Below are 72,089 nucleotides of genomic sequence, written 5' to 3' on the forward strand. Positions count from 1 at the left end.
AAAGAAGAAGGTAAGTATATTTGATTATGTTAGTATTTTTATTCAAAATTTATACCCGAATTTATTTGTAAGTAAATTTGATTATGTTAGTATTTTTATTCAAAATTTATACCCGAGTTTATTTGTAAGTAAATTTGATTATGTTAGTATTTTTATTCAAAATTTATACCCGAGTTTATTTGTAAGTAAATTTGATTATGTTAGTATTTTTATTCAAAATTTATACCCGAGTTTATTTGTAAGTAAATTTGATTATGTTAGTATTTTTATTCAAAATTTATACCCGAGTTTATTTGTAAGTAAATTTTGATTATGTTAGTTTCTTTTTATTTTAAATTCATACCCGAGCTTATTTTGTACGTAAATTTTAATTATGTTACTTAGTTCCACAAAATTTTCATGAGTTTATTTTCACGCATATTTAATTATACCAGTTCTATCTTTAATATACTTGCACCTATTTTTGGGTTAAGAAATGTTCTAATCCCCTCGGGTAAATTTTCAGCATTTCTTTCTATTCAAAAGTAAAATTATATATATTTTTAACACAAAAATTGTGTGGCATGAGTTTATTTCTACGTTACATTTTTTATGTAAATATGAGTAAAGATGAGATTTTCACGATATTATTTTAAATTGCATAAATTATAATAAGATGATTTTCAAACCCCTTATGGCAACGAAAGTTCAAAGTTACAGATGCTCGGTACCGCAGCTTAAAGTTTATACGGATCAGAGTGCACCCACACTGTTTACAGAGTGGTTATTTATGTTAGTGGATTTCTCCTGAGTGCACACCTGGTTTAAGTCCAGGACTTAATAAGGAAAATCTCACTTAAAGTTTACGTACGTTGATTTAGTTTGGTCGGCCAGCCAACTAAGTCCAGTCTTCGACCGCACAAACCCAGTCATGGGGGTAAACATGACTTACGGCAAACAGGCCTAAGGGTGGTTTTTACAATATATGTTTATACGTATTTAATTACGTGTACAAAGTTACTGATAATTTGAAGGAAAAGTGTAAGTTACGTGAAAAGGATCATTTTGGTGCTTATATGACAATCTAAGGAAAACGTATAAGGAAAAGTATATGTATGTTTATCATTAAATATTTTTACAGTTTTAAAGTTAAAGTTTAATTTAGCAGTTATAGTATATGATTTAAAAATTTACTGTTGAAATTGATGACAAAAGTTTTATGCAGAAATTGTTAAATTTATGTTTATTCTAAAGAAATCTTGAAGTTATAGTATTCATTATTGTTTTACGAAATTCTTTAAAAACTCATTTTGGCCACACACTAATAATAATCTTATTTACTTACTGAGCGTCGTCTCATCCCAATCATATTTTATTTCAGATAACTCCGAAGGACATGTCGGGAATCAGGCTTAGCAAGCATGCGGGTGGGGATTAGAAAAATAAAGATTGATTAAAAATATTAGTATGGTTTCAGATATTTATGTTTGTGTAATTTTCCTTCTTTTGAAATAAATGATTGTAATATGAATAATTAGCGCTCTGGTTTGAATAAAATTGAGTTTATTTTGCTTCCGCTGTAAATCAGTAGTAAAAAGTTAATATCCCAGGCCCCTCGGGGTCGGGGTGTTACAGTGACGGGTTTCTTCTAGAATTTTTCTTTTAATATCTCCATTATTGGATACACATAATCTAGTGTGAAACCTCAAAACACCATCATCTGAGATGTTAAAATCTTCCCTCAATCCACTCTATACTTTACCCCTAATCTTTACCAACCTTGTACCTTTCATCTGTTCGGCCTTAATCTTCTCTAGTAAGATTGGTTGGATTACTAGATTGGCCATGAAAGGCTGACGATATCCCTCCATTATTTGCACACCAATTTTTTCTAAATCCATCCTGATTTATTGTTGAGTCACCACTGCTAAGATTGATGCATTTCTTGACTTTCGATTTAACACATCAGCTACCACATTGGCTTTCCCTGGGTGGTATTTGATGGTACAATCATGGTCCTTTATCAGTTCCAACCATCTCCTCTATCTCATATTCAGTTCTTTTTGCGTGAAGAAGTACTTGAGACTTTTATGGTCCATAAAAATCTCACACCTTTCACCATGAAGGTAGTGTCTCCAGATTTCCAATGCAATTACCACTGTCGCCTCTATCTTACTAGGGTCCACATAAATACCATCCCCTAGATATCACATGTCCTAAGAAGGAAACTTTTTTTAGTCAGAACTCACATTTCTTGAATTTAGCATAAAGCTTCTTTTCTCTTAGCACCTGAAATACCTACGTCAAATGATTCTCATGCTCCTCAAGACTCTTCGAATACACTAAAATGTCATCAATGAATACCACCACAAACTAATCCAGATATTTATGGAAGAACCTATTCATCAGGCTCATAAATGCAATAGAAGAATTAGTCAGTTCGAATGGCATAACCAAGAACTCATAGTGGCCATACCTGGTTCGGAAAGTAGTCTTTGGAACATCCTCTGACTTGACTTTCACCTGATGACACCCGGATCGAAGATCAATCTTAGAGAATATCTATATTCCCTAAAGTTGGTCAAACAGATCATCAATACAAGGTAGCAAGTACTCGTTCTTAGTCTTAACCTTATTATTTCTCAGTAATCGATAACATCCTCATCGACCCGTCTTTCTTTTTAACAAATAACACTGGTGCATCACAAGGGGACAAACTAGGTCTAATAAATCGTTTGTTTAGTAGTTCATGTAACTGCTCTTTCAATTCTTTTAATTCTATTGGAGCCATTTTGTATGGAGCCTTAGAGATTAGTGTCGTACCTAGAAGTAGGTCAATAGCGAATTCAACTTCAGGATCGGGAGGCAACCTAGGTAAGTCCTTCAGAAATACATTTGAGAATCCCCTTACTACTAGGATATCCTCCAGCTTTAGTTCTTCCTTCGGTGCTTCTTTCACACATGCTAGGTACCCTTGGCATCCATCCAAGAGTAGCCTCTTTGCCTGAATAGAAGATAGAAATTATGGTGAGGAGCGCACGCACGACCCAAAAAACTTGTACTCCTACTCCCCAGGAGGTCTGAACACTACCTCTTTCCTATGACAATCTATACTAGCATACTTGGAATCTAGCAAGTCCATCCCCAAAATGACATCAAATCCATGCATGTCAAAAACTTCTAAATTAGCAGGTAACATTCTTCCTTGAATACCTATTGGATAATCTCTAAGCACTTTTCTACATATCACTACGGTTCTCGTCGGTGTGACCACAGATAATTTGGCGTCTAATAGCTGAGTTTCTACCCCCATAAAATTTGATATACCCTAGAGATATGAAAGAATGTGTTGCTCCTAAATCAAATAATACAACAGCTTTATTTTTCAATAAAAATATATTACCTATAACCACATCACCAACATTTTCTACATCTCTAGGTATAAGAGAAATAACACATGCCTGATCAGTGTTCCTTGGTTGTTGCCTTGGGGTGCCTGATTGCTTCCCCGGTATTGATTTGGAGTGGGTGTGTTTCCCAACAGCGCACAACAGTCTCGTGCAATATTGTCGTGCTTATCGCACCGATAGCAGATCACTGCTCTGACCTGGAATTTCCCCCAATGCCTCATATTACACCTAGGACAAAGAGGGCGTGATGGATTACCGTGATAAGTCTGATTCCCCACTACTCGCCTCTAGCCCACGTTATCACTATTTCTCTTCCATGGACCCTGACTTGCACCAACATGAAAACCTAGAGGCATGGGCCTCTTCCTATGGTTCATTACCTCTATACTTTTCTATAGAACTTTCTTCAATACTGTTGCTCTATCCACCAACTTCGAAAAGTTCTAGACTTGAAATGCCACTACCTGCTTGTAGATCCTTAGACTTAAACCTTTCTCAAATCTCCGAGCCTTCTTGGATTCATCTAGAACCATATCTAGGGCAAATCAAGACAATTCAATAAACATGGAGGCATATTGCCGAATGGTCAAGTTTCCCTGGGTTAAATTGGTAAACTCCTCCGCCTTGGCATCTTTGGTGGAAGATGGAAAATATTGATTATAGAATATTTTCTTAAAACGGTTCCATGTCAGGGTTGTTGGTTCTGGCCTTTGTTCTTAAAATAACTTTACAGAAATCCACCAACATTTGGTCTCCCCAATCATTTTAAAGATGGCATACAGAACCCTTTGCTTTTTTGCACAGCAAAGAGTTGCCAATAACTCCTCCATCCTAGATCCAGTCCTCCGCAATGATTGGATCAGCTCCTCCCGTAAAATTTGGGGGGGTTCATATGGGTGAATTTCTCAATAGAGCAACCCTGGTCAAAGGATGGGTAGCTCTTCCCCTTAGAGGTCTGCATGATCTCGGCCATGACCTGTCAGGCTAGACCCTGTAGCACTGAAGTAGAATCAATGTCGTCCTCTCTAGAAGACCCCAAATTGCTACCTACTTCAACGTTCACGTTGTTATCCCTTGGGTCCATCGTGAAGATAGGATAGAAATGAATTAAAATTCCAATATCGTAACACGATCAGCACAATCATTAACTAGGAAACCAAATTAACATCCAAGTTCTCAATTTAAGGTTCATTCTTAATGTTCAGACACAAAATCGTTGACGGTTTTTTTGAGAGTCCTAAAATCGTCGATGGATTTCCTAAGATACAAAGAGTAGGTTTTGAGGAAACTGTCGACGATTTTACTGAGATCCCTAAAATCGTTGATGAAAATTCTTGAGATAACGAGATCCTGTTATGAGGAAACCATCGACGGTTTGTGAATGCCATAGAAAACCATCGACGATTTGGCCCCAGAAAAAGTCACCAATCCCTCTCTTGTATACATTTAGTCATTTCAAGGTTTTGGCCTCTAATCACAACATAGAAATTATGACATATCCAACCAGTTTAACGTTCTAGGGCTAATTTTCAAGTTTGAGTCTTACTACTCAAAAAAAAAAAAAATAGTCAATGGATTTGTCGTGGCTTTTCTGAAATTGTCGAATGTTTCAGGAAATCCAAGAAAACCCTCGATGGACTTCGGTTTCTGGCTATTAGACCAAATCCAAAATTCTCGTCTACTTATTGTATTTTACCCCGACATACATTCTATACCCTGTCAACCTTATAACACATAGCCTACCCCATTACTATCCTCCTCATAAATCATACCTATACTCTGACATTATTATCCGCTAAAGTCTATATAACCTAGCAACCTAGGCTCTAATACGACAGTTGTAATGCCCCAAACCAGGTGGGGTCCAGAGTGCCACTTAGTAATAAGTTCTCTAATACCACAATTGTAATGACCCGGATCCCAGTGGGGTCTAGGGTATGCCTTTCCATAACAATTTAAAACAAGCAGTGGAAACACAATGAACCTCAAATATCATACCAAGGTACTAAACCATCACCCTTATTACATAGGTATCTCCCCAAAAACAATATTACATCCCAAGGTACACAAAATCATATCAAGTTCAGATTTATACAAACACTTACCCTACCTATACTATCTACACCTCGCTTTAAAGCTCCTAAGCCCAATTCCTTGTATTTCTTAAAATTTGAAAATATTTATTGTGGTGAGACACCTCTCAGTAAGAAGGAATAGATCATTATCAATGTATAGCTAACATGAGTTTTAGTGTGAGCAAAAGACATTCATTAGTTTAACTTTAAACGAAATGGCATTAGTAATCTGTACTCACACCTATATAACTAAAAGTACATATTTTCCTTCAAAAACATAACTTTCTTCAAACATCACTTCGGCTCAACCAATAGCCCATTTACATGAATCGATGAAATGTGCATAAAATAACCTCTCACCCTGGACTAGCGACATGTTTAACCCCCATGATGGGTTGTGTGGTCTGAAGACTAGGCGTAGCCTTGGCTAGCCTACCACCAAGTTAAGTCAACATAATTGTCTGTAAGTACAATTTCCTGACCACATCCTGGTCTAGACCCAGGAGGGTACCCTACCTTTTGCAGGCCAAATCAACTTTCCATTTACCAACACTTCCACTACAGTGTGACTGTACTAATTCCCATCTATAGCTACAGTACCATCCTTTCTTCACATCTATTCCATTAGGGTTCTTAAACCATATATTGCAACAAAAAATAGTAAAATGATCTCATTTACTCAACACATAACTCACAACAATATTTCCACAATTTTTCAACCATTCTTGTGGTTGGTATCAAACCGTCAAATTCACAAATTCACATTATTCTTAACATCTCCAAAAGTCTGTATAAACCATAAAAATCCCACATTTTAATTATACAATAATAATAAACCATTCTCATGCCACACAATTTGAATGTTAAATCATATTCTAATTATCTGCCCAGAGAAAGTATTTCATAAAATACTCGGTATGCTTTTCTGAAAATAAGGGTATGATCACCTCCACAGTTTAACTTACTTGGAACATATATATATATATATACTTTACAAGAAAAAGGAGATGACCATCCCCCTCACTTTGATTTTTTCCAAAATGCGTGTATAACAACCAAAACCATCGATTTTAAACACACGATTCATTCAGAAATTATAGTATGATGTTCCTATATCCCCACACTCAATTTTTAAACGGTTCAATTTCCAAAATAAACTGATATAATCTAATTCCCTTACCTATACTCAACTTTAACTAGTTGGATTTTGAAATAACAACTACACAATATCCCTAGGATGATAAACTCTAGTTTAATCAATTTAATTCTAAAAACAAACTGACATAATTTATTCCCCTTACTTGTTTCCCGAAGATATGCCTACCACGATCTTGAAACGAAACCCTAGCTTCCTTTAATCCAGCCAAGGAGAGAGTAGCTGACAAGTCGAGAGGAGAGAGAGACAATCGAAAAGTGAGAGTATAGAGAAGTTGGGTGAGAGAGAGAGTGTGTGGCTCGGTTGGAGGGGAGAAAGAGAGAGAGAGAGAGAGAGAGAGAGAGAGAGAGAGAGAGAGAGACAGAGACAGAGAGTTGGAATGAAAAATATAAGCTTACTTCTCACTTAGGTAACCTCAGCCCGTGGGAAACTATCGACGGTTTTCCTGAGATTTCTAAAACTGTCGATGGTTTGGTCTTATACCAAATCATTGCCCGCCTGTAACCGTCGACGATTTTCCTAAGATTATTGAAATCATCGACGATTTGGTCCTATACCAAACCAGGTTCTTACAGTTCATACATCAACTAGTGGGTGGATATTCACCCTTGGTGGATAAGCTATCTCCTGGGGTTCAAAGAAGCATAGCCTTATTATGGATTCCACTATGGCATCAGAATTTTTGGCTTTAGCTTCTCGTAGCAAAGAGGCAGAATGGCTTAGGAATATGCTATTAGAAATTCCAATTTGGCCAAAGCCTATGCCACCTATATCTTTCCATTGTGACAATGAGGCAACTTTGTCACGAGCATATAGAATATATATAATGGTCAATCCAGACATATTGGCCTAAGACATAATTATGTGAAGCAATTAATTACTAATGATGTAATTACTATAGATTTGGTATGGAAAACATCAAAGGGGATGAGACTTAAATCCATAACTCATAGTCACCAATGATGGAAACTCGACTCAACACTTGAAATTTTCAAGCTTATGAGTTCAATGAGCAAAGTACATCATATGTAGTGACTGGAAGAACTAAAATGTATATGTGTCACATAATCCATCCCAAGGCAAATAGTGCTTTGTACCTGTAATGTGAAAAAGGTGAAGGTTGAGCTTAAGCTCTTAATAGGATTATAACAGGTTCTGTGAGGTACTTTAATTACAGGGGTACCTTTGATAAACCTACCTATATGAGTGTCGGAAGTGGTGCTACTTCTTATGAGAAATGGATTTATCTCTAGAGCACTTATTAAACTGGGATATAGACACAAGGCCAATCCACACATCAGCTTTTGGTAACACCCAAAGATCTGATAATTTGTGTGTGATATGTATCTGATTAATCAAAAGATGATAGCAAGTTCAAAGTTCATTTGCTATGTAATCCTGATTAACTTTGATATGTATTCACTAAGTGAAGGTTCAAGTTTTAAAAAAACCTTCATTTATGCATAAATTTTCTCTAATCTAAATAAACTATTTTTCATCTATATTTTGAAAATGGTGGGGGAATGTTGAAATATTTTCTAAAATATATTTAATGTTATGTGGGTTTGTCCCACATTGGAAAAGTTGGAAAAATAAAGGTCATTAATAAATGATAAGGTAGAATAATCACTTAAAGTTGGTTAAGAGAAAGTGCTAGTGTGTACCCTAGTGCACCCTAGGACAGTGCTTCGCACCGTGCGCGCGTGGCGTGGGCTATAGGGCGCTAGTGGCATTTCTCCCATGCCATTGAGGCAACTTGCAAGGAGTTATGAGATGCCATTTATTTTATGGATAATTAAGGATCCCTTGCCACAAGGTTTGGGCTCGAGTTTTTAGGTTCAAAGGTTTAAGGGTTTAAGTGTTTTAAGACTAAGGGTGCTTGCCTCTAAATTTGGTCGAATGAAACTAATTTCGAGGCAAAGGATTCCATAACAAATGTAAGTACTCAATTTTATCCTGACTAACTTTATGCCCTTGAGACTTGAATGTCATACTTAGGGCCACTTTTGCCTTTTCAAATAGCTTTTGGACTCAATTTCTCTTTCCTAAGGCCTTTTGGCCATTTTTTCTTTCTCTCTTGCACATATAGCCCAATTTTTTTTTTCTTTCTTTTTATTTCCACTAGCTTCATTTTCATTTGGAATTTCTAAAGAAAAAAAAAACCTCCCAAATATCTACGTATTAGTATTGCTTAGCTTTTTTTTTTTTTTCTATAAACATAAAAAAAAAAAGGTTGACTTGAGCCCCTTAATTCTAAATTACTTGTTAAAAGAAAAGGTTTCAAATTTGTTTCATTGGTCATCTTTCTTCTTTGAGTCAAAAAGTACTAGAAAAATCATTTAATTATTTTTTTTCCTTTTTATTTGCTTTGTTAGGTCACCTTAACATCATTTAGGGTCCCTTTATGTAGAATTCCTTATTTAAAGAAAAAGTTTCAAATTTGTTTCATTTGTCATTTTCTTCTTTTAGTCAAAAATACCAGAAAAATCATTTAATTTTTGTTTTCCTTTTTATTTGCTTTGTTAGTGCACCTTAACCTCATTTAGGATCCCTCAAATAGGTCTCTCTAATTTTCTTATTAAGCTCTCAATCCCTCTCATCCAATTTGTCTCTTAGGCATTCACTAATCATACATATTAAAATTAAATAAGACTTGAAATTTAAATATTGTTAATAAATTACATTTCAAGGTCCAAAGTACATTGAGATTGGAACATACAAATGAAAACTTTAAAAAAAAAAAATGAAAAGACACATAAATCAGTTGCAAAACTTCACCAATCTTGTTGAGGCAAAAAGATATCATTAGCTAGAATGTCAGGCCCATTACTACCCATGTGGTGGATATAAAAGACTTGATACACATGGATATGGATCTCATGGTAGTTTTGAGGGGAATTTGAAAGGCAAGGGGAGAGAATCATAGAAAGTGTGGTCCTCAAAGAAAAAGAGATTGAAGAGCTTATACTCAAGGATTAGAAATTAATTCTTTACACATGTCGCAATATTGCCTACCCTCTAAGTTCATAGTGCAAATTGATTACTTAGATGTTAGTTATTTGTTTATACAACCTCAGTTATCCCACAAGCAGGCCCATTGGCAATAATTTCTAGTGGAGTTTAATTTTTTCTTTCATGCACAATGTATTGTAGATTAATCAAGTCATAGATTGACTAAGCAGGAAGGCCGAGCTTGTGGCATACAATTGGTAACACACATGACAACAAGTAAGGTTACCGAAACAATGTGGGAGCACAAAAAAGAGAACTTTGTCGAGGATTCAATCATCTAAAACCTTATAAAATTTGTAGAAGAGGGCAAGCATACTAATTATGGTTAGAAGATGGATTGCTATTGACACATGTTAATTGACTATTTGTGCCTCGAGCTCGTGATCTGAGGAAGACAATGTTGCGAAAGTTTCGTGACACCATATGTGTAGATTGGATTGGACTTTGGCATTGTTGAAGTAAAGGTACTACTGAGCACCCATGTATGATGAGAAGATTGAGTATCCCAAACCTGTCTAACTCACCAGCAAGACTAGGTCGAGCAAAAGAAGACTATAAGGCTATTAAGACATTTTCTAATACCAACAAAATCATGAGAGTATCTTACTTAACTTCATTACCAACACGCCAGTGTTGGGGATGCTAAATCTATAATTATGGTCATAAACAAGTTTGTGAAGTATGGTACTTTTATACTAAAGCCAAATTATTACTTAGCACAAAAGACAATACAGTTTCTTTAAGCATATAGCGAAGTGACATCATTAGTGACTTAGACACAAGATTTACAGGAAACTTCTTGATAGAATTTCTCAAAATCCTCAGTTCACATCTTTACATCTCTTCAAGCTACCACCTATAGACAAATGGATTGATAGAGATATTCAAGAGGCTAATAGAGGAGTACTTGCATCATCTCGTCACCTCCAACCATAAAATTAGGTGCAATTACTCAACATGGCTATAGTTTATTTCATTGCCTAAAAAGTTCAACAACCAACAAGAATCCACTTAAGCTTGTTACTGGACAGTAGTCATTGTTACCTCACATAGTGGATGATCCATGCAAAGGAAAGAGTTTCAGAGCATACATGTTCACCAAAGAATGGAGAAAAGATGAAAAGAAATCCTTGTAACAAAAGAAGAAGTTGATAGATCAAGGAAAAAGACCACTAAACTTCAATGTGGATGACTTGGTGATTGTTAAAATCCAATGAAAATAGATCAAGTCAGTGTTTGGTTGAGATAGTAGACTACTTCATAAATATAAAAGACCAGTCTCTATCTTGGCCAAAGTTAGGAGGGTATTTTAAAAGGTCGATCATCTAACTTGGATGAAGATGCATTATGTGTTTCACATTAGTTGCCTCAATCCATTCATTGTCGACATTAAGATCCAACTCGAATTCAATCAATTAGAGCATCACTAAATATATTGCAATACAACATATGATTAGAAGTTGAACATATCCTTCTAGATAAATATTTTACATCATTAAGGAAAAAATAGCATGGGTTCATAGTAAAATAGAAGGATGTCGGATGAAGAATTCAATTGAATCTTAATGGGAGATTGGAACTATTGTGGAAAAATTTAAAAAGTACTTAGTGTCAAAGTCTAAAAGGACATTGATCACATAAGCGTTAGAACTTAACGAGTCAAGATTGTTTAGGGCAATATGCTTACCTATGATTGTCTGTCTTATGTGCACAGAATTGGTAATAATCATGTAAATAGTAGTTTAAGTAGGATAATGACATAGTCAAAAAGTAAAGTATGATTCTTCAATTAGTTCAAAGTTTCCTAGTGCCTGGGTTAGAATAGCATAGAAATCTCTTTAAAGGAGGGTGAGTGTTCACCAATCACTGTAAAACTTAGTAGTTATTGTAACATGTTTAACCTAACTACCTTCTCTACTAAACACATGTTGCCTACAGAGGTGTGAATTACAAATTGTGTTGCTTTACAAGTTTACTACTTGACCCATGTTTTATGTTCATGTTTGCTTACTTTGTATTCGATGGTTGTAAATTTGCTCTTGTGGTGGACTTGTGGTTTACTTTTGATAGACTAGTTAAGTCAATATGCTAGAAATTGTCCCACACTACCCCTCACAAGGTGTGAAGTGTTTGACTCATGATATGTAGGTAGATGACGAGGACTTAGCATCTGAAGGTCGACTCCTCTTAACATAATGGCGACTTATCCATACTACAACTTTGTTTATACATCCAATAGGGCCAAACTAGTGTCGAAGGGCGACGATCTTGGGTGGAGAATGATGACTTGAGTTTCTTGAAAGGGTGATATCAATCTAATGTATTTGGAGTTGTTTCGTATTACAATTTTGGTTAATTCAAGTTTGGCTACAAGTGTTGCACCCTTGTTTTGTATTTGCCATGTAAGAATTTATTCTGTTATTTTTCGGAAATTATAGGATGTTTCATTATCATAATCTTCACATATATTTCCTTTCTGTTCAAAAATAAAGAATCCATAAACAAACATACGTGGATTAGCCATGATGTAAACTAGTCTTTGAAGAAGACTTGTAGGAATCGTTTCTCTCACCTAGCCTTCTTTCTATCTCTATTCTTCACCAGATCATATTGGTAAACTGATGAGAGAAAGATTGGTGGCAATAGGAAAATATCCAACCCTATATATATGGCTATTATCCCACTCCCCATAAAAGTAGGCATCAATAGGAAAAAACCCTTCCACTTCCCCATTAACTCTCACAGCATTTTGAAAGCCAAAAGCCACCTTAATCCATTAATCCAAAATGTCCATTGGCCTTCCATTTCATGTGGGTCATAATTATACATTCTCCCACATGGCCGATATGAATGACATTTATTTGGATTAACAAGGTAACCATAATATGCGCATAACATTAGCCTATTCATACTTTAGTGAGATTACAATAATATCATAATTAAATAACTTACCAGTATGAGTCATGGCAGTAAATATCAATAAGGCAACATCTTCCCTACCATGTACTACAATGTTAGCAAATTACTTTATTATAACCCATAATAGGAAGTAACCATAATGTCCATGTAATGTCTTTGTCAAAGACCATTCCTATTAACAATAATCCATCTCCATAATTATGTAATTGATGGTAAACAGGAATAATGTTCAGAAACACCATTAGTGATATCATTATACATGCTATAGAACAAAACATAAAGATCCACTATCATACATCAAAGATTACAACCAAGACCCATGTGATCAGCATGTTCCTCAAATGCCTTTGGTGTCAATCCCTTAGTTAAAGGATCTGCTATCATGAGCTCAGTCCTAATATATCCTATTAGCACTATATGTTTCCGAACTTCCTCTTTAACGGCCAAATATTTGAGCTCCATATGCTTAGCTCCATTAGAATATTTGATTTCTTGGAGAAAAAGACTGCTACGGAGTTATCACAATATATTCTCAGCGGCTTGGCAATACTATCGACAATTCCAAGTCCCGAGATAAAATTTCACAACCATAAACCATGAAATGTGGCCTCAAAGCATGCCACAAATTCAGCTTCCATAGTAGAAGCTGCTATAATAGTCTGTTTGGCGCTTTTTCATGATATTGCTCCTCCAGCTAATAGGAACAAATAACCAAAAGTTGACTTCCGACTATCAACACAACTAGCAAAATCTGAGTCGGAGTAACCAATCACCTCTAACTAATCAGATTTTTGATATGTGAGCATATAGTGTGTTGTTCGTTTTAGGTATCTTAAAACCTTCTTTCCAACTTTCCAATGCTCCATCCAGGGATTACTTTGGTTTCTCCCAAGCATTCCAACTACAAAACTAATGTCTGGTCTCGTTCAGGTTTAAGCATACATCAAGCTTCCAACAACATATGCATAAGGAATATTTTTCATTTTTTTTCTTTTCTAATGCATTCTGTGGACAATATTTTTCATTGAACTTGTCCCCTTTACAAATAGGAGTAGGAGTGGTTGCACATTCAGCTATATGAAATCTTTCTAGAACTTTATTGATATATCTCTTCTGAGACAACCCTAACACTCCACGTAATCTATTACAAAATATTTCAATTCCTATCACGTAAGTTGCCTCACCCATATCTTTCGTTTCAAAGTTCATAGAAAGAAATCTCTTGGTGTCATTCAGTAAACCAAGATCATTACTGGCAAGCAATATATCGTCAACATATAGAATCAAGAAGATAAACTTGCTCCCACTAACCTTTAGATATATACACCAATCAACAATATTTTTCTTAAATCCAAAGGACGTGATGTTATCATGAAATTTAAAATACCATTGTCTAGAAGTTTGTTTAAGTCCATAAATTGACTTCTTTAATTTGCAAACCTTATGCTCCTTTCCTTTAATCAATAAACCTTCAAGAAGATCCATATACACCTTTTCGTCTAAATTCTCATTCATAAAAGCAGTTTTCACATCCATTTGGTGTAACTCTAAATCAAAATGAGCCACCAAAGCCATTATGATTCTAAGAGAGTCCTTTTTAGATACAGGAGAGAACATCTCTTTGTAATCAACACCTTCCTTTTGAGTGAAACCCTTTTCTACAAGTCTAACTTTATATCGTTCAATATTTCCATTACAGTCATGTTTGGTCTTAAAGACCCACTTACACCCAACTATTTTAAAACCTTTAGGAAAATCAACGATGTCCCAGACTTTATTTTATTCCTTGTATTCAACTCATCATTTATAGAATTGATCCACTTTTTAGAATCATTACTTTCAATGGATTGTGAAAATGAAATTGAATATTTACTTGTCCCTAAATCATAATCAGATTCTTGCATATATACCAAATGATCATCTGAAATAGATGATTTACTTTCTCTTTGAGATCTCCTTAATGCTATTCCTTGTAATTGTTCTGCAACTGGTTCATTGGTGACATTCTCATTATGGAGTGACTGATCACTAGATTGTTGTTCAATGTTATCATACTGTTCAATAACTGGAGAAACAAAAATTTATGTTGAAGTTCTAGGCATCAGGATAGGCACCCGAACTTCTTCAATGACCACATTACGTGATACATCACTCTTACTAATTTCACCATTCTCAAGGAATCTGGCATTTTCAGTTTCAACAATTCTCATACTATGGTTAGGATAGTAAAACCTATACCATTTAAACTTCTCTGGGTAACCAATAAAGTACCCGCTTACAGTTCTAGAGTCCAATTTCTTTTCATGTGAATTATAGATCCTAACTCTGCTGAACATGAAATTGTCTTAAACTTAGTTTCCTTCCCGTCCACAATTCAAAAGAAGTCTTTTGAACTGTCTTACTAGGAACTCGGTTAAGAAAATAAACAGTTGTCTTAAGAGCCTCCATTCACAGTGAAATGAGTACTGAGGAGTTACTTAACATACTCCTAACCATTTCCATAAGAGTACGACTACGTCTTTCAACCACACCATTCTGTTGAGGCGTACCAGGCATTATGTATTGTGCACAAATACCATGCTCTTCTAGGAATTTTGCAAATGGTCTAAGACAATGTCTATTTCCATCATACCTACCAAATACTCACCACCTCTATTAGATCGAATGATTTTAACCTTTCTATCTAATTGTCGCTCAACTTCAACAATATATGTTTCTAAAGCATCTATTGCTTGAGACTTTTCATGCAACAAATAGATATAACCATAACGTGAAAAATCATCAATAAAGGTGATAAAATACTTTTCTCCACCAAAAGATGATGAGTCAAAAGGTTCACATACATCAGTATGAACAATTTCTAGAAGATTTCCACTCCTCGTGACCCTTTTCTTTGTATGTTTGATTTGCTTTCTTTAAATGCAATCAACACATACATCGAAATCAGTAAAATCAAGGTTTGTAAGAATCTCATCTTTTACTAATCTCCCCATTCTCTCTCTGGATATATGACCCAGTTTTTTATGCCACACGAAAAAGGAGTTTTCATTAACTCTGTTATGTTTAGTTCCAACATTACAATGCAGGGTGAGGAGTATTTCAGAAATTTTTTTATCAAGATTAAATTTATAGCCCCTCAGATAAAACACCAGAACCAACACATAAGCCATTTTTCAACAAACGAAAACCTTTATGTTCAAAATACAAACCATAACCATCATTATCTAGTCTTGACATGGAAATTAAATTCTTAGAAATAGTTTGAACATAAAAAGTATCAAACAAGTCTAAACAATGACCTAACTCTAAAAACAAACGAAATGTTCCAACACCAAGTACTGGTACTTGATTTTCATTTCCCAAGACTATATAATTCTTATTTTCCTTTATTTTCTAGATTGAAAGGTATCCTTGCATCGAATTTGAAACATGAATAGTAGAACCTGAGTCAATCTACCATGTATTAGAAGGAACTAGTGTCATATTTGATTTGAAACATACATAAGCTAATAGCTTACCTTTCTTTTCAAACCAAGCTCTCCGTTTTGGGCAATTTTTCTTTAAATTCCCATAGCCATGAGAAAAATAACATTTCGGTCCATTATGCTCCTTCTTGCGAGTCTCATTGCCATGAGAAGGTCCTGCAACCTTCAATGGATCTTTTTTTAAACTCTTTTTCAGTTTCTTTCCTTTGCTTCCAACTACATGACTCAAGACATTAATTAAATGTTGTCCTTGTTGCTTAAGTCTTGCCTCTTCTTGAGTTAACATACTTGTCAGTTCATTCATATTTCACTTTTCTTTAATAGTGTTATAGTGAATCTGAAATGACCCATACTGAGGAGGCAAAGAATTCAGAATAAACTGAACAAGGAAGCTCTCATCAACATTCATTCCCAGTGAGTTTAGTCTGGCAGCTAGATTAGTCATATCAAGGACATGTTTGTTCATTCCTTAGCTACCATCAAACTTCATGGTGGTAAGTTCAGCCATTAATCTCCCTGCAAGGGACTTGTCTGCTAAACGAAACCGATCTTCCACAGCCTTAAGATATTCCTTTGCATTTTCAAGTTGAGGAAGTGTGATTTAATATTGTTTTCTATACACATCCGCATGAACATAATACTTAATTTGCTCGACCTTTCCCATGACCTATACAAAGCTCGCTACTCCGAACTGCTTGTTTCAGTAATAGTGGCCGATTTATCTATTCGCAGAGCTAAGTCTAGATCCTGAACACCAAGGTGAAACTAAATCTGTTCATTCCAATCAAAGTAATTTATTTCATTAAAGATCGGAACTGAAGAAGTTAGCGAATGTAATGAACTAGGAACAGACACTGTGATAAAATGATCACAACATTAATGCTTTGAGTAAAACACTTTCATTAGTAAATCGCGTTCAATCTTTGGATTAACTTATGCAATATACTAACATTTACATTTACTGGTGATTTCACCCACCCAGACATAATTGATAACCCTTTAAAGTTCGATTGGTCTGTCACCTTTGGGTATCCATTCTAATCTCACTACCATTCTTTCATTTATCCTAGCTAATTCAATGATTACTTGAAAGTTGGTGCACCTTTGGGTCAACCATAATAATCAAATAATCATTCTGTAATAATTTTTGCAAAATCATATTTCAATTCAATGTATATAACTTTTCTTAGCAAGATCACTTTGGTGACAACATGCTAACCATAAAATAAACATTGATTGATACCTTACTCAGCAATTGTCCAACCTCACAACAGATAAATAAAATCCTAGAATAAGATTTTCATCATGAAGGATATAAAAAATTCGGCCCATAACATTTCAGCCCTTGCATGCATAAATACATTTATTAACCCAACGTAAGTGAGTCCATACTAAACTTAAACAATAAAGCATGCATAATGAAATATTCCCTGATTGCTATAACGTTGTTTGCTGAGGTGGCGCTGATGACATGGCAGTGGGCCCAGTGATGATTGTGCTAAATTATACCAGGTAAATTCTCAGGTAAGTGGGGGGTCACAATGGACTGCTTAAGTCTCACTTTCCTAAACAGAATTTTTTCTTAGATACGTAATTAGCATAATATATCACTACAGAGTTGATGACGATTTCGGAATCATGATATAACAATCTAATAAATCCAACAACTATATGTCTCCATCAATATTTCATTAAATCCAAGAAACAACATGGGAATTTTTTGAAATCAAACGAACAAACATCATGAACGCTAAACATTACACGGTTAACAAAATCAATTTCTATATTACAGGAAAAACATGATAATTTCAACCTTTAATACCACATGTAAGAATTTATTCTGTTATTTTACTGAAATTATAGGATGTTTAATTATCATGATCTTCACATATATTTTCTTTTATGCTAAAAACTAAACAATTCATAAACAAACATACCTGGATCAGCCATGATGTAAACTAGTCTTTGAAGAAGATTTGTAGGAATTGTTTCTCTCGCCTAACCTTATTGCTATCTCTATTCTTCATCAGATCATATGGGTAAACTGATGAGAGAAAGATTTGTGGCAAGAGGACAATATCCAATCCTATATATATAGCTATCATCCCACTCCTCATAAAAGTAGGCATTAATAGGAAAAAACCCTTCCACTTCCCCATCAACTCTCACAGCATTTTGAAAGCCAAAAGCCACCTTAATTCATTAATCCAAAATGTTCATTGGCCTTCCATTTCATGTGGATCATAATTCTACATGCCAACCTATGAAACTCTACCAATGAATATTCAAACATTGGTTGCATTAGCTATAAGCATTATGACCATTGTTGACACAACTTGTTCTAGGTTTGCACCATTAACTATAATCTCTATCCCATGTGGCAAGCCTCCAATATCCTCCTTTCCATGACTAGATCCATTCCCACCAATGTCGTTAACTTTACTTGCAATTTTTATACAACTTGTCATATTTCAAGTCCTAGCGAGTGTGCCAAAAAATTTTTTACCATAAACAAAATCCTTTTAAATATATGAGCGACAGTGGTGAAACTTATGGACTCAGCGAAAGAGATATTAGCACTACAATCATAAACACTACTAATGTTGGAATGTAAAGATTGCTAGGAGTAAAATGCTGGAAAGATAAATATTAATAAACCAAAATTGTTTCTCTGTAGGAGAACTAGTGAAGGAACCCTAACATGGAATTTCTTCTATTTGTACTGCAACCTCAACATACTAGATCCTTCTGTACCCCTTGATCCTTGACTTTGATCTTTATCTTGACTATCCACTATTCTGATGCTTGCGATCTATATCTCAATTTTAAATTATTTATCCTCTTCAAACCATTCAATGATTTTGCAGGTACAAGCCTTATTCCCTTCTACATTAACTTTACCAAATTTTTAGGAGATTCTTACAGTGTCATGTGCCAAGCTACTCAGACCAATGTCTAAGGAAATTCTTTTTTTCTTTTTTTATCTTGGCATGTGATAGGTGTTCATTTCGCATGAATAGTCAAAAAAAAACTTTGAAAAGTGGCATAGAACCTATCAAAATATGTCTTTAGTAGAATGTACATACATATATATATCGAGAGCTATTGTCAAAATTATACAGCACCACCCACCCATGTACATTCAAGCCCCTTGACAAATTAAGCTTACAAAGGCAGGCTCGTGATATCATGTACGTACCTTATATATTTATCTTTTCCAGGTGTAGAATGAGGGGAGGGAGGGAGGGAGGGGGAGGAGTAATGTCGCAATGCAGGTAAAGTAAATGTATCAAGATGACTAAGGGTGCTAGTCCATTAGTAAGAACATTCCTCATTATTAGTTATGGTTTAATGGGAAAGAAGATTCACTAACCAAAGGCCAAATTCACCTTCACCATCATTCCACCAACTTATACAACTTGGTGGCCTTACATATATCCAACGGCTCCCAACTACCAAATGCTCTCTTTTCGTTGAAGGTCTACAGAGCCTTAATACTCCATGGCCTTTTCTACCAAAACAGAATCTAATTTCAACAAGAGGACTTGCAATTATCCTATAAAAGATAGTGTGGAGGTATGTGCGTGCGTGCGTGTACACTTATTTTGATGGATTGTAATCCCCACACATTTATAAATGGGACAGGCTTGCAGAGCAGCAAATAGTAATTGCATTCCCCCGTTAATCCTGCAAATTGGCTAGCCGACGCACAAGAAACTCATTTGAGGCAGGATCACCGCCAGTTAGCATCCCATTATTCTTGCCATGTTCGAGCCACTTCGTATGAGTTGAGTTCTGTACACGCTGTACCGTAACATCATTTTCAGAAAAATAAGTTACCGTAACATCATTTCCAGAAAAATATGGGTGAAGAGACGTTTCATTTAAGTTCAACAATGTAATTGCAACTAATTTCAGACCCAGCATCAATTCCAAGCCAGACACAACAATATCACTCAGAATTCCAGGAAAAAAAAAATTTTAAATAACAAAGTTGCATCAAAAAATTATAGAGATTACTTTTTACCTTTAGGATTCCATCTACTACCAAAGGAGAATGCAGATACCAACGAAAACTTGAAAAATAGCACAAAAGAAAAGAGACATGTATTACAAACTAATCATTTGGTTCATACAATCAGCTGGCGGTCATTCCCCACCCCAAACGATAGTTGCTACAACATTAGTCAAGCTGGTGCTCAAGGAACACAGCAAAAAATTAACATTCACATCCTTAGAAAAACGAGTTACACTTCTGTCCAAATTGCTCCTAGCCCCACAGCCAAAGACAGATGGAGTTCTAACAGGTGAACAAGGGATAAAGATTTTTGTCACCCGGCTCTAATGGTTGGAGGATGATGGAAATGAATTAATTTAATTACAATGAAAAATAAGCAATTTGGAAGAATAGAAAGGAGGCCCAATCAGAGAGGTAAACTCCTTCCCTTCTCCTACGGCAACTCCTGTCAGAGATTTCACATGGACAGGATCCTTGCTTGAACCAGTCCATACACGGGTGCACAGAGAGAGAGAGAGAGAGCATCTGGCTGTACCTCAGCACTTCAATTCATTCACCTAGGTTGCAATTGTGAAGGTACGGATCACCACTCTTGATATACCTAGTCCAATATGACCGATACTTAGTCATTGCCAACTCCAACCATGGTTTCATGTTCCCATTATAGTGTATAACTGCTGCATTCTCAATCTCTGACCGATCAATGCTTGGATTATAACCCAAACCAAGAACGTGCCATGACTTCTCAAGAGGATGTGTCAACCCATAAAATGTAATCAAGCCTGGAGGCAAGGTTCCAAGCTTCCACAATGCCCTATCTTCATTCTAAGAGCACAAGGGAAAAGGATGAAATTAGAACCAAGGTTTGATTTGGACTAAAAAGTACAGAAATTTTAATTTTAAAAAGTTAGGTAAGTTAATAGCAAAGAAAAAAAAAAAATTCTTTAGGGGAGTTTAGAAACTGCTAAACTAAAATAATACAAGTAAATGCATCAATTATGGGTGTGTGGTGTATAAGGGCAATAACTGCAATATAGTAACCATAATAAACATATGCATAATCAACTAATAAAAATGAAATTCAAAAATTAGTTACCTATTAGTTATTCTGCAAATACAGTTAGTTATAGAAAATAAAATGCTGTAACTAGTATCTCAGTTTTTGCATGAAATTTCAGAAGTCTGAAGGTTATCATTCATATTCTTCTGTTTATAATCTTTATTTTCACATTAAAAAAAAAAAAGATTTGTTGACACGAATATCAATTGGACTTTCAGATCTCTAATTTAACTTGCAAGGAATCTGTTCCATTGTCAAATTTTTAAAAATTTTTGTTGAAATTTCAAAAGTTCAATAAATTTCAGGATTATTCATGGGAACTCCATTGGAAATTTTGTATGACGGAACTTGACTGTTTCGATGGCAATGACAGAAAGTGCAAATTACAATGGAAATTTAAGAGAATATCAGAACACAGAATATAGGAAGCATGCACTTCCAATTTCGGGATTATTTTAGGTTCCAAGGGTGGTACTGAGAAGTTTACTTCTACATACCAATCACGTGAAAATTGCAGATGCCATCTGGTAATTTCATGCAAAAAGAAATTCTAGGATCCAACTACTATAATGCACAGGTACCCTTTTCTCTCCGAAATAAGACGGAATTTGGCAATAGGACAATTTACAAATATCGCAAACCATCACCAAGGATCATCCATATATATCTTTCTGCTATAATATTTATTTTCAATTCAGAAAAAGATTTGTTCACACGAATTTCAATTGGTGTTTTGAGATCTCTAATTTCACTTACAAGGAATATATTTCATCGTCAAAATTTTAACAACTTTTTGAAATTTCAAATTTTCAATAAGTTCCAGATGATTCGTGAGAACTCCATTGGAAATTTTGTATGGTGGACCTTGATTGTTTCAATATCAAAGGTGGTGGACAGTGGAAATTACAATGGAAATTTAAGGGCATATTATAACACAATATAGGAAGCGTGTACTTTCCATTTCCTGATTGGGATTATTTCAGGTTCCAAGGGTGGTATTGAGAAGTTTACTTTTATAAACCAATCATGTAAAAATTGCAGATGTCCTCTGGCAATTTCATGAAGAAAGAAATTCTAGGATCCAAACTACTATAATGCACAGGACCCCTTTTCCTTTTTGAAATAAGAGGGGATTTCGCAATAAGACAATTTACATATTGTAAACCATCACCAAGGCATGAAATGACTGATTCCTAGAAATGCAAAATATGTGAATGGACTATGAAACCAGAAACAAACTATTCAGAATAAATGGTTTCTTAGAGACTCACCATGTTCTGCCATTTGTGATATATGCCAGTAATATCCTTCTTTTTCCATTCTTTGAGATCAAAAATATTCATTCCATATGCCCATCCACATGCATTTGGATTAAAATTCCTTGAAATATGAGGATTCGAGAAGTTCAGATATTTGTCAAAACGATGAAAACTCTCACCACAGGTTTCTACTGCACCATTCACCTTTCCATGGAGATCAACTGACCATAATCCAGTCAAATCTTTCTGGACAACAATGTCATCGTCAAGAAACAAAATCTTATCCAACGCAGGGTAAACTTGTGGGAGATAAAACCTCAGGTGGTTAAGCATTGAGAGATACTTTGGGTTCCTGTACTTTAGATTAGAAGAACCAGCTGAAAGAGTAGTAGGATGAGCTGCCTTGAAATAATACTCTTTCATCGCAGCAGACTCAAGCTGCCGCAAAACAGGGCAGTAGGACGAGTTAAGCCACTTAAACTCATCAACATTTTCCACATGGATAGTAGCTTTTCCAGGAGGGTTCAGCAGAAACCACATATTCATGGCTCCAAAGTTTAGTTTATCAGTAACCAGATGAAAGACATGTTTCTCAGGTTCCTGCAATCCAACCAGCATACTAAGGAGTGAGAAGAAGACAAAAAAAAAAGTTCAATTACAAGGCACACTTGTCCACAACTATAATTAAATACATCACTTATGTCCATACCAACAAAATACATAAACAGGCAATTTCAAACCATCTTCAAAAAGACCACCTATAGCATTTAATGTAGGCCAAAATCTAAACACACTAATTTTTATAAAGGTTTTTTATTTGCAAGCCAAGGAAACGAAAAAATAGTAATCATGAAATGAGGGGAAAAAATTTTGGATAAACAAATATATTTATTGAGAAAACAAGAGAGACTCTTCAGATTCAAATTTCTCGAACAGATATATAACTTATCACTGGCATTTTGAATCCATGTCCAGAAAGCTACTGGTATAAAATTAAAGAATTCTCCACTTCACCTTAGCATTCAGAATAGTCGAGTTAACAACAACTGATGCAGCCAAGACGTTGTCAGAGAACAGGGCATAATGAAAAAGATTTGGATTTTCCAAATTCTCACTTCTAGGAAACTTTCTCTTGTTTGGAGGGAGGAGATAGTATTCTATGGTTAAACGCATAGACAAGCAGTGGATTCCATTCGGAATCGTCTTGGCTGCTAACTGACTTAGGAATGTGCTCTGCCTTTTTAAGCTTCTAACTTGTTCATCTGCTGACTGAAGCATCGCTCTCAGTTTTCCAGTGACCAACTTGCAGTCATACAGTTGCTCTCTTGCTTTTGACAGAACTTGGCCCATAGCTTTTATTTTCTCAGGTGCACTAGAAACATGTTATGCAAGGAACATAAAAATGTTAAGAATGACAAAACCAGAAACAAATGGAGAACAAGAAAAAACCAATCAATATTACATGATCAAATGCTGAACACAGCTACTACACTACCTGCGATGTAGATCTACATCAGTAGATGCCTCTCCTAAAGCACGCTGACTTTCCTTGAGGCAAGTCTGTAATTCTTGGTGTAACTCAGGCTTGTTCTTCATCTTTGCAATGGTTAAATACACCCTTGCCATTATAATTTGATCCCGCATAAAGCGTACTGTCGAATCAGAATTTTCATTCTCATTATCTTTCCTCCATATGCTGTATTTCCCCAGTACAGAAGAGTCAACAGATTTGGAGCGTTCAATGGCTGCATTCTCAAATTTTACAATTGCTTCATCATTTTGTTGCACTAACTCAGCTGCACGCTTTTCACGTCTTTTCTCTCGCAATTGCTGCAGAAGAACTTAACAATTAGCATCTACTAAAAAGGGTCTAGCCAGAAGATAATCAAGAAACAAGACCATTTCCTTGTCCCTTGGGTCATAAAAAAAACTATGACCCTTCAAGCATGCCATGAGAGGTAAGAGTCAAAGCATGACTTGAACCAAAGCATGAATATTACCCTTCGAGCTCGTTTTGCAGGTGTATCAATAAACTGAGAATGCTCATCTGCATAGGTCAAACGTACATGAAATAGTCACGAGATTAGAATACAAATACAAATTAATGCAAATGACAGCACTGGTAAATATTACCACCTGAAGAATCATCCCGTTCGCCTCTAGGCATGTTTCCTTTGCCATCCGCAGCCATTTGGCTTGGCTTTGAACACAATTGTAAACCAACACATCAAGGGTTGTCAGTTGACAAAATTCCTAGATCGTAAAAAATTGGTAGGATAACAGTAACAAGCTAAAGGACCATAGTCATCATAACATCTACAAAAGTAAAATGATTTTTTACCAAAGTTTCCACTCCAGCAGCTTTCCATGAAGCAGACAAATTGTTTTTTCTGAAATAATAAAGATTTAAAGGACCCATATCATTTGTGGTTGTTCTGATGACATCAATGACCTGAAATTCACATATAATTAGCATACCAGGCAGCTGACAATCTGCCAGTACTAAAAAAAACTAATTATTGAAAATGAGAATTCAGAAGCCTGATAGCATCACAATTAGATCTTCAATTTGCCATACCTCTTTGGAGAAAACAGATCTGACATGTTGCAGCGCCAGTCTCTCTCTCCAATCTACATTCTGCACAGCTCAAATAAAAGTTTCACTCAGGGAGAAAGAGAAGCTACTATTTGAAAATTTGGTGGAATAAGAGGACAAATGTTTACAAGCTACCTGTTTACTAGAAGCCGTTGAAATGTCACTGGTTTCTGCACAATAGTAAATGACTAGTCAAATTCATATAGGCGTGCACAAGTATAAAATCTTGAAAGAGAATGGAATAGAAGAAAATATTAGGACAAAAGAAGCAGGCCATGGAAATTCCACAGAAATAAACATTTTTGGTCACTACAAAATAGAATAAATGAGAACTCTAATGAACAGGAATAGAGCCTTCTTCCAGGTAGGAAAAACCACACTGTTAATTTATCTATTTTAGTGTTAGCAAAACACACCCAGTGGATTCCCTTGACAGCACAAAACAAGATGGAACCTTGTTGTATTGCTTCGAATCACCTCTCAAGAAGAATATATAAAAAAAATTCTCAACTAAACCCTATATTATTCAATTTTTCCTTCGCTCAATTATAATTTCGTTTTCTTCCCATGTTCCTCTTAGCTGAACAAAATACAAGCTCAACAAGATAACGTAATTTTCCTTGTAACCAAACAAACTTCACTCTCATAGGCAATTTTTTGAAAGGCGTTGAAGAGGAGGAAATACAAAAATGCCTCGATGGGTTTTTTCAAAAGGTGGACCTTTGAAAGGCATAGACCTTCTGGTTTGAGGTACATACCTTAACAACATGTGTACATTTTTCATGCCTTCACAGGGAAGTGCATGCATTTCAGGATCCTTTTTTCTCAAAATTTATGTATAAAAAAAGTACTTAAAACTGAAACAATCAAGACCTCACTTCCCAACCCTTCATAAAAAGTTCCGTGTCTCCTCCTCCAAATTACCTTGCTCAAGACTCAAGAGCAGTTGTCACCCTATGTACAACTGCCCTACTGCCCTCCAACAACCTCTGTTGATCTCTGGCTCCTTCTCTCTCTCTCTCTATCTCTCTCCACAACAAATAATCTAAGGTAGAGTTTCTGATTTTTTTCAATCTGACCTGCCGCCTTTATCAATTTTTTACAAGTTTGTAGTATTTGCTTGCTATTTGCTACAAAATTGTAATCATGCACTGCAGCTTACCTCCTAAACCATTTCTGAAAAAACACATTTTGCTCTGAATTTTGAAATACAAGTTTGAAGAGAAAAGATGTGGATGGTAAAAAAATTTTCCTTACACATGTTGTGAAGAAAGATGATCTTCACATGCTGTAATTGGATGATGTGCAAGAAATCTAAGTTGAAAGGAGAGATACACGATCAGATTTGGGAAGATTTCCTACCACATTGGTTAGCTTAAGAATCATAAAGCAACAACGAATGCGCTGCCCAGCTTCTTAAAGACAACAGTATGGAGTTTACAGAGAGGGATTCTAGTTTTCTTCCAAAACTAATTGCTTATGAATTGACATGAGCATGATATACTAAAGGTAAATGCAAGAGTTTTCACAAATGCATTGGGGCATAAGAATAGAATGTGGGGCATCACAGAAAAAAGCAAAACTTGAAGACAAATTATCTCTTCCAACTCGGGAAACCTGATCCTACAAAACCAGTAAAAATGTTGTTGAAGTTGCTATTCATGTCACTGTGTCACAACCATGGTCTTAAATTTCCACGAAATGGTCAAAATTTCCAACAAAATATCTGCTTTCCACTACCTTGAAAACAAAATGGCAATCAATTTCTGTTTTATAAAACTTGCATTGGAATCTCCACAAATTGTCTGGAATTTATTGAAATCTTGAAATTTCAATGAAATTTTAACAAAAGAATGAAATTTCAATGAGCTTCAAATTTAAGATTCAAAACCCAAATTGGAATTTCTATCTTAATTTATCAATTTTTTAGTGAAACTAAAGATTATTGCAAGAAGAATAGGAGTTATAGCTTTCAAACTTTTGAAATTATATGAAAAATTAGACTTAGATATTAGCCACGATATTTTACTTGAATATTTATGTCCAAATTATGTATATTTTTATATTTGTATACTAAAAAATAGTTAACTGATTTATAAATTTCATTTACATTAATTGAAGATGTTTACTATAATTATTATATTACAATTATTGCACCTTATACACCATATAACTGTCCTTGATGTATTTTATTATATTTTAGCTCTAAATCAAGCATTATTATGTCTACTAATAGTTTCTAAAGTTTCATAAAAGAACTCCCTGCTTTACTACTAATTTCCATCATTTTATGAAATCAAAATCAATATAATTTTTTTGTACTTTTAAAGCCTCAAAATTTTAGTCAAAATCAAACTTTAAGACCCTGATCACAACACTGTTCATGTGACCGCAGCAACCTGCTTCTCCAGGTTTTCAAGGGTATTTGAGTTTGTTTATATTACACTGTATTGCTAAATTTACTTTACAACAATAGCTGTGATTTATTATGGTTAGGGTTTTCAGAGCTTAGTCTAGCTGTAGGCAGCTTGACTTTTATTATCAATAAAATTTCAAACTTTGAGACCTTGATCACAACACTGTTCATGTTACTGCAGCAACCTGCTTCTTCAGGTTTTCGAGGGTATTTGAGTTTGTTTATATTACATTGTTTTGCTAAAATTACTTTACAACAAGAGCTGTGATTTATTATTGTTAGGGTTTTCAGAGCTTAGTCTACTGTAGGCAGCTCGACTTTTATTATCAATAAAATTCCAGCCCGTGGCTTTTCTCCTAAGAACTTATGACTCACACGATAAAAGCACAAGAGGATGTTTTTCTTCTCTTTCCCTCTAAAACAAGCTTGACTTTGATGGACAATCAAGTAAATCATTGTATCCGCATGCTGCCAATAGCATCAAATAATAAATGATTCTAATAGTCTATTTACGTGGGCCAGTGAATAATGTCCAGAACTCATGGGAATGACCAAAAAAATATTGAACAATGTATTTTGGTGACAAAGGCAACGCAGCTGAAGGTAAGTTCACAATTTAACAAGTGGGATTTGTATGTTGTAAATGCTTCAAATAAAGTATGTGTTGCAGACAATGAGTATAAAGCCAAAAAGGAGGAGCGTGTGGGCACAAGGACACAAAACTACCCAGATGTGGAGAGGATAGCTCTACATTTTACCCAGCAAAGAGAATAACATCAAGGACTACGCAAATAAATCTTGCCCTCCAAACTATTGGCAGCAAATAATAATTGATTCTAACAGCCTATTTATGTGGGCCAGTGAATTATTTCCAGATTTCATGTGAATGACCAAAAAATATTGAACAATGTATTCTGGTGATGGGCAACACAGCTGAAGGTAAGTTCACAATTTAAGAAGTGGGATTTGTATGTCCTAAATGCTTCAAATAAAGTAAGTGTTGCAGACATTAAGTATAAAGCCAAAAAGGAGGAGTGTGTGGGCACAGCGGCACAAAACTACCCAGTTGTGGAGGGCATAGCACTACAGTTTACCCAGCAAAGGGAATAACATCAAGGACAACACAACTAGATCTTGCTCTCCAAACTCTAACAGTGGCATATGTCTAAAACCACTAAAAGGAACAATATACTTATTTTCTTCAAAAAAGACCTTACAGTGAGTATGATAATCTTGCTTAAAAATAATTCATAGTTGAATATTGCAGTAACATTATGATGACTAAATTCAGTTACCACAAGAGAAAAATATTCTAGTCATATAAAAAGATAGAAACCAAGAAACTTATGAGGAGCTTAAGTTTATTTTCTCTGCAGATGCTTAAAACTCATTCAGGTGATTCAAGTTTGAGGAAACTAAGCTTGGTTAAAATAGTGAACATATAATCCAGTAATTTCTTGAATTCCGGGGGAAAAAAAAAGGATAAAAGTTTCCGGAAGACTAGTATAAAACTCTTCATATAACAATAAGAAGTGAGTTCATCGCTAGCACAAGAGAAAATTTGGACATTAATACAATAAAAAAGATATTAATACATCTACTCACTCAGTAGAAAGGACTCAGAAGAAACTCAAATTCATGAAAAATGTTACCGATAATATTATGACTGGCCACACAGCGAAGACACTAAAGTTATTCAAACAACTGTTTTTGGCTAGTTTCTCACATTAAAAGTTAAAAAGCACATGTATTCCACGTATCCTACAAATTTTTAATTAAAAAACATCCTATTTTCCCAAATTCTTAGCAATTCAACTAAAAATAAATCAAACCAAACTCTACATCAACCAAATCATGCTCAAAACTCTACTTTTGTGACTGATAAATAAAACATCCAACACTTAGCTCATTTACAACAATTTGATTCTTTTTTTGACGTGGATACACAAAGTCCATCAGAAAGGACCAAAAAAGGAAGAAGATCAAGATTGGTAGACGGCTTGAGAAGGATGGACTATATACCTCGATGGTTATGGAGGTAGCTCTTAACACCTGTCATATAACATCTTCATTTTCCTCTCATGGTGTTTCTTTAGATCAATGGCACACTCAATTGGACCATGCATTGCTCCATAAGCTACAAGTCCTTGTCTTGAGCGGTCATGGCATCAATTACCAATGCACATTAGGCCTTTCTTTTTTGTCTTGAATTGGATCTTGCAGGTGATCCTTGTTTATCTTGTTCATTCAGATATTAGGGGTCTGTGTAGGCTCAAGAACATGCTTGGTCAATAGATGAAAATTCTCATAGACCTAGAAATATCTAATTATCTGTTAAAAGATGAATCTAAATTTCTTAATCATTCCAATTTTATCATAGACGCGGAAAAAAAAAATTCTATTTGGAAATGGTTTTCAAATTTCTCAATATGATAAAGCCCTTGAATTTATCCAAAATCTGATTCATTCTTTTTCACTTGGATAAAGGGATTATTCATTAGTCATCTCGTGTAGTGAGTATATTCTTCAGTAAAATGGAACAGTTTTAAGGAGAAACTTACTTGACATGGCAAGGTCCTTACTTTTTCATATGTTCCAAAAATTCTTTTGATTGATGCTATTCTCACGTCCTACTTTTGTTTATTAACAGGATGCCATCTAGTGACCAAAGCCCTGGGAGGGTGGTTTGGTTGGATGTTGGAATTCCCCTCTCCATAGTTTACCCTAAGACCCCCTGTGTTTCTTTTTTTGCCTTGTGTTTTTGTGTGTATAAATTTTGTTCTTGTCCAACATAGATATAGCTAAAAGTATCCTTGTTGAGTACACTTTCTTCTTGTCCAACATACACATAGTTAAAAGTATCCTTGTTGAGTACTCTAAAACCCAAAAAGGTTAAAGGTGTTACGATCCTCAAAACTTGTAGAAACTATGCAACAGTCCTTGTGACCTTTTTTGAGAGAAAGCCTCATTTTTCTAGTGTTGGGCTTCCCTTGGATGAGCCTAGACTTCATCAATCAACTATTCATGGCTCTCCTTTTTGTGTCAATGCTCTTGTTCTACCCTCATTCTTCAAGGATACTTCTACCCTTCTTGACCATGCCCAAACAAGGAGCCCAAGAAACTATTGAAGGTGTGTAAGCTACAGACGTCATAACACATAAGACAAGTAGATACACAACTACCACCAGCAGCAGCCTCTTCCGCCCTCTACTATTTAGGATTTTGGTTCTAGATATTCATCTCAAATAGACTTAAGTTCGCCCATTGCACATTAGAAAAGTACAAAACTTGTACTTGGAAGTCTTCGAGGTCTTTCTCTAAACACTAATTCTTTATCTTCCTTCTATTAAGCATTCCTTTGCCATGTCTATTTCCTATGTTCCACCCATCTTTATATGCTGAGGAACCTACTAATCCTAGGAGGAAGTATGCAACAGATGTAGAAATGAAGGCTTTGACTTCTTGAGAGACATCGGCATTAGTGAATCTTCCTCTCAGTAATGAGTTGGATACGTGCCATCAAGTATTGACAAAGTAGAATATCTTCCTAATCATTCAATAGGAAGTTTTAAAGTTCAGTTGGTGGCCAGGGGACGCACCTAAACATATGGTGTTGATTATTTTGAGATCCTCCGAGCAACCACCTGCCACTTGACTAAATTCCACTCATGTTGTAATTTTGTAATATGTCAAGAATGCTTTTATAAAGAGGTGTACATGGAGCAACCTCCATGGCATGTTGCTCAAGGGAAGAGTAGCAAGGTTTGCAAGTGGCAAAAGATGATTTGTGGCTGTAAGTGGGGCTTTCTCCAAAAAAAATTCAGTATGATGAATTCAGACTTTAGCTTTATACAATGCTACTTGTGCTACTATGGTCATTTTGTTTTTTATAGGAAAAAGAGACAAACGTGTTAGAACCCTCGTGGCTTATGTTGATGATATCATGAGAAATGTCCCTAGCAAGATTGCAGATGTTAAGCATTGGTTTGAGAAAAATTTTCAAATCAAGGACCTAAGGGCTCTTCATTACATTCTTGGAATTGAGATCTAAGGTGTGCCAACAAGCTTAAACTTGTCTCGGTGAAAATATACTTTAGACTTGCTAAATGCGTTTGGTATGTTAAGAACTAAGCAAGCTAATGCTCCTATTAATCCATGAAAGTTATCTAGGGATGGTGAACCTAATGTTGAAGAAAAGCATTAGTGTAGGAAGTCAATTTTCAAGCTGATTTGTTTTCTTGTCACAAATAAAACCTCTGCTATGGGAATGGTTTGCCACTTTACGTAGAATCTCAAGAAGGCACATCGGGATTTCGCATGTAGTATTCATCAATATCTCAAGAATTATCATGGCAAAGAGTTAGCATAAAAATGTAACAAAAAGCTTTGATATTATTTTTTTTATAGCAAAAACTTTGGACATTGTTGGGCACTCTTATGCACAATGGGCAGGCCAGTTGATGATCAAAGGTCTATAATGGGATATTATACACTTGGTAGGTTAGATCCTAATAGAGCCTGCAGTAGCAAGATATAGTTGTGAAGAGCTACGGAACATATGATTAGCAAGTCAATAAGGCTGAAGTCTCTTATGTCAAAGATAGGTTTTTTGGTAACATGCCTATAGATATGTTTTGTAATAATTTGGCTGCCATTTACATTACTAACAATTATTTCTTTCATAAGAGGACGAAGGACATTAAAGCTTATCATCACTTCATGAGAAATATAGTGATAAAAAATATTTCAAGCACTCCATTGGTGATGTCCTCTGATGAGTTCACAAATGCATTATTCAAACCTTCTTAGTTGAATCGTTGTAACATGCTAGGATTAGCTTATATTAATACATTTATAGCTTTAGAGGGAGTGTTAAAGTGGCAGAAAGAGTATTTAGGCTGTGTTTAGGGACATCGATTTCATGCCTTGGATTTGGATTTCTACACATTTGAACAAATTGCAATACAAATCACACGATAAGAATATTAATGGTGGGATTAGCTTATATTTATACATTTATAGCTTTAGAGGGAGTCTTAAAGCGGCAGAGAGAGTATTTAAGCTGTGTTTAGGGACATGGATTTCATGCCTCGGATTTGGATTTCTACACATTTGAACAAAATGCAATACAAATCACAAGATAAGAATATTAATGGTCATTGTGTGCAAGGGATTCTTGCGCCATAAGAAAATACATTAATTAAATACATCAAGTTTGGAGCATAATAGGCCGACAATTCTCACACTTATTTTCCTCTTCTCCTATTCCTCCTCATCTTGCCTAACCCTAATCTCATTCTTTCACAAATCTACTTAGATCACTCAAGTTTGTAACATTTCCAATAAAAATTTATAGCCTTCTAGTACGAATAAATAAATAACAAATGAAATTCAGATCAAACTACGTCATGATTGTGTCTAGAAGCGACAAAATCCAACTCTATGGTAGCAGAAAAGGGATGCATCATTGCATTATGTGAATATAACCTCAATAACCATGGATGTCGCTTATCAGAAGCAACATTATCAAAAGTCACTGCCATGTTTTGCGAGCAGAAGTTATGGAACGCCCACATAAAACTTTGGAGTTAAAATCCAACAAAAAAAAATTGAACAGAAAATTTTGAATTGAGGAGTAACTTCTAATTGCTCTTGATTCTAAAGCAGCTATGATATGTAGTAAAAGGTACCTCCCATTTCCGTTTGAAAACTTGCTTAAAGTTTTGTCAAACTATAGAAGGGCTTGTTTACATGGCTATACCTTAGACAACTCACTCCCTCTCTAACACTAATTAAAGAAACAAATAGAGTAGTCGCTAAGCCAACAACCAATTCTCACAATTTAATTTAATCCAACTAGAATGCAATTTTAAATCACACTGCAAAGACCCAACTTAAAAACACGTATGCACATACAAACACACAAAAAAGCCATCAAATTATGCAACCCACGCGGGACATGATATAAAATCAATTGAATCAAATGATGTCTGCAATGCTTAAAAAGTAAATCTACAATGTAATGCACATCAGATGATAGTGGCACCAATTCACGAATGGCAATGTCATGGCCTTGTATATATTTGTTACCAATGGTAGTAGCGGTATGGAGTCCTCGGCTGACGAAGAAAATCAAAGGAGCGAAAAGTGAAAAAACGAGAATCGCCATAGGTAATCGCGATCCACCACTTCTACTAACCCTGTGGATGCCAGAACTTTGTTGTCCCCGTTTCATCGTCATTGCAGATCAGAAACCTAAAATCACGAAGAAAAGGGAGTGAAAATAAAATGAATTCAAATCAACCTGAGAGAGAGAGAGAGAGAGAGAGAGAGAGAGAGAGAGAGAGAGATACAAGGGGAGTGGTGATGAGATCTCCTGAAGCCACGACGAGAACAGGGCGCGTATATTGCTAGTAGCAGTCCATTAGAGAGCATCGGAAAATGTGCGTGAGAAAGAGATGATAATGATGATGCCGGCGTTTTAACGAAGGAATTGAGAACTGGAAGGGGATTAACTTGGGATAATCAAAGAATTTACGAATCTGGAGAAGCAACGTAAGACGAATTAGACAGAGGAGAAGGAGAGAAATTGCGGAGGGAGTTCTCAGTTGCCCTAAGAGAGAGAGACGAAGGCCAGAGTCCGAAAGGAAAGAGATTGATCTTTGTTATTCCGTCGATTAACCTATGTAGCTCTGATGACCGACAAGTCGGCCGTGTTTCTGGGCTTTTCCTTCAACGACGTCGTTTGAAGTTCTTTGCAAATTCAGTGACTAACGACGGCGAATGAATTGAATTTGACTAAAATATCACAGCTATAATTATCAGAGAAGATATGTTCTAATTACATTGCAGTTTTCAACGTCGCATCGGAAATGTCCTCCGCTGCTTTCTCTGTTTTGAGAAGTACATTTTCTTCAGATGTATTTCTGCCGCTTTCAAGTTCCATCAAGCCTATGTTTTTTGTTTTTTGAAAAATGGATTGGACTAAATAATTCATGATGAATTAGCTGAATTTTTTATAAATAAATCCAAATTTATATTTAAATTAATTAACCCACCCCATCTCGTGGTGAACCAAAGCTGAGCTTTGGCCCTCTTTAAATTTCGAGAATCAACCAACCGACAATCCGAAGCCCAGATGAAAGAACAGTTGTGAGAAGCAGAAAAAGCATAAAGAAAACGACGTTAGTTCGTGGAGGGATCACTAGTCTTTATGGTGTGGTTGAAGAATTACAAAGAAAATCAAAGCACCTGTTTCTATCTAATTTTGATTTGTTGTAAACAAACGATAGTGTCAATTGGCTTATTCGATGTTCCATCGAAGTGGGCAAAGTTAAGATATATAAGATAGATGAGGGGTTTTCAATGATGGCTTGTATTTTATAACTTGGGTTGGGGTCAATACTATTGATGTTTTTTCCGGGCTTAAGTACGAGAACATAGGTCAAGTTTCAAAATGGAAGAAAAGTCATGGAAGGAACTGGATTGGCCAAGCATTGGAAACCCCAATTTCTTTCTGTGGAGCCGTTTCTTTTCCCGCCCCGCCTGCTAGCCGAGGCACCCTTCGAGGTTTGCTCATCCTTGGATCCCCAAACTCTAACTCTAACTCGAACTCAACTCGCGAGCTTCTGAATGTAAGTTAGATCGTAAGTAAAGTATCGGCTTGACGAAGCAACTAGTGGAAAAAATGAGCTAACAAGAAGGAAGTACCTTTATTCCTTGACAAGAATAGCGGGACTCTAGCATTATGTGAAAGTGCATAACATTGCCTAGAAGCTTATAGCCCCTTAGGTCCATTTGATGTGTTGAAAGAGTTCGTTTCTTCCTCAAATTTTGCACTTGACACGCAAGGCAATAAACACCTGGCTCAACGATCCCGGTGGCAATGTCCAAAGTGTGACGAGGTCAAATTGAGGAGCTAAAGTCATACAACTACTATGCCTGCAATGAAAATGATACACCTGCTCTACACATTTTATAATCTTCCCTTTTTTTAAGGAATTTTTAGAGGAGCTTACTAGATGAGACTAATTGATTTGGAGTAAAGAACCTCTCTTTATCATAATCAATTTCAAAGGGTGAAAGAGCACAAAAGGGAGTGGTTTCACATCTAAGAACAAGTATAGAAATCCTTAAAAGACATAATAGGAGAGGGACCGCCAAATTGAGGATAAGGAGGAGGGAGGGCGTTTTCCTTTTCTAACTAGATTTTATTCCAAAGATGTGATCTTAGAAAGCTTTCCTAATCAACACTCTTTAGAAAATAACCACTTCAAAAAAGAAGATTGTTGATTTGGAGATAGAATTCTCTTTGTCGCAACCAAAGTGCCATCGAGTTAGCTGTTGGATGAACCAAGCCCCTCTTCATTCAAACCCTTTCTAGAATGACAAAAGAAAGATTCTCAGTGATATCGCTTAAATAATGATCATCAGAGTGAAAAAACCATAATATTTCCTAGAAACAGCTTCTACAGCGATAGATAGGGGTCAAGTTAGTTTGGTATCAAACTATGAGGATACCAACCAAGGATGGATGGAAGCCCTAGTAGCGAAAATCACAAGAGAAGCAAGGTCCACATAAGGTTAGGAAGGAGAACGCCCGGTTCACTATGTTCAATCAAAGTTCAACTTCGAATTTGAGTTTAAGCAAAGTATCCGAGCGAGCGCTTAAAGGGTTGCTTTTGGAAAAAAGCCTTCCACTAGCAGGCAATCACATTTTTCACAGAATTTCTTGTTACTCATGTCAGCATTCTCACTTATGAAGACGATCTTTAGACACTCGCCCTACTTCTAAAGATAGATAGAAAAGGTTGGGGAATGCCAGATGCAGAAGCAATTCTAGTTTTAATTCTTGCGATTCCAAAAAGAAGATGGTACAAAAAAAATAAAAATAAAGGAGCATTAGTAGTTAGCTATTTAGGTTAGGATAAAAAGAAAGAGAAGCGATACACTGATTTAAACCAACAGAGGAGATAGTTCGCCATAAAGATCAAGACCATCATACAAAAGAAAGAAGAGGAATTGGATGCTCTAGAGCAGTAACCCCCGGATAAGCCATAAAAAAAGCACACACAAACAACAAATCAGACACAAACAAGAGCCAGGTGACTTGTGAAGAGACCACCTGCCCCATCTATTGACTTAGATGAGGAGAACAATCAGGCTGGACTTCGACTAAATACAACCAGGACAACATGAAATCCGAGCTTAACCCGACTAGAAGGAGGTATTGCATATTTGATTCCATCCATAAATTTTCTTCCTTGTGAGTTCGAGTCTCATTAAGATACTCATAAGTAGATGCAAAAAAGAGTGGAGTTCGGTTCTCTTATGGGTAAAATAAATAAAGAAGTGCCTAAACCTTAAATAGGAATCCAGCTCAAAATTGAACTTAGCGATCCTGGGAAGGGAAAAAAAGAACCATTTGGATTTAGTAGATTGTACAGATTAAGCCTATTAGCCTTGGTGGCTACATAATCATGTTTGATATGTTTTGATGATATTAACTTATTTGTGGTTACTAGTGTTTCCATCTTGGCAGATTATGTTAAGTACAGGCTCAAGTGACAAATTGTAGTAACCCAGAAAAAAATTATTATTTATCAATTAATTAATTAAACAAATAAAAGGAATAGTATGAAAAAAAAATTAATTGAAATAAAGATATATATATATATATGCATATATATGTAATGTTATTATTACATATATAAGTTAAAGTATATATGTATATATATAAGATTAATTTTATGTAATGTTAAAGCTTCTTGAAGAAGCTTTCATCAGAATCCAAATTGAATTTGGATTGCAGGGCGTGCGCCTCTCCAGTACTCTCCTACTCTCGTCTCTCTCCTCCGCCTTCCCTCTTTCTCTCTCTTTTCATTTTCTCGACAAATACTCGGTTGATCGGAAAATAAAAAATACCACGAGGTTCTATTCTCCACCATCGTCAATTTAACCGGAGTCGATTTCTCGTAGGAGCGTTGTAAGCACTACTCTTGGGGTAAGGTAAACCCACTTTCTTTCCTCAATTTCTTTCAAATATTCAGCATAATTGACGATTAGACACCATTTCTAGAGCCTAACGTCAATCCTCGTCAATTTGAACAGATCGGAATTTGGAATTGGGCTTTTCAAGCACCACTCCGAGGCTAAGGTGAGGAGTACAAATTATGTGGGTTATTTTAAAAATTTAACCGATTAAATTGTAGTATTTAATTATTAATGTTGGCCTTGGTGCAATCCCAAGAGGGGGTTGAATTGGAGATTTAAAAATTTTTCCCCTAAGTCAATTAGTCAGCACTAGTATTTCACAATTCTAAGGTCAATTTAGTGCAGATAATAAGGTGAACCAATAAATGCAGCTATAATTTAAATTACACAATTAAATCAACCAAGCATGCACAGAAAAGCAAGTAAAAATAACACCGGATATGTTATCAAGGTTCGGCAATAGTGCCTATGTCCCCGCCTTGGCTCAAAGGCACAAGGATTCCACTACGGCTCACTTAACGAGTGGAGCGGCACCATTTACAACCAAGTCAAATTCCCAGGACTGACCACAACCTTTACACGCTCTCCTTGCGGGGCAGAGAAGGCCCTAAACAACTGATCCTTTCGGGTTAGATCAAACCCCCTCAGGGCACACCTGAAATACAATAGATAATTGAAATTTACATACAATTTAAGCGCTTCTACATAAGCATATATGTACCACAATATAGTCCAAATAAATATGCACTCACAAATGATATGGATTTAATGCTTAGGTGAGATCTTGAAAAACATAGTTCAAGATAGTGTATTCAACAAGTGAATATACAAGAATGCCTCAAAACCAAAATCAAGTATCAAATAGATAATTTATCAAATTCAATCACAATAGATACTTTAGGATTTAAGCTTGCAATAGATTTATCAAATGGTGTATGCAAGCTTTCAAGCCTTGCAATATGAATGCCAAAACTAATAAGCTAAAATCAGGATCTTCCCAATCAAATATTTATCTATTAAATACTATGAGAAAGACAAACAAGAAAAACTCTCAGAAAATAGTTTTTCAAAATGTATGCGTATGAGAGAGTATTTGCCAAAGGAATGATGTGAAAATATGTATACAATGACCACAAACAACTCCCTTCAATCTTGCAATTAGTGTGCAAGAAGGGAAACAAGAAATACCAACTCTCTATATCAAAAGAATGATTGCTAGTGAATATCAAAGAGAGTATCAAAAAGTATAAGCTTGGAATGTGAAAGATATTGCAAAAAGGGTATGAAAAATTGAGAGAATTTCTTAATCACTTCTTGCTAATCATCACTAATTGAGTTAAATGAAGTGGTATGTATAGGTGGGACTCAAAATGTAACCGTTGGGACACAATGGGGAATATTAAAAATGTTTAATTTAAATTTTAACCCCAATTACCTTTAATTACTGTAGTAAAAATAAAGCAACCCAAGAGTTTCAGTCGACCAACCCATAGGTTCGATCACCCGAACAGACACATGAGAAAAAGTGATTTTCCATGTTCGGGTGTTTGAAAATAAGTTCGGTATGCCGGCCAAGGCTATTTTCCAAAATGTCTGAGGTTCAGTCGCCTGTACTTAAGTTCGGTCTATCAAACTTGCATGTTCGGTCACTCGAGGGTATTTTGAACGTGAATTTTTGGGCGCCCGAGTTGTTGGAAAAAGTCAAGGTTTGAGTTCGGTCGACCGTGAACACTCAGTTCATTTGGGTTTGGTTGCCTGAAGTCAGGTCAACACTGTTGACTTTTCCACGTTCGATCAACCGAAGCATTTTCAACACGCAAGTTCGGTTGCCCGAAACCCTTACACTTTTAAGTTTAGGTCTTGTTTATGATTTAAAGTTCACCCTTGATTACATAGTTGATAGTGGGGATTATTCTAAGTGATTATGCAAGGACCTAGGGTGTAAAGACCCAAAAATTATAATAATTAAATAATAGAGAGGAAGGAAAATTTAAAAGGGGATTATATATATATGTATGTATGTATGTATGTATGTATGTATGTATGTATAATTTTAGGGTCGGGAATTACGAGTAGCGTAGGCATGAGATAGAGAAATAATAATTAGAACTCAGATATTCAGGTAAGGGGAAAATATGTTATGCTAGATAATTTAGAGATTTTATCAGTATAGCACAGTATTTGAATATGAGTTACAGAATATGGTTTTAAACCAAATAAAGTATGGAAATTATACAGTACTACAACTTATATTTATAGAGTTTTATTTAATTGTGTGGCATGAGGAAAATACTAGAATATTTACAGAATTTTATACAGATTTACAGACTTATGATTATATAGTTTTTACAAAGTTATGAAATACAGGTTTATTTACAGAACTACAGCTATACAGAGTTTTATAAAATTACAGCTTAGATGATTATACAAAATTGCAATATATAATATTTTACAGAACCATGTTCATACAGCATTATACAAAACCATGTAATACAGTATTTTATAGAAACATGTTTATATAGAGTTTTACAGTACCATGATTATACAAAATGTTTTATAGAACCATGATATACAGAGCATAGAAGCATGACATACAGAAATAAAGATTGTATAGAAATACAACTTGTACTGAAATACAGATTATACAAAAATACAGATTATACAAAATTACAAAGATTTACAGCATCATGATTAATACAGATGATATAAAATCATGGTAAAACAGTTAGATCTTATATAGAAATAGTATTATATAGTATCAGACCTTGATGGAACAGTGCAGTTTACAAAACATAGTACGTAACTATACAGTATAGACAATGCAACCATATGTCTCAGATAAAGTATGGTACAGCCGATTGTGCATCAGGTAGGGTAGAGGACTCCCTGACGTCCAGACTAGGTAAAGTGGGGTCTTTCGTGCTAGAGGCATATACAAATGCATACAGTTAGGCTGACATTGGAGGGCCAACCAGTGTCTATCCCCGCCTATGGGCCGCACAACCCAGTCATGAGGGGTTAAATCATGACATACAACAATCTAGGGAAGGTTTTCAAAGTTATGTATGTATTATAGCATTCACAAAAAATAGAGATTGCTTATTATAGATAGAACTACGATTGAATAGATAACTCAAAAAATAATGTATTTTAAATGACATAGATGTGGATTGTTATACTGATACTTTTTACATGATATCATATTTACAGTTTTAATTAAAGGTTATAATTTATGTACAGACTCATATGCCACACACTAGTAATAATCTCCTTACTAAGAGGTGTCTCACCCCAGCATTATAAATATTTCAAGTAACCTAGAGAGGCATGCAGGGCCGGCTCAGAGATAGAGGAGGCAGCTGAGTCGGCAAGGCTTTGGGGTGAGTTTTGGGCTGTGTAGTAGAGCTCACAGTATTTTGGGGATTTTTGAGGAAAGGATGGATATGTGTGTATGTATGTGTTGGTGCGTCTATAGAACTCTGATATTGTGTATTTTGGGTTATGTATTGGATGTTATGCTTTTCCGCTACATAGGTAGAACATAGGGATTGCACAGGTTACCACAGCGCCTACTCTAGGTCGTGCAAATGATAGATGTTTATTTACAGGGTATTAGAGATTATGTTTTATAGCATAACAGATAATAAATAAATGAATGAATAAAAAAAATGGATAGAAATTTTGGGACGTTACAATTTGGTATCAGAGCCAAAGTTGCTAGGTTCTATAGACTTTAGTGTGCAGTGAGAAATAATACCAGAGTATAGGAATAGATCAGGAATTTGGTGATTCAATGTTGGGGAACTAAGATGAGTATTTAAGGTTTTCTTTCGTGATTAGAAAGCAAGATTTTTGTAGTGGTTTTTGTGTCTTTCTTGCGATGATGATTTTAGAAAAGTCATAGTAAACTATTGTCGAGTTATATTTCTCAATTACTAAACTGGATCTTAAAATGAGAATAAGGACGATAGATTAATTAATAGTATGAGATTTCAAGTAGATAAATATGTTAGTTATGTTATAGAAACAAGGTCCTCAAATTATGTTTATTTTCCTTTTCAGGATGGACCTTGGAGGGAGTAGCGCTCATGTTAGTGGGGATAATGGGGCAGGCCCCTCTAGTGCAGGTGGTGGGGATTCAAATGCAGTCTTGCATAGTGTGGCTCAACAGGTTATGGCTAAGATTGCGTGAAGCTCTATGGAGCAGGGAACCCCATCGACAGACTAGGGCTGTACCATTAAGAAGTTTACTAAAATAAATCCTCTGGCGTTCTCAGGAGGAGCTGACCTTGTAGTGGCTGAAAATTGGATGCAGGAGATCGAGAAAATTCTGACGGTACTCCATTGTACAGATGAGCAGAGGGTTCTCTATTCTACCTATAAATTGACAGGTGAGACCGAGAGGTGGTGGACGACCATAAGATTATTGGAGGAACAGAGGCCCATGCCAGTGGTTATGACTTGGAGTCAATTCAAGGAGGTATTTTTCGACAAATATTTTCCTGTTACTGTCATAGAATCTAAGGTAGTATAATTTTTGAATTTGACTCAGGGAAATCTCACGGTTCAGCAGTATGTGGTAAAGTTTGTTGAGTTGTCACGCTTTTCCCCTTACATCGTCCCAAATGAGGTGAAAAAGGTGAGGCTGTTTGAGAGAGGTTTAAGGCGAGATATATATAAACAGGTGACAGTTCTAAAGTTGCAAGACTGCTCTAAACTTGTTGACAGGGCCACAGTAGCATAGGAGAGCGAGCAGAATGATGTTGGAGCATCGAGCTAGAGGAAGAGGCCCATGCCACGGGGTTTCAGGCAGGGTCCAGCTGAGGCCCTTGGAGAAGAGATAGACATAGCAGGGCTCAGAGGCAGGATAGAGGAGAGCATGGGCACTAGGGCGAGCAGGCATACACTATTTGCCCTATATGCAGTAGGAGACATACAAGAGCAAGTCGATTGGAGAACAATGTTTGCTACAGATGTGGTATACCCGGACACATAGCACGGGAGTGTCATTGGCCATCGAACGGTGCACCAGCCCCTTGACAGTTCCAGAGACATTATCAGGCACCCAGAGGTGGCGGCCAGTAGAGGAACACAACTCTGGTGAGGGTTTATGCACTGATGTCGAGAGACGTCGAGGTCTCGGAGATGTTGTTATAGGTACACTTACTACTTTGCCATATAATGTCATTATTTTGTTTAACATAGGTGCCACACATTCTTTTATATCATCGGGATATGCTAAAATATCTGGGGTCGAGGCACATTTGTTATATATTGAGCTATCAATAGCCACGCCGATTGGATTAGTAGTGAGGTGTAGGAAGGTACTTAAAAATAATCCATTGGGAATTCAGGAGAAATTATTACTAGCTGACCTCGTAATACTAGACATACAAGGGTTTGATGTGATATTGAGTATGGACTGGCTATCAGCTAATTATGCTAGCATTGATTGTTATCAGAAAGAAGTGAGCTTTAGACCCCTGGGTGGGCAAGAATTCGGATTTTTGGGATCACGTGTGCGCGCCTCGCTACAATTAGTGTCGGCTATTCAAACAAGGAGATTGCTTTAGGGTGGTTGCCAGGGGTATGTTGCTTACATAAATGAGTTGCCAAGGGAAGAACTGAAACAGGCTGATATTCTGGTAGTCAGAGAGTTTCTAGATGTTTTTCTAGAGGAACTACCTGGGTTACCACCAGATCAAGAGATAGAATTTGCAGTAGATTTACTACCAAGGTCAACACCAATACCTAAAGCACCCTACAAAATGACCCCAGCTGAATTGAAGGAATTGAAGGACTAGTTACAAGAATTATTGAATAAAGGGTTTATCAGGCCCAGTGTGTCGCCTTGGGGAGCCCCAGTCCTGTTTGTGAAAAAGAAAGATGGGACTATGAGGATGTGTATTGATTATAGAGAAATAACCAAAGTGATAGTCAAGAATAAATATCTTCTTCTCAGAATTGATGATTTATTTGATCAACTCTAGGGGACCTAGGTCTACTCCAAGATTGACCTTCGATTGGGATACCACCAAGTGAAAGTTAAAGCAGAGGACATGTTAACCTTATAGGTCATACCCGGTTTTGATAATGACAAATACTCAAGTATTTAATATCTATCAAGTTTGTGTGTAGGTCCATATAAGCAGCTCACTTGATGGCATATGAAGACTCCAAGTCCAAAAAACCAGAAGAACTTATTTTTTATTGTAATCTATTATTGCTCTATTCGGGTCTGTAATAGTAACATAGGCACAGGTTTGTAATAATCTGCATATCATGCATGTAAGTTCTAATAAGCTCAAAAGACCTTAGAAAGACCTTAGGTCCTTACAAAAACACATAAGATAGCCCCCATAATCACTTATATTATCAGGTTAAACAATTGAATTGAAATAAGACATAAAGGGCTAAAATTGTGTGGTTTTAGGAAACTGAACCCTTGGTGTTCAAAACACCTTGGGCAACCGAACCCTTGATCGGTCAAAAGGTTGACTTGGTCTCGGGCGACCGAACAAAAAATGAACATACCGTCCTCGGTCAACCGAACCTTGATTGTGACTTTTCCCACCAACTCAGCAGCTCGAACTTATATGTTCAAAAAGGCCTCGGGCGACCGAACACATAAGTTCGGTAGACCGAACTCAAGACCGGGTGACTGAATCACGATTTTTTCAAGAATCGCCTCGATTTAGCAAACTGAGCCAAAATTCAAGCACCTGAACCTCAAAAATCACTTTTTATGTTGTGTCTGTTCGAGCGACCGAACCTCAAGTCGAGCACCCAAAACTCTCAGGTTGTTTTATTTTTTACCATAGTTAAGAACGATTAAACGCGGTTAATTTCCTTAAATGATTTTAAAACAATTTTAATTATTACCCCTATGTCCTTAACGGTCATAATTTAGCCCTCTTTTATATATAGGGGCTCATTTGCAATGATTAGCATAAGATTAGCAAAATAGATTAAGCAAAATCCTCTCAAAAATCCTAAGCCTTATTTTTCTATACAAACCTCATACACTCATACCATACTACTTCTTTAGAGAAATCTTGCATTGTGAGTGTTTTATTGATTATTCTATATTGCTAGAAGCCCTCACTTGCTTTTGTGCTTGTGATTTTTATTTGAGGGTTAAGCAAAGGAGTTTTCCCCTTTATTTTATTTGATAAATCTTTGGTTGGGAAAATTCTTAGAGCTAAGTGGGTCTTTGCATTATCATTGCAAAACTCATTAGGGCTTGTATTTTGTGTGTGTAAAAATATTTTTTGCAAAATCATATTTGAATATCTCTTTGTGCTTTGATATTGAGAAAAATTATTTTTGAGATATTCTAAATTTCCATTGGCTTGAATCTTTGAAACCCTAAACTGAGATTGAGATTTTATCAGTACTTAGTTTCAAAGACTTGCTTGTAGATACACTCTTTGTGCTTGATTGAATATAGACATTACTTTGAGTGTTGTCACACAAACTGCACTGAGCTTATAGTTCATATCTATGAGCTATGCATTGATTATATTAAATTGTATTGTAGTACATACCTACTTGTGTAGCAGCACTTTATTTGTACGCCAAATTATAGTTTATTGTTGCATTCTAGGCATGGGCCTGAAAAGGGAGACTAGCCCTGTTGAATAGTTCCGGTTGACTTAGACCCGATTAGGAAAGTTAGGTACACCATCTTGGTAAGGTGCGGTTGCAGGTTGAGGTCAGCCCCGTTAATTGACCTGGTTGTAACCAGTACCGCTCCACCCGTTAAGTGAGCATTAGTGGAATCCTTGTGTCGGTAAGCCAAGGCGGGGATGTAGGTAGTATTGGCTGAGCCCCGATAACATATATGGTGTTAATTTTATTTTTCGCAATTTACTTTCTGCACTTGTATGTTTATGTTTATTGTTTGAATATTTGTTTGGGTGTACGATTACATAGAAAGACCCTAGGTTTGTGTAATACTGATTGTTGGATTAGTTGAACTTAGGACAAAGTTTAAATATTCAATTCACCCCCCACTTGGGATTGCACCAAGGCTAATAAGTGGTATCAGAGTCTCGTAGCATTAACTTAAATGTTTTTGCTAAAAGATCGAGATGGTTCACATTGGTGTATCCCCATTCATCGAGGGACGATCACCTTTCAGTCCTCCAGTGTTTTGTGGTGTCGATTACACCGCCTAGAAATTTAGAATGAGCATATCTATAAAAGCAATGGACTGGAAGGCTTGGGAAGTGATTGCTAAAGGAAGTGGGGCTAACATTTTTGAACATGATTTTAACTTAATTGATTCTAATGCCATACATATGCTATGCTGCTTAGATTCTAACATCTTTCTTGAGATCATGGCATGCAGAAGTGCACAGGAAATCTGGGATGAACTCGAAAAGAAATATGGAGAATCCCATGAAAAGGAGATCATCACTCCAAAGGTGTCATGCTCATATGGTCAGGGAGTGGTAAGTGATAGGGAAATGACATTAACAGAAGAAGAGGTATATGATTCTAACTCAAACTCAATTGATGATTCTTACATTAAATGTTGTGATATGTCAAATGCTAAATCATCTATTGAATACCATGATAATTTTGTTGATGATGCAAGTGATGATTCTTATGCTGAATGCTGTGCTGTGTCATATGATGAATCATCTAATATTTCCTATGATAATATTGTTGACATTGCATGCAATGATTCGTATAATAACTATGATATATCGTATGATGAATCATGTGCTGAATTGATAAATGAAAGGATGCCTTCGTATGAAAAGCTAGATAAAACTTTATTGAAAATGAATAAATTTCTAGTGAAGTTATTTAAGCAGAAATCCATTTTGAAAAAGGAAAATAAAAGCATGGCAAAGTAATTAGGAAATATAAAAGATCATTATGTCATCTTAGAAAAGAGAAAGATTAAGAAGATCTTAAAAATAATCTGCTTAGAAGAAGAAATGGATGATTATTCTAGAGTTACACTCAAAGTTATAAATGAAAAAAATAATCATAATAAATCCTTAGAGATTAAAAAGAAAAATCTTTTCAAAAAGGATTTAGGATTATCATATGATTTTTACTATCATGCCTCAACAAGTAATCATAAGAATTGTAAGCATAACAAAACTTACTTACATTGTAAAAGAAAAGGGCACAGTCGATTTACTTTCTCATTCAGAAGTGCCAGAGGCTTAGAAAAAGAAATGATGTGGGTAATCATGAAAGCAAACCCTCTAGGGTCTAAGGAAGATTAAATTCCAATAGAAATTGTATAAATAGTTTAATCTTTCCTTAGTTCCTAGGTTTAAGGGTAGTGATGACTGTAGACTTGGGAAGTGGTTGGTGCTTAAAATGAAAATTCTTTGTAGATGCATTCACTATACACTATATTGAATACTAAGAATCCCAGATAATTAAGCCAATATGAAAAGTCAAGTAAAATGTCCAATCTAATCACTTAATGAAGAAATATCATGATGATTGGAAAAAATATGAAAACATTGGTTGTAGCATACTTGAATGAAAATCCACTTCAAAATGGACAAAGCACTTTTGCCAGGTAAATTAATTTCAAATGCTTAACCCATGCTTAAGCATAATGCCTTAAGTTAAGCCATTGTTGTCCATTGCACAAGATTGAGTGTTAGGGATCCATCTTACACTATATATCATCCTTCCTAAACTCACTAGTTAGTCTTAAAAGCCCAGACCAAAGCTTAGTCATCGCACTAAGTCTAACCACTAATGATGAATCTATCTTGTGCTAATAATAAGACATCGCTCTCGTAATCAAAATTAGAGGCATCCACTAGGGGATTCATATTTTATTCTTAAATCAAATTATTCCCTTTGAGTTTAATATTTAAATCCTCTAATCTTGATTCACCTATCCCCTTCATAGGAAATCCTTACCAAACCATGATCATATTCGGTAAGGTTTCACCCATTCCTTGGCGAGTATCTTTGCTTCATATCTGAAGGATACTTTCCATTCCCTAAAGAGTATTTTTCACAAAATTCATATAATCCTAAGTACTCTTTAGTAAGATGGTTTGGACACATTCAATTTCATTTAAATATCTTGAATCATGTCCACTCAAAATGAATACTCTTCAAACTTAACATAAATTTTAATCCTTAAGAGTATTTGATTAAATTCCTCTTATAAGCTCTTAAACTTTAAGTCAAACCCATTAGAGCTTCATATCCTACGACCGTGTTGAATGGCTAAATTGGTTGCCTAGGTCCTAATCTTGATGAATGCGTATATCTCAAAGTGACCTATGCACATGTAATTATTATTCAAAGCCATTCGAACTTAGGCCTCTCACGTACTAAAAATCATAAGAATATAGGCAAATATTGGCTTAGTTCACTTAAAGAAATATCTATTGTGACTTTTTGGTCTTTTAAGCCGAAAGCATTTAAAGCTAAGATATAATCCTAGAAACTTAAAACACTTGGCTAAAGAACTTGAATAATAAGAAAAGGCATAAAATGATTAAGTGCATAACTCAGGGGGAGCATCTTCCTTCGATTGTTATATTAACTAAATGCTCTCATAATCATACTACATGCTTGAATGCCTTAATGAATAATAGCATTGCACTAAACTCAAAACTATCTACTGTTCTTGACTATTCATATTCTTTGATGGGTAGATTTTATTTCTATGAATTGTTGATTACTACTGGATTGCTTGCTTGTATTGAAAGCCTCCTGCATGGCGGATGCAGTGATGTGTATTGCATGCTAGTAGTGGATATAGGTTCTTGTGTGCCTTAAACTGAATTTTAAATTGCTTATTTGAACCTATCAGGTACAGGTTTTATGGAAAAACGTCCAATTTTCAGACGGCATGCTGCCAAAATTTCAACATGAATTTTTCCAAAAGTAAAACCTTGTACATATATCATTATGATAAAATTAATGTTAAAATATTTTTGAAAGGATGAGTGAAAATAATTGAATATTAACTTTCATCCTAACATAATCATCGAATAATTAGAGGAGCTCAGCTCCATCCTTAGAGAAAGAGCATAAATAACTCATATGCATCATGCTTTGATTTTTGATTATTAAGGCTCTTCTAAGTACCCTAAACATCATAATTAGATATGGATTGTTCTTAAGGTTGTGGGCTTTGTAGCAATGCCTCGATATCTATCTTTTTAATGCATTTGTAGTCTCTAGGGAGGCTATACTGGTTGCAATGTTTGAAATAAATCAGTTAATATCTAGTATAGTTATATTAAAAGATTTTAAATCACTGCTTATACTCTTGGTCCATTAAATGAGAGAAAGTTGTGATATGTATAAGCACTTAGAAGCATCTAAGCTATCCCTCAAAATGAAAGGGGGAACATCTAAACTTAAATTCCTATTTTGTTTTGCTCACAAATATTTTTAGCTTAGATCTATTTTGAATTCACTGTGGCATGTGCTTAAATGAAATGATCTTTGTGAAAATCTTAAGTTGATATATATTGTTTTGCCACATGTTGTTTGTGTTTGCCATGTGATTCTTGCTTTAAACTGTTTGACATCTTTAGGATCATTGCGATTGTGTTTTTCTGGTTATATTTTAGTATGTGCTTAATTGACAAACCAGAAAATTTGTGCTTGCTTGATCTTTAAAGCTTTTTTTTGAGCAAGCACAACCCCAGTACCTTCTTGACAACATCCTAAGGGGGATATATATATTTATTATACATACATATATATATATACATATATTTATATATATATTCATAAATTTTTATTATTTGGCAAGAAATTCTTTCAAATCAAAAAATCTTTATCTTTTGCCTTATTATTATTATTGTACACATATTTTTTAAATAGCATAACTGGTTCGTTAACTTCACATGTAAATGCATGCGAACTTGTTAGACTGTGTTTGTGCTCAAACCAACTATTTGCTATCATATGCCGTGTGCTTTAAACTCAAATCTTCTACGGGTCTTATGATATGTTTCAATTGTAATAGTTTGTGCATAGTTATGGTCTAATCCTATTTTCATGTCATTTAAATCATTTAAATGACTTGTGTGCTTAATTGCTATATTTTATACTTTATGAATTTGTATGTGTTTTTGCAATGCATGACTATCATATCTCTTACATGTTGATAGTTATATTTATGTTTTCCGTCTTGATCATACTGAACTGTTTAAGTTGGTAGTTGTGGATAAATTATTAATCTAAAACTCAATCAGGTCATTTCTATACAGGTACTTTTAGGAAAATGCTCTATTTTCAAATGACATGCTGCCTAAATTTCCAAAATTTTTCCTAATCATATCTTGCATATAAATGATTCATACTCAATCTCTTGCTTATGTGCCTTATATTTTCTATAGCCCTTTTTGCTATTGCCAAAAAGGGGAGAAAAGGCAAAATTGGGTAGTATTTTTTAAAATTGGGTATATTTTTTAGAAATGTTGGAACTTTATATCTTTAAAATTATCATTATGCATATTGACAGGGGGAGCCTTTCAAGGCTGTACCCACGTTTGCATGATGTATTTGTCATCATTAAAAAGTTGGAGAATGTTGACTTTATAGGTCATATCCGGTTTTGGTAATGACAAATACTCAGGTATTTAATGTTTATCAAGTTTGTGTGCAGGTCCATATGAGCAAATCACTTGATGGCATATGAAGACTCAAAGTCTAAAGACCTAGAAGAACTTATTTTTTATTGTAATATATATTATTGTTCTATTCGGGTTTGTAATAGCAACATAGGCAAAGGTTTGTAATAATCTGCATATCATGCATGTAAGTTCTAATAAGTTCAAAAGACCTCAGAAAGACCTTAGTTCCTTACACAAACACATAAGATAGTCCACGTAATCACTTATATTATCAGGGGAAACAATTGAATTGAAATAGGACATAAAAGGCCAAAATTGTGTGGTTTCGGGTGACCGAACCCTTGGTGTTCAAAACACCTCGGGCAATCGAACCCTTGACCAGTCAAAAGGTTGACTTGGTTTCGGGTGACTGAACAAAAAATGAATGTACAGTCCTCAGTCAACGAAACCTTGATTGTGACTTTTCCCACCAACTCGGTAGCCTGAACTTATACGTTCAAAAAGGCCTCGGGCGACCAAACACATGAGTTCGGTAGATCAAACTCAAGATCAGGTGACCAAATCACGGTCTTTTGGAGAATCGCTTCAATTCAGCAAATCAAACCAAAATTCAGGCACCCGAACCTCAAAAATCACTTTTTCTGTTGTGTCTGTTCAGGCGATCAAACATCAGGTCGAGCACCTGAAACTCTCAGGTTGTTTTATTTTTTACCGTAGTTAAGAACAGTTAAACGGGGTTAATTTCCCTAAATGATTTTAAAACAATTTTAATTATTACCCCTATGTCCTTAACGATCATAATTTAGCCATCTTCTATATATAAGGACTTATTTGCAAGGATTAGCATAAGATTAGAAAAATAGATTAAGCAAAATCCTCTAAAAAATCCTAAGCCTTATTTTCCTATACAAACATCATACACTTATACTATACTACTTCCTTTGAGAAATCTAGCATTGTGAGTGTTTTATTGATTATTCAATATTACTAGAAACCCTCACTTGCTCTTGTGCTTGTGATTTTTATTTAAGGGTTAAGCAAATGAGTTTTTCGTTTGATTTTATTTGATAAATATTTGGTTGGGAAAATTCTTAGAGCTAAGTAAGTCTTTGCATTATCATTGCAAGACTCATTAGGGCTTGTATTTTGTGTGTGCAAATTTTTTTTTACAAAATCATATTTTAATATCTCTTTGTGCGTTGATATTGAGAAAAACTATTTTTGATATATTCTAAATTTCTATTGGCTTGAATCTTTGAAACCCTAAACTGAGATTGAGATTTTATCATTACTTAGTTTCAAAGACTTGCTTATAGATACACTCTTTGTGCTTGATTGAAGATAGACATTACTTTGAGTGTTAGCACACAAATTGCACTGAGCTTATAGTTCATATTTGTGTGCTATGCATTGATTATACTATGCTTTATTGTAGTACATACCTGCTTGTGTAGAAGCACTTTATTTGTACGCCAAATTTTAGTTGATGGTTGTATTCCAGGCGTGGGCTTGAAGAGGGAGACTAACCCTGTTGAATAGTCCCAGATTGGCTTAAAACCGGTTAGGAAAGTTAGGTGCACCATCCTGGTAGGGTGCAATTGTAGGTTGAAGTCAGTCCCGTTAATTGACCTGGTTGTAACCGGTGTCGCTCCACCCATTAAGTGAGCATTAGTAGAATCCTTGTGCTTGTGAGCCAAGGCGAGGACGTAGACAATATTGGCCAAACCCCGATAACATATATGGTTCTGCACCTGTATGTTTATGTTTATTGTTTGAATATTTGTTTGGGTTTATGATTACATAGAAAGACCCTAGGTTTGTGTAATACTGATTGTTTCGAAGACAGCTTTTTGAACCAGGTACGAGCACTACGAGTTCTTGGTAATGCCGTTTGGATTGACTAATGCACCGACAGTGTTTATGGACCTAATGAATCAAGTGTTCCATTAGTACTTAGACCAGTTTGTTGTGGTATCTATTGATGATATACTTGTCTACTCGAAAAGTTTTGAGGAGCAAGAGAATCATTTGAGGCTGGTCTTGCAGGTATTGAGGGAAAATAAATTGTTTGCTAAATTTAAGAAATGTGAATTCTAGCTGAGGTAGGTCACTTTCCTCAGGCATGTGATCTCTAGGGATGGCATATAAGTGGATCTGAGTAAAATAGAAGCAATGGTGAATTGGGTGAGACCGAGAAATGTTCAGGAGGTCAAAATTTTTCTAGGTCTAGCAGGGTATTATCGACGCTTTGTAGATGGTTTTTCCAGATTATCAGGTCCACTGACACGACTCACGAGAAAAAATGTAATGTTTGAATGAACCGATGATTGTGAGCAGAGCTTCTAGGAATTGAAGTAGCGGCTGATCACTGCACCAGTACTATCTATTCCATAGGCAGAAGATGATTTTGTGATATACAGTGATCGCTACAGTAGCCTCCTAGCCTGAATGGCTGACACTAGCTGTGGCGAGGCGTGCACATGCGAACCCACAATTTTGAATTCCTACTCTCTCGGGGGTCTAAAAATCACCTCTTTTTTATGGCAATCAATGCTGGCGTAATTAGTTGTCAGCCATTCCATACCCAATATTATATCAAATCCTTGCATGTCTAACACTACAAGATCGACTGGTAATATTTTCTCCTGAATGTCAACTAGATAGTTTTTGAGTACCCTTCCACATCTCACTACTAATCCAGTTGGTGTGGCTACTAACAAATCAGTATTTTACAACTGTGTCTCAACTTCAGTCGACTTGACATACCCTAATGATATGAACGAATGGGTGGCACCTGAGTCAAATAAAACAATAGTTTTATATGATAAAGCAATAATCATACCTATCACGACATCACCTGCAGCCTCAGCATCTCCTGGTGTTAACGCATAGACTCTCGCCGAGGCTGTGTTCCTCTACTGGCCGCCATCCCTTAGTGCTTGGATATTCCCTCCAAATGGTCTGGGAGCAGGACCAGTACTATACTGCATACGACAATCCCATGCTATATGACTTGGTCCACCACATCGGTAGCAGACATTCCTCCCTACTCGATATTCTCCCCGATGTCTCTTTTCACATGTAGGACAAACAGGATACGCCTACTTGCCCTAAAACTCCCATCTCCCAGTCTGCTACCTCTGAACTCTGCTGTATCTGTCTCCCCTCCAAGGGCCTTGACTAGACCCTATCTGGATTCTCAGAGGCGTGAGCCTCTTCCTCTGACTCGACGACCCCACATCCCTCTAGTCACTCTCCTTTGCTACTGTGGCCCTGCCCACTAATTCGGAGAAATCCTGCATCTTTAATACTGCCACCTGTCTATGGATGTCATGCCTTAAACCCCTCTCAAATATTCTCGCCATCTTAACCTCATATGGAATAATATAGGGTGCAAAGTGTGACAACTCAATAAACTTTGCTGCATATTGCTAAACCGTTAGTTCTTGGCTTTTCTAACAGTGGGAGGAAAATAACGATCAAAGAACATTTCCTTAAATTGGTTCCATGACATAGCCATTGGTATGGGTCTCTGTTCCTCAAGCAACTTCATGGCTGTCTACATCTTTTAGCCGCACCTATCAACTTATATGTACCATATAATACCCTTTGTTCATCGGTGCAATGAAACACCATCAGTATTTTCTCAACCTCTTGCATCCAGTTTTCAGCAACTATATGATCAACTCCTCCTAAGAACGTCGGTGGATTCATTTTGGCAAACTTTTGAATAGTTCAGCCCTGGTCTGCTGATGATCCTCCTTGCTCACTAGAGCTCCATGCAATTTCAGTCATAACCTACTGAGCTACACTATGTATAACCATGTCTGAATCACCACCACCTGCACTAGATGGGCCTGCACCATCATCACCACTGGCATGAGCGCTACTACCTCTAGGGTCCATCTTGAAAAGAAAATAAACATAGTCTGAGGACCTTGTTTGCATAACATAAACATATTTATCTAAATGACATCTTATATCTTCAATTAACCCTACATCCTTATTCTTAATTTAAGATTCAGTCCAGCAATTGAGAAGTACAACCCGACCATAGTTTACTATGACTTTCCTGAAATTGCCACCCTATGAAAGATATAGAAACCACTACGGAAATCCTGCTTCCCGATCACGGAACAAACCCTAAATACTCATATTAATTTCCCAGCATTGACTCACTAAATTCCTGATCTATTCCTATACTCATGTATTGCTTCCACTATACTCTAAAGTTTATAGAACCTAACAACCTAGGCTCTGATACCAAACTTGTAACAACCCTAATTTTTTGCTATATTTCTTTTCCACATACTATTAGTACTCTGATACCATAATACGCAGTCAAAGTTCACTCGAACCCATAGGTACCAGGAATTTACCTGTTTATACATACATGTCACCTAAGTAGCGAAATTAAAATACACTTAACATATATACAATACCAGAGTTTCACTGTTTCTACATATACACACATATATCCCAAAAATCCCTTTTTGCGTCTGACTCGATTACTTACCCTACAATTGGGCAGTACTAATGAACTCCTCTATCATGGAGCTCGCTCCACTCATCTGTCCGGATTTCCTGAAATATTTGCAATGCTGGGGGTGAGACACCTTTCAGTAAGGGAAATAGACTAATATTAGTGTGTAACAATGTGAGTTTTACGTATTATTGTCATATACTGCAAATAATATTATTGTAGTATAATTTAAGTTGTAACTGATAATAGATGAAAATTTGTACTTATAAACATAAACTTACTATATCACAATGAATTACCGTATCATTGAAATCATTTATGAAATCTGTATATTATTGAAATTATACCCTGGATGTAAATTTATATATCATGATTTCACCCCACATGATCCGGGTTGTGCAGCCCCTAGGCTGGACTTAACGCTGGTTGACCTACCAAGTTAAGTCAAACATGACATAATACGTTTTCTGGGTTCAGAAATCCCAAATAATCACATTAACCCCAAAATTACTTTCTTACCCTAATTTTGGGATGGTACCCAAGGACTCCAAATCAACAATCTGCTTTGGCTAAGTTGTAGAGAATTCTCCCAGCATCAACATGGTAACTCTTGATTGTCAAAACGAGGAAAAACGGAGCTGAATCGGAGGAGAGAAGAAGGGAGGGCAGAATTCTAAAGAGAGAAATAGATAAGAAGATTGAAACCCTCTCCAAAATGTGATTTTTGCATATACATAAATACGACTAGCCACGTGGCTTCGTCGACGAAGATAATGAGTTCGTCAACACCCTTAATGACCTAAATTTCCTGCTCTCGATATCTTATCGTCGACGAGACACATGTGCTTCGTCGACGAGATCTAGAAGGATGTTTGTCAATGAGGATCCTGGGTTCGTCAACGAATTCTTGCTGAAGCTCCTTTTATAGTTACTTTTCTTTCTTTTCTTTTCTTTTATTTTCCCCTCTTTTCCTTTATTATTTTATTGTTATTATTTTTTTCCTGGTCTCTACAAGTTTAGAGAGAGAGAGAGAGAGAGAGAGAGAGAGAGAGGGTATAACTTTGGATATATTTTTGGTCTATATTATACTTATGATTTCTGAGTTGTATATTTGTGAATACTGGATGTTGGAGAATACTTTTTTTGGGATGTTCTATAGAACTCTGGTATATTATTGAGGATGTTTATTTATTTTTCCATTGCGTGATTAAGGTTATGGTATCAAACACAGGTGATTGTATCACATCACACCCCGAGCCCACTGGGCGGGTTCAGGGCGTGACACAAATACTAAAGGTATTGGTTAAAAGGTAAAGATGAAATCGAGTAGACGTCAAGAAGGAAAGATCAAAAGGACACTCACTCGGAAGAACTCAAGCATCTAAGGAAGCTAATGTAGAATTATATGTAATGGAGAGTGTTTGTGGTAGTATTTTTTGTAACTCTTGTAGTTTTATTTCACACACAATTTCTAAGCAAGAGTTGAGCAAGATGCATATGCATACTAGGACACAAAAGTATATAGGATATCACTTAAAAGAAAAAAAGTTTTTCATTGTTTCCTAATTAAGATTTTTCAAAGGAAAAATCATGACTTATATGAAAATATCCTATACTCAACTTTGATTAAAATGGGACAAGTGTTAAGTGGTCTTAGTATTGTGAACTTTAGTATACTTGGTCCCGATTAAGCCAAAGTTATTTTTATGTATTTAAAGATTCAATTAAATTAAGTATTATTTCATAAGGATAAGTTTTAAATCATATTAGTGTTAGAATCTTTTACAAGTTTGGTCTTGGTTGGGTTTAAAACCTTAGTTATGCACCTATCAAATTTCCTAAACACCTTTCAGCATTTGGGACATAACTTTTGCTAGAAAAGTCCAAAAAGGACGATCTTGGTATCAATGGAAATCTAAGAAAAAAAAACTTACAACTTTTATGTTGATTACATTTTCTGATTTGGGGTATTCATTGACGATTCAGGGTAATTCATCGACAATTTCAGATAGAATGTTAATAGTCAATGAATGGGGGCAATTAGTCGACGAATGGGGACAAATAGTCGACAACTAACGTCGGGATTTAGTCCCCAATGGCTATAAATGGCTAGTTTTCAATTTAAACGTATAATATATCATCCTAACGACCATAAAACAGCTAGTAACCCATTTTGCCTATAAATACAAGTCCAAAGACTTGTTGTACACATTGATTTAGTAGTTCCTATATCATTCCCAAGCACACCACATTTTTGTTCGTATTTCAACTGCTTAACTTCTCTCTTATTCCTTAACTTTTTTGTGAATCATTCAAGGAGCATTTGTTTTGTATTCCATCTTTAAGTTGTAAATGGTTCTTGGTGAACCAGATCGCAAAGGGTTCTTGGAGAACCATGGTTGAACATTCTTGGTGAACCAAAGTGCAAGGATTCTTGGTAAACCTTGCAGCTCTTGGTGAGCAAAAGGGATTTGTTCCCGATTGTGAAAGCTTCTCCGCCATTGAAGGAGTTTCATAGTGGATTGTGGAATCCTTGAGTTGGTCTCAAGGCGTGGATGTAGATTTGGTGCCGAACCACTTTAAAATACCGGTGTTAAGCTTCTCTACTCTACTTTTATTTTACATCTTGAGCATGATTTACATTTCATATATTGTGGTATAATTGCTTGTATCTTGCCAAGAATTTTATTTTGTAGAGAAAGTCGAAAATATGCAAAAGCGTCCATTCACCCCCCTCTTGACTCTACTCCTAGGCCAACAATTGGTATCACAGTGAGACGCTTGAATTTTTCTAAAGTAAAATCTAGAGTGTAAAGAACAAATGATGTATTCGGTGAACACCTCGTCCTCCCTAGGACGATCCTTTTATCAACCACCCATGTTCGAAGGCACCAACTACCTCGTGTGGAAAAATCAAATGGTCATCTTCATTCAAGCATAGGATTTGGATTTGTGGGAGATCATCTCCAAAGGAGACTTCTCATTCACAAAGAAGAATGACAAGAATGAGGATATTCCAAATGATTTAATGGAGCTTTCAAAAAGCGAAAAGAGGTTAGTTAAACTAAATTTTAAAGCAAGACATTCCCTTTTGTGGTTTAAATGATGTTGAACATAGTCATATTTGCAAATGTGAAACCACAAAAGAAATGTGGGATGTACTTGAATACATCTATGGAAACACAACTCAAAATGAACAATCAAAAATATACATGTTAGTTAGAGAATATGAGATGTTCAAATTAAATGAAAGTGAAGAAATTTCTTCCATACTCACTCGGTTCACACACCTCATAAACAACTTGAAAGCACTTGGTAGAATTTATTCATAAGAAGATTATATTCAAAAATTTCTCCAATCTTTACCCAAGTTATCAATGATCATTGAAGAAGCAAGAAATCTAGAAAAACCTAAGATAGAAAATGGTATTGTCTTAGATACACTTTGTGCTAAACACCAAGAAATAGATGAGGATAGTAAGGATGATATTGCATTCTTCACAAGAAAATTTAAGAAACTTTTAAGTAAGGGAATTTAACAAAAAGAAAGAAAAGAGTCATGCATTGAATGTCATTATTGCAATAACTCTAGGCATGACATGATAAATTGCGCTCAAAATCAAAATGCCATGAATGGTGCTACTTGGGATGAAATCGATGGATTAGCCACCGATGATGAAAACGAGAAAGAAGCACATCCTTGCTTCAAGGAAAACGAACAAGAAGAGGAAATAAATTCGGATGATGATGATGATGAATATATTCCTTCTTATGATGAAGTAGTAAATAATTGTGCTAAATTATTTGATGAATTAGTCTTAGTAAAAAGGAAGAACAAAAATATTGAAAAAAAGCTTGTTTTATTTAAACAAAGGGAACTTTACTTGAAAGAAGAAAATGATTGTGAGACGTAAGGTGTACTCCCAAGAGGGGGGGGGGAGTGAATTGGGCTTTTAAAAATTTCTTTATAAATATTTTTATTAAGTCTTTCCCAACTCTTTTATATTCAGCAATCACACAAGTATAATTGATTTGCAATAACCAACACTCAATCCAAGATTTAGTATTTATTGTTGAATGATGATAAACGTTAGAACTTCAATATTTAGAATTCAACTTTTCAATGTATCAATCCAATCAATAAGGTAAGCTTGATTTCACAATATGAAACAAAATAAAAATTTCAGCAAGCTTCCAAAAACTCAGATTTTGATATCAAACAAATTACTTGAATTTTAGTATGTTAATGAACTATTGATATTTATCAACGTACTTCCTTTAATCAAGACTTCCGCAATCAACGTACTTTCTTTAATCAAGGTTTCCGCAATCCCCAATAACTTATTTCATTTCCAACAATTAAGCAAACATTCACGCAATTTATATATGCAAAAAATTAAAGAGAGTAGGGAAGAGAAAGACACCAAGATTTTATGAGGTTCGGCTATACCAGCCTACGTCCTTGCTTTAGGCAAACCACCCAAGGATTTCACTATACAACTCCCTTAACCAAGCGGAGCAAACCGTTTACACACTCCTTCTAGTAGGATGGAGCCCTCCTCTCCTAGCAATACCCCACGCTCGATAGTCCAACGATTCAACAATCCTAAACCATAAAAAACAACAAGAGAAACAAGAACAATTCTTGTGTACAAAAAAACTCTCAGCAAGAGTATATTAGTACAAGTTAAAACCAATATGCTTCAATCAAATAACAATATAGAATTATGAAGCTCAACTAATTTATCACTGAGATTCTTTCTTTAATTTAATGACTCAGTAAAACGTGCAAAGAGTTGTGAGCTTTTCTCAACAAAATCATAGCAAGTTGATTAGTAAGAGTATTAACACAATAGCTTTGAGAAGTAGGGAGTATATAGCTTGATTGCTTCTTGTTGGTGTATTAAACTTTAGGTTTACCATGTATTTATAGAGTTAAGAAGTAATTTTTTTCGTGTTGCCCAAGTTGCTTAGAGTGTTTCCCAAGTTTTTACAAAGTTTGGGGTTCAAGTAATCAAATTTAGAAAGTTTCCCTCACCGTTATAAATTTAAAATCACGAAAGTCAGTCGCTTGATCTTGAAGGTCAGTTGCACGTGCCTTTTAAATTTCAGCAAATTTTTAACACACAGTACAGGGTTAGTCGCCTGATCCTAAATGGTCTGTCGCCTAACCAAGTATGGTCAGTCACCTGATGTTGTCAGTTTCAACCACCTCTCAGTATTTTGGGTATATCTTTCACTATAAAACTGCAAATAAGACGATCTTGGTATTAAAATAAATTTAAGAAAAAATTCTACAACTTTCATGTTGAATATATTTGAATATAGGAATTCATTGATAGAGAAAATTGCACATCAATGCAGATATAGAGAAAAAATGAGAATTTGGAGAATCCTGGTTTGGTGTTTTTGGAAGGTTTTTTTCATTCCAAAAATAATTTTAACCTTTTTGAAATAACTTTTGACCTTATAAAAATATTTTTCAAGTATTTTAAAAGATATCTAGGTCCAAGTAATTAACCTAAGAGATTTATGTATTCATATTGAAATCGTTTGAAGTACTTACATGAGACTTCTTAAAATTTTGAACCTTCTAATCATTAAGTCTTCTTGTATTGACTTCCATTCTTTGTATCTCTCTTGAGCTTTCTTTCTTCAATTATCTTTTGCTTCAACATAGGCCAAGTCTTTAAGCATAAGCTTCATGTGAGTGTCTTTAAAACACTTGTGCTTTATCTTCTATGATCTTGTTCTTTTATCAAAAGTTCTTGAGTCCTGAAACTTATCTTAACAAAACATGTTAAATTCCTTTGGTTTGTTATCATAAAAATAAGATTCTAAGCCTTGTGAGACCAATAATCTCCTCATTTTTTATGATGATAAACAAAGAGTAAAAATGAGTAAGCCTTAATAAGGCTCCCCCTTACAATGAGTATTAACTTAACAATATTTGCAATATCACGATCATTTTCAATAAGCAAATCATAATTTACGATCAATTTCAATATCATGCTCATATATTTCATTTCATAGTTAAGCCAATATACATGCTTAGGTATGTAGTTTCATGCTCAATTTTTGCCCAAAAAATTCTCTCCCTTTTGATATCAATAAAAAAGAGTAAGATATCAAGAAACACATATAAATACCAAGGCAATAAGCAACCATAAGCAAAAGTATATATCCAGTGAAGGCACAAAACAAAAACTTTGCATTCATCATACATAAAAAGATAGACAATAAGTCCCAAAATAGCATGAGAAAATACAAAAGATTGTATATCAAAATTTTCAATAATTTCTAGTAATGAACAAAAATCATGATATCATTACTTAACAAGTATAACTCTCCTTAAATGAAATGTATTTCATATTTAATAGATTCAGAATTTCATTCTTGAAGTGCAAACTATGAATCCATGTATAATATGAGTGTAAATATCATGTGAAGTTATCATCATTATCAGTCATCATTAGCAATCATCATTATCAATTATGCTTTTAAACTTATCATGTCATGCTCATGCTCAGTTTGCTCATATTTAGATTTGCTAAATTTTCTCACCTTTTTTTATATCAACAAAAGGATAAACCGAAAGAAATATTATGCAAAAGTACTAAGGATAAAAAAAAATTTCGCATTTAGATCACAATAACAAGGTCCATAAGCAAGCACATATTTCAATCATAACATGGTCATCCATCATTCAGCATGCCAAAAAAATATATAACTTAATCCAACATCAGCATGTGAACTAATATGGTCAAGAGAAACAAATAAAAGAGCTAAGCACAACAAAATAGCAATGTCAAACATTTTAACCCAGCTTAGTGTTTGGTTTCAGAAGATATTCATGCATCTGCAATTCCATCATATTTGTATGCATTAGTCATATTTCAAAGATTCATGTTCAGAGTCATGTCAGATGATATGAATTAAATATCCATGCTCAGTTTTTATTTTTATTTTCTTAACACATCTCCTCCTTATTACATTGCATCAATCAAAAGGAGAAGGTCATCATTAAGCATAGAAACTCTTCTTTAAGTTTATCATACCTCATATCAGTCTTTGTCAATACTCTTGTATTAATTGACTTTGTGAACTTCCTGAATTTTTTGTAGCTGCTTCTAATATGATCATTGAGTTGAAGCAATTTAGCTATTACTAATTTATATATTCTTATAAAGACTACTTAGGTGTATTTTTCTTCTTGTCTCAACCATATGTTGTGTATATTTCAAGAATAATTTTATTGTACCAGCACTAACAAAGAGTAACATGTAGTTTTATTTAATACTTAACTAGCTGAATTTTAGATTCTTACTTTGAACTTATTTCAGTGATTGATTAATCAATTAGGTCTCTTTTAATTTGATCTTCTAAATCTCAAGTATGTGAAAATAGGAATATATGTCGTGCTAATTTTAACCTTAAGTATTTATAACCTTTCTTTAACAATTCAACTAAGGTTGTGCTATTTCATCCCTTTTATCTATAGTTGATATAATGAACCATGATATGCATAGTCAAGATAGATTTTCAGTTTATGTGTAACGCCCTAGAAAATTAATATGCATGAAAGTATAAAAATAAATTAAATTTATTAAATAATAATTATTAATTAATATAATATAATATATTTATATATTAATTATATAATATAATATAATATAATATAATATTATTTTATTATATATATATATATATTAGTTAACCTAAAGGATCAAAAGATCCTTTAGGAAACAATCCAGAGAGTCATCTCTCTCCATCTTTCTCATGCCCTCTCTCTCCTCCGTCCCTCCTTCTCTCTCTCCTCGATTTCCTCGACCCAACGAGCACCGATTGGAAAATAGAAAATACCACTAGGTTCCATTCTCTGCCACCAACATTTTAACTGGAGTGGATTTATCGTAGGAGCGACGTAGGTACCACTCCTGGGATAAGGTAACCTCTCTCTCTCTCTCTCTCTCTCTCTCTCTCCTCAATTTCTCCTCAATTTTTTATCCAAATCGACGATCAGACACCACCATAAGGTTCTAGCTCTGATCCTCGTCATTTTAACCGGAGTGGATTTTTAATTTGGGTTTCCTAGGCACCACTCCAAGGCTAGGGTATGATAGTGAAATTATATCCGTTATTTATTTTTAAAGTTTAATTACTATTGGAAGTGTTTGGGCCTAGAAAATGTTAAAATAATTATAATTCTAGAATTTAGTTGGTTGAATTGAGGAAATGTGAATTTCAGGGTTTTGAGCTTCGAACGCCATGGGGCGTTGATTTAGGGTTGTTAGCAGGCCTCTCAGTAAGCCAAGTAAGGGGAACAAATTATAATAATTATTTTGAGAACTACTAGTTGAATTAATACGTAAAAATGAGAATATGATATTTTGCCTGAAATTATTATGATGCGAATATCAGATAAAATTGTGTGGCATATGATTTATACTGAATTGTGATGTTTTGGGATTTGAAATATGGGAAATGATGAAAAGTGGTAAATAAAATTGTTTTATTGAGAATGATGAATTATGTTATACTAACGTGTATTTTATTGGGAAGTGATGGAATATGAAATATAAATATAGAAAGGTTTTCTATGATAAATGAGGACATATGAAATGATCATATGTTTTATTGAGAAATGTTGAAATACATGAAATGAAATATATACTGAAATGTGAATACCGTAATGTGAATATTGCAATGTGAATACTGAGTTGTGAATATTGAAATGTGAATACTGCAATGTGAAAAATGGAATGTGACTACTAAATTGTGAAAATGGAAATGTGAAAATGAGAACCTTGATGAACTGGAATATTTCTGAAAGCACGGTACCGTTACTAGTGGGATGATAAATGCAACCACACAGTCTCATGGAGAGTGTGGCGTGATGGTAAATTGAGCCAGTGAGAAGGGTAGTTTTGCCCCCTGGGTCTGGACCAGGGATAGGCAGACTAATCGTACTACAGACGAATTTGTATATTTCCTTAGATGGTATTATCACTGAAATGAGAATTTTGTGATATAACAAAACTCATACTGCCACACACTGTAAATATTCCGTCTTACTGAGATGTGTCTCACCCAAATATCTAATATTTTAGGAAACCATGACAAACCAAGTCATAAAGCTCCGTGATAGAGGGGAGCTGGTACCATGATAGGCAGGGTGAGTGTTTTTTTTAGGGATATATGATTCCTAATGTATATTGTGGGTTTTTGGGAATGTATATGGTTGTATGGAACTCTGGGTATTTGTATTTTGGATGGTTTGTAAATATTGACTTCCACTGTTAGGGATGTGTGTAGATGGTATACTGATTACCCTGTACCCCACTTCGGGTCGGGTTATGTTTAAATGGTATTAGAGTTTTTGACGTGGTCGATGTTTGATTATTATGTATTATTTATTGAAGAGGAAAAAAATGGTATGAAAATCGGAGCGTCACATTATGCATTATATTCTCAAGGTCTCTAATATAGTAGACATGTTTGTTAAGCACTATCTACTAACACAACACACTAGATCTCTTCTTATGTTTGAATTGGCTATCTTAAATCCCATAGGCTATAGAGGCATCCCTTTTCATTTTAGTATAGATTTAGCTTTCTTAATTTCTAAAAAGGGAATGACTATTCCTAGGATCTATGAAGTCCTTGGTTTGTCAACTAGACTTTTATCTTGGTACCCATACTTTCTTGGGCCTTAATGGTTTAACAAGAGATGTTTCTTTTACTCTCCAAACATGTTTAGTTTTCACACTCTTTCTCTTTAATGGACATTCAAACTTTATGTGTCCCTTCTTCTTATATAGGAAACATGTGGTGTGAGTGTAAGCATTTGAAGAGGTGCTAGCATAATCTTTGGAGGCTTTTGCAAAGTACCCTATGTAGAGGTTCTTTTTCCTTGTGTTCTCAACTCCATTGAATTTTATGCCTTCTTTATCCAAAGACATTCTTTGTACTCAAATCATTTTATCAAGGTTTTCTTTTTCCCTAGTAAAACTGTAGATGATTTTGGCTTGATCCTCAATTTTTTTCCTAAGATCATCGATTTCTGAGTCTTGTATATTTTTACCCTTTATTTGCAGCATTACTGGATCTTGACACATTTTGTTGATTTTACTTTCTAATTCAAATATATACAAATCTTTCTCATATGTTCTATAGAAGATTGGGATCTTAGCTCTTCCAATTCTCTCATCCCCTTTTCATTCTTGATTTCTAATCTTTTGATTTTTAAATCCTTTTCTCTTTTAGTAAGATTTTTAAATTCTAGTTCTTTCATCACAGCTTCATTCTTATTTTTCAATGAAGTGTATCGTTTAGTCATATTAACTAGAATCTTATGAACCTTAAATGGTTTACTTTATAATTCTTCATAAGATGGCATACTCTTACCATTAAAATATCAAATGAATCGTCACAAGAATTATTAAATGATTTGGATGAGGAGCTTTGTACTTCATTATCGTCCCATGCCATAAGACAACCATTTGCAATCTCTTGGTCACTTGATTCACTCTCTGAACTACTAGAACTAATATTGTCCCATGTAGTTGCCTTCATTTCCTTTTTCATCTTCTTTTTAGAATCCTTCTTGAGTTGTGGACAGTTTGATTTTACGTGTCCAACCTTTTTGCAGTTATAACATATAGGATTCTTCTTTCTAAGGATTTTTGCAAGTCTTTTGGCTATGAGGGCTACATCATTTACATCCATTACCACTTCATCTTCATTGCTAGAGCTTTCATTTGAAATCTTAAATGCAATGGATTCCTTGGTTTTAGATTTTTCGCTTCTTTCGTTTATTGCCATCTCATATGTGAGTAGAGAACCTACTAATTCATCTAGGGAGGTGTTTTTCAAATTTCTTCCTTCTATTATTGCAGTGGCCTTAGGTTCCCAAATCGGTGGAAGTTCTCTTAGGATTTTCCGGATCATCTCATATGTAGAGTAGTTTTTCCCTGAGGCATTGAGGGAGTTTATTATGTGAGTGAACCTAGTGTACATACTAGTAATGGTCTCATCAAGATTCATCCTAAATGCTTTATACTCGCTAGTGAGCATATCGATTCTATTATCTTTTACATCAATAGTACCTTCATAGGTTACTTCAAGTTTATCCCAGATTTCTTTAGTTGATTTACATGCCATGATTCTATTGAATTCATTTACATTAAGAGCACAATATAAAGCATTCATAGCACTTGAATTTACTTGTTACGTCTTATAGTCATTGTTGGTCATCTCTTTTTCTTCTTTAGGTATTTCTTTACCATCCACGATTTTAGTGGGGATAAGGTCACCATGAGTGACAACTTTCCATGCTTTCCAATCCATAGTTTGTAAATAGATTTACATTCTTTGTTTCCAAAAAGTGTAGTTTATACCGCATAAAATATATGGTCTAGATGAGGATTGACCCTCAGCAAAGGGTGTAACGACCCAAAAAAAATTACACCATTTTTATTTATTATTATTATTATTATTTAAAAAATAGATATAGATAAATCACTCTGATACCCCTGTTATAGCATCTCAGGCCTCAGATGAGCGCTGAGGTATTCCTGTACATAATAAACACACCTATGCAGTGGAAAACATAAAGTCATACATCCATATCTATAAGTACAATATCAGAATCCAGTGTTTCTAAACCTTAGGTACATTCTTACATTTCCCGCCAACACCACCTACTCAAAACAAGAACCTCAAAATACACTTACCCTATCAACATGGCAAATAAAATATCACTCTATCTGTGAGCCTGATCTGCTCGCCTAGTTGGATCATCTGAAAAATGTTAAAGGTAATGGGGTGAGACGACTCTCAGTAAGTGAAAATATGCTATTACTTGTATGTGGCAACCAAGTTGCATAAATTCTATAATAATATCCAAAACTGTATCAACTAGTAAATTAATATAAAGTATAACTTGCATTTGTTGTAATTTAAAGCATAACTGTATCATCTGAGTTTTCTACCATTCATACCTTTAATATCATACTATAATCAGTAAATGCTGTAAATCTGAATACATATATGTAGCTAAGATTTTTCCTTGGAAAACTATATGTCATGATTTGACCCCTCATGACAGAGTTGTGCAGCCCGTAGGATGGACTTAACTCTGGTTGGCCTACCAAGTAAGTCATTATACTTTACCCTTCCTCAGTCTGACCAAGCTGCATCCACTCATAATCATGGAACTGGAAATACTACCTTGTCAAACTGGGCCCCCTTAACCCAGATTTCTGGGGAGTCTACAAGCTCTCCGAGCACGGTTGATAGAATCCACATACTATCTGAGATATGTGGCTACACTCTGATCTGTAAATAGCAACGGTACCGTGCTCTACTATCGGACAAATATTATAGATATTTTTCCAGACTACTATAATCTTCCTACTGTTTTCATCATGTTTCCAAAATAACCATAACACTGTGAATCTGAACTGTATACACTGTTACATCTGTATAACATATCTGTAGTAACTAACTGTTATAACTATATATCTGTTTGTAATATTTGACTATATAATCTATAAATCTAAGTGTTATGGTTTTAGGAAACATGACATTCTATAATTATTGTAACATACTAGTCTGGAAAAATATCTATAATATTTGCCCGATAAATATTTGTCTATATCTGTATATACTGTAAACTATGATATTCTGGGAAAAAACTATATAAATTCTATATCAGGCAAATATCTACTCAGACCACACAAATTAAATTCATATTCTAGAAAACTGGATGATAAACTGATATATATAAACATGCATAACATTTCTGATAACTTTACTAAAATTTCCTAGCATATCACATTTCCCTTACTTAATTATGGAAAAAAAACCCTGCTGTATCTAGTCCTAAACCCATAGGGTTCCCGCTCAACACCCTGAAAACAACATCCCCCAAAACAAAACTTCAATATTTCCAAAACTATAGTAAAGCCAAATATTGAATAAAAGGTCTTACCTTGAAATTGGGTTGAAATCCAAGGCAACTCCACCGATGATCCACTCCAGCAGGCTTAAAGAGAACTTCCCCAAGTGTGGCGTGGTGGGCTCAGATTGTCAAACCAGCAAGAATCCAGCCCGAAAACTTAGAGAGAAGGTGGGAGAGACAAACATGGGAGAGAAAAGGGATTCTGTGCGTGAATTTCCAACTGAAAAATGAAGTTTAGGCTATTTATACACTAGCCTTCGTCGATGAGCCATGTCACTTCGTTGACAAGGTCAAAAACGAAATTCGTCAAAGAATGCTTATCTTCGTCAATGAAATTCAAAATTGAGATATATGCCCTCGGTATCTTCTCGTCGATGAGCCCCTCATGTTTGCTCGTCGACAAATCCCCTGTGTTCGTCGACGAGACCCTGTTTAATTTTCCAATTTTAATTCCTTTTCTCTCCTTCTCCTATTATTAAATTATGAAGATTATTCGGGTCTCTACATTCTCCCCTCCTTATAAAATTTTATCCTCGAAATTTACTATTTGTACCATACACTATTCTCTGAAGAAAATTGTCTACTTATTTTATTACTTACCCTCACTTATGGTGGAGGAATATCGTGGTCACATTCTAGGGTTCTGGAAGATTACAACTATAAAAGAAAATTCTCTCAAAACCAAAACACTATCTATCCTACAATCTAAAATTCGACTGTACGTTCATTATTCTATACTAAACAATATAAAACCACCATTTTTAAATTTTACAAATCACTACTATATCCCACCAAACAGATGTGGGTATTTTGTTTAATTTCCTCTTTGAGCTCCCAAGAAGCTTCCTCTATAGCATGATTTCTCCACAAAACTTTCACTAGTTGAATTTCTTTGGTGCACAAAGCTTGTATCTTTTGGTCTACGATCTGTATTGGTGCTTCCTCAAAAACTAATGCATCTTTAAGCTCTATTTCTGCATAACTGATTATGTGAGATGGGACGTACTTCCTCAACATGGAAACATGGAATACGTCGTGTATCCTGGACAAAGCTAGTGGTAAAGTTAGCCTGTAGGCGACTGACCCCACTCTCTTTATTATCTCAAAAGGGCCAACAAACCTAGGACTCAGCTTGCCCTTCTTCCTAAATCTCATATCCCTTCTCAGAGGAGCTACCTTCAAGAATACCCGATCCCCCACGTCAAATTATAACTCCCTGCGGCGAGTGCCTGCATAGCTTTTCTACTGACTCTGCGTGGTACTAATTCTTTCTTTAATTAGTCGGACCTTATCATATGCCTGTTGTACTACCTCTGGATCCAAAACTTGCCTCTCGCCTACCTCATCCCAGAAAATAGGAGAATGACACCTTCTACCATACAGTGCTTCATAAGGTGCTATGTCGATGCTAGCCTGATAGCTGTTATTGTAAACAAACTCAACTAGCGGCATAAACTGGGTCCAGCTACCCCCAAAATCTAACACGCATGCCCGAAACATATCTTCTAGTGTCTAGATTGTCCTCTCAGTCTCAACTAGCGGTATAAACTGGGTCCAGCTACCCCCAAAATCTAACACGCATGCCCGAAACATATCTTCTAGTATCTAGATTGTCCAAAATCTAACACGCATGCCTCTTGAAAGCTTTTCCAAAATCGTGAAGTAAACCAAGGATCTCGGTCTGAGACTACGGATACCAATACACCATGGACATGAACTATTTCCTAAACGTATATTTCTGCTAATCTGTTCATGGAATAGTCGACTTTAATCGGGAGGAAATGAGCGGTTTTTGTCAGACGATCAATGATCACCCAAATAGCATTCAATCCCTATCGCACTGGTGGTAATCCAGTAATAAAATCCATAGAGATATGATCCCATTTCCACTCTATAATAAAGAGTGGCTGCAACTGCCCCTCCAGTCTCTGGTGCTCAACCTTAACCTGCTAGCACGTCAAACAGTGTTGTACAAATTCGACACTTTCCTTTTTCATTCCACTCCACCAAAAATACTCTAGTAGATCCCTATACATTTTAATATTGTCGGGATGGACTGTGTATAGTGATATGTGAGTCTCTTCTAAAATCGTTCTTATAATATCATCATTTGTAGGCATACAAAGTCTAGTGCGAAACCTTAGAGCTCCTTCATCAGAGATACTGAACTCCTCTCCCTGACCATCCTATACTTTGGCCATTACCTCTGCTAATTCTGCGTCAATACTCTGAGCGGCCTTAATCTTTTCATATAGAGTAGGCTGCATAACCAGGCTGGTAATAAATGCCTGAGAATTATCCTCTACTAATTCTATACCAAGTCTCTCCAGATCCATTAGGATCGAATGCTGAACCTCCATAGCTGCCAGTGCTGGTCCTACTGATTTCCTGCTCAGAGCATCTGCTACCACATTCGCTTTCCCTGGGAGGTAACTAATAGTGCAGTCATAGTCTTTAATGAGTTCTGACCACCTTCTATGCCTCATATTCAGCTCTTTCTGGGTAAAGAAATATTTTAAGATTTTATGATCCGTGAAGATTTCGCACTTTTCACCATATAGATAATGCCTCCAGATTTTTAAAGCATAAACCACTGTAGCTAATTCTAAATCATGCACAGGGTAGTTCTTTTTATATTCTTTAAGCTGTCTAGATGCGCAGGCAATGACTCTTCCATGTTGCATTAACACACATCCAAGACCCTTCAACGATACATCACTATATATCACAAACCTGTCCTCCCCTGATGGAATAGCTAGTACCGGAGTTGAAACCAATTGCCACTTTAACTCCTGAAAACTCTGCTCACAATCATCGGTCCAACCAAACTTCACATTTTTCCTCGTAAGTCGCGTTAGTAGACTTGATAAACTGGAGAAACAATCTACGAAGCATTGGTAATAGTCTGCCAATCCAGGAAAACTCCTGACCTCCTAGACATTTCCTGGCCTTTCCCAACTCACCACTGTCTCTATCTTACTCGGATCAATCGATACACCTGGCTTAGAGATCACGTGGCCTAGAGAAGAAACCTGCCTTAGCCAGAATTCATATTTCTTGAACTTCGCATATACCTTTCTCTCTCTCAATGTTTGCAATACGAGCCTTAAATGATGATCGTGCTCCTCAAAACTCCTCGAGTAGACCAATATATCATCAATAAATACTGCAACAAACTGGTCCAAGTACTGATGGAACACCTGGTTCATTAAATCCATAAATACTACTAGTGCATTAGTCAACCCAAATGGCATCACTAAGAACTTGTAATGCCCATATCTCGTTCAAAATGTCGTCTTTGGGATGTCTTCCGCCCTAACGTTCACTTGATGATAACCCAATCGAAGGTCAATTTTAGAATAGACCTGGGTCCCCTAGAGGTGATCAAACAAGTCATCGATCCTGGGAAGAGGATATTTATTCTTAACTGTCAGTTTATTGATCTCTCTGTAATCTATACACATCTTAATGGTCCCATCTTTCTTCTTCACAAATAGAACTGGTGCTCCCCAGGGCGACACACTGGGCCTGATAAATCCTTTATCCATAAATTCCTACAATTGATCTTTTAGTTCTTTTAACTCGGCTGGAGCCATTCGGTAAGGTCCTTTAAATACTAATGCTGACCCCGGTAGAAGATCCACAATAAATTCAACTTCACGGTCTGGTGGCAAACCAAGTAATTCTTCTCGAAAAACATCTGAAAATTCTTTGACCATAGGAATATCGGCTTAATTCAATTCTTCTTTTGGTAGTTCCTTTATGTAAGCAACAATCTATGGCAGCCATCTTGAATCAGTTTCTTCACCTGAATAGCTGACATTAGCTGTGGCGAAGAACGTACACGTGAACCAAGAAATATGTATTCTTACTCACCTGGAGGTCTGAAAATCACTTCTTTCAAATGGCAATCGATACTTGCATGATTAATTGCCAACCAATCCATACCCAAAATTATATCAAATCCCTGCATGTCTAATATCACAAGAGCAGCGGGTAGTACTTTTCCTTGAATGGTCACTAGAAAGTCTCTGAGTATTCTCCTACATCTCACCACTAATCTAGTCGGCGTAGCTACAGCCAACCCAACATCCGAAGACCGTGCCTCATACCCCATCAACTTAGATACACCGTTGAAATAAAAGAATGGGTAGAACCTGTGTCAAATAAAACAACAGATTTATATGAAAAAGCAATAAGGGTACCTTTGACGATGTCTCCAATCGTCTCAGCTTCTCTCGGCGTAAACACATACACCCTTGCTGACGTCGTGTTCCTCTGCTGACCTACACGAGGCGCCAGATGACCACCCCAATTCGGTCTAGGGGCAGGTGCATAAATCAACGACATCTGGCATGTTCGAGCCATATGACCGGGTCTCCCACAATGGTAGCAAACATTCTCCCCTAGTCGGCACTCACATGGATGTCTCCGTCAACATCTTGGGCAAATGGTATAAGGCTGTGCACTCTGAAATCCACTGTACTCTACCATCTAGCTCTGACCCCCACCAAATCTACCTCCTCTCCAAGGGCCTCGGCTGGACCCCACCCAAAAACTCGAGGGTGCGGTCCTCTTCTTCTGGTTCTGTCTCTTAGTCTCTCTCGGCAAACTCTCCTTTACTATTATGGTCCTATCAACCAACTCTGAGAAGTCTTGTATCCTCAGTAC

General features: G+C 35.6%; 1 protein-coding gene across 2 annotated transcripts; it reads right to left on the reverse strand.

Moving 5' to 3' along the window:
* Positions 1-20,121: 20,121 nt before the first annotated feature.
* On the reverse strand, positions 20,122-34,344 carry LOC131166009 (polygalacturonate 4-alpha-galacturonosyltransferase). Of its 2 annotated transcripts, none has more exons than XM_058124219.1 (11): positions 33,739-34,344; positions 33,476-33,640; positions 25,105-25,139; positions 24,952-25,011; positions 24,715-24,825; positions 24,510-24,573; positions 24,374-24,420; positions 23,869-24,203; positions 23,388-23,745; positions 22,386-22,973; positions 20,122-20,879 (listed from the first exon to the last, which is right to left on the reverse strand). In XM_058124219.1, exons 2-11 carry the CDS (start codon positions 33,624-33,626, stop codon positions 20,604-20,606), a joined length of 2,025 nt encoding a protein of 674 aa, XP_057980202.1. In that variant the 5' UTR covers positions 33,627-33,640; positions 33,739-34,344; the 3' UTR covers positions 20,122-20,603. The 2 variants fall into 2 exon arrangements, with proteins under 2 accessions (XP_057980202.1, XP_057980201.1); XM_058124218.1 differs by having other exon boundaries at positions 25,102-25,139; positions 33,739-34,246.
* Positions 34,345-72,089: the final 37,745 nt, after the last annotated feature.

This window comes from Malania oleifera, chromosome 10 (genome assembly GCF_029873635.1).
Source record: "Malania oleifera isolate guangnan ecotype guangnan chromosome 10, ASM2987363v1, whole genome shotgun sequence".
NCBI classification, from domain to species: domain Eukaryota; kingdom Viridiplantae; phylum Streptophyta; class Magnoliopsida; order Santalales; family Ximeniaceae; genus Malania; species Malania oleifera.

What these genes read in the sequence shown, in the direction of transcription:
- LOC131166009 (XM_058124218.1), bottom strand. Translation starts at nt 33,626, where the DNA reads ATGACGATGAAACGGGGACAACAAAGTTCTGGCATCCACAGGGTTAGT. An exon ending in CGGCTTCTAGTAAACAGGTA is followed by an intron (nt 25,012 to 25,101) that starts GCTTGTAAACAT and finishes TGAGCTGTGCAG; the next exon opens with AATGTAGATTGGAGAGAGAG. An exon ending in GATCTGTTTTCTCCAAAGAG is followed by an intron (nt 24,826 to 24,951) that starts GTATGGCAAATT and finishes TGTGAATTTCAG; the next exon opens with GTCATTGATGTCATCAGAAC.